The 60,948-nt window shown below is 39.7% G+C and overlaps 5 protein-coding genes across 5 annotated transcripts; 4 read left to right on the plus strand and 1 right to left on the minus strand.

Moving 5' to 3' along the window:
* Positions 1-1,861: 1,861 nt before the first annotated feature.
* rexo5 (RNA exonuclease 5) lies at positions 1,862-13,100 on the minus strand. The gene is made up of 19 exons (XM_083909146.1): positions 13,017-13,100; positions 12,124-12,387; positions 11,890-12,016; positions 11,685-11,802; positions 11,487-11,594; positions 11,149-11,237; positions 10,254-10,369; positions 10,020-10,158; positions 8,506-8,600; positions 8,321-8,423; positions 8,151-8,248; positions 7,717-7,825; positions 6,905-7,021; positions 5,089-5,226; positions 4,859-4,951; positions 3,085-3,427; positions 2,789-2,970; positions 2,535-2,644; positions 1,862-1,964 (listed from the first exon to the last, which is right to left on the minus strand). Exons 2-19 carry the CDS (start codon positions 12,366-12,368, stop codon positions 1,898-1,900), a joined length of 2,397 nt encoding a protein of 798 aa, XP_083765272.1. The 5' UTR covers positions 12,369-12,387; positions 13,017-13,100; the 3' UTR covers positions 1,862-1,897.
* A 460-nt stretch (positions 13,101-13,560) lies between these two features.
* eri2 (ERI1 exoribonuclease family member 2) lies at positions 13,561-17,365 on the plus strand (the record flags this gene model as incomplete). Its single annotated transcript, XM_083909338.1, has 10 exons — positions 13,561-13,583; positions 13,856-13,920; positions 14,001-14,081; positions 14,191-14,318; positions 14,432-14,594; positions 14,850-15,028; positions 15,134-15,215; positions 15,314-15,402; positions 15,786-15,944; positions 16,404-17,365. The coding sequence occupies 10 exons, from the start codon at positions 13,561-13,563 to the stop codon at positions 17,223-17,225; spliced, it is 1,791 nt and encodes a 596-aa protein (XP_083765464.1). The 3' UTR covers positions 17,226-17,365.
* A 1,025-nt stretch (positions 17,366-18,390) lies between these two features.
* Positions 18,391-21,152, plus strand: LOC310943553 (THUMP domain-containing protein 1-like). Its single transcript, XM_083909154.1, has 5 exons — positions 18,391-18,657; positions 19,551-19,680; positions 19,759-19,844; positions 20,203-20,365; positions 20,501-21,152. Exons 1-5 carry the CDS (start codon positions 18,451-18,453, stop codon positions 20,830-20,832), a joined length of 918 nt encoding a protein of 305 aa, XP_083765280.1. The 5' UTR covers positions 18,391-18,450; the 3' UTR covers positions 20,833-21,152.
* Positions 21,153-22,920: 1,768 nt separating this feature from the next.
* On the plus strand, positions 22,921-27,213 carry LOC310943552 (THUMP domain-containing protein 1-like). Its single transcript, XM_083909153.1, has 5 exons — positions 22,921-23,319; positions 24,778-24,955; positions 25,036-25,121; positions 26,225-26,387; positions 26,481-27,213. The coding sequence occupies exons 1-5, from the start codon at positions 23,113-23,115 to the stop codon at positions 26,810-26,812; spliced, it is 966 nt and encodes a 321-aa protein (XP_083765279.1). The 5' UTR covers positions 22,921-23,112; the 3' UTR covers positions 26,813-27,213.
* A 15,496-nt stretch (positions 27,214-42,709) lies between these two features.
* LOC310943546 (axin-1-like) lies at positions 42,710-59,368 on the plus strand. Its single transcript, XM_083909145.1, is given in 14 exon segments — positions 42,710-42,843; positions 46,498-46,605; positions 46,607-47,188; positions 50,227-50,420; positions 50,543-50,698; positions 51,521-51,655; positions 51,780-51,876; positions 52,186-52,323; positions 52,906-53,299; positions 54,921-55,098; positions 55,203-55,379; positions 57,565-57,864; positions 57,973-58,122; positions 58,314-59,368. Coding segments are annotated over 14 exon segments (2,772 nt in total). The 5' UTR covers positions 42,710-42,807; the 3' UTR covers positions 58,441-59,368.
* The last annotated feature ends 1,580 nt before the right edge of the window (positions 59,369-60,948 follow it).

Below are 60,948 nucleotides of genomic sequence, written 5' to 3' on the forward strand. Positions count from 1 at the left end.
TTCCGTCAACTCCCTCAGTTTTATCAAGACATAAATTAGCTCATCAATGATAATATGATATTAATTGTTGGTGGCATTTCCCTTCATGAGGTGCTTATTATGTTTTTTTTTCTTTTGTACAGATTTCTTTCTTTACCTATTTTGTGTTAAATGTTTTGTAACTGTGTCAACAAACGACAACGTCTCTTGTATGTAAGTATATTCTAATGCAAAAGGTGTAAACGTATAAAAGAGACGTACACATTTTGTATAAGAACAATTTAAAAATCCTTAAATATTTCCTTGGAAAAGGGGAAAAAATTAAAGAATGTTTCTTAGTACCTCTGCTTCAGTTCCATCTGTTCTCTCAGACGTCTGTCACGTTTTCAGCAAAGTGCTGTAAATGCACAGGAAAATCCACAAGGTCATGTAGTTTGATTTTTGTTTAAGTTTCACTCGGTCATGCTCGGCCCATAAGGGCTTATAAGATTCCAATAAAAAGATGACCACATGGCATCTAACATTGACAATTTTATAATGGTAGTTGTCATGAGAAGAAACGACAACAAGAAAAGCTTAAATTGGATACAATGTTTTCTTTATAACCATAAATCTGGCTAAAAGGCAAAAATCTCATTCTTAAACACCCAGCATAATGTATCATAATCGGATAGCATAATAAATCAACAGTATATAATGTCAAAATTGGTCCTATAGTCATTTGTTGTCCTTAAATTCCTGATGGACTGAGCAATGTTTATGGATAGTGAGGTAATTATGTCTCATCTTATAGGGTAGGGTAGATGGTATTGTATATAATTTAGGACCAATGAGGTCGATTTCACTGGTGCAAACTTCTGGCATTTTCAATTTTGAACATATTTCATATTTAGTTATGGACTGAGCGAAATCCTTTACACAATTTCTAAAAGCCTTGTACACCATGTTTTGTTTTTTTTATGAAATAGAATTGACATTAGAATAGAGAAAATCCAAAGACCATTACTGTGTCAAAAAAGAAATGCACTCAAGTGGTGAACAGGCTGTAGTTATAAATGTCTACCCTGTATAAAGGGTAATGTTCCCACATTACTGATTTTTAAAAATAAATAAATCTATTAAATCTCTGAATTTGGCTCTCGTGAGACACACAGGTTAACTCTCTTACAGGTCGATAAGACTAATAATCCATATCAAAAAATTAGATGTTAATAAAAGTCCGTTGGAAGCACAAGAAGTAACCACATCAACAGTTTTTAATAAATAAAAAAAATGGCAGTTTTTACATATTTTTTATACAATTTTTATCAGATCCTCTTATAAATCATCAGCTTTATTATGAAAATAAATCTGTACCAAAAGCCATTTTAAGCCTTTATAAAATGTATAAACCTTGCATCATATTAATAAAAGTGTACAAGAATGTTCCTTATACTATGAAGGCAGTTTGTTTAACAGGCAGATAAACGTCTGAATACAAAACAGTCATGTTCATACACTACTCAAAAGGTTAGGGATGTTTGGCTTTTGGATTCAATTTCAGAACATTTGCAGGTGAACTTAAGTTAAGTGAACTTAAACTTTTCAATGCACAATGTCCAGTTGAGATTGAGATGTTTTGTTGTGGTATTGTCACCACTGTTGTTGGCTCTTATTTGAGATAAAGAAATGACCATTGCATCCTTCTACTTAAATGCCCTGCTTTCATGGTACAATATCACTGTTGCATTATCTTATCCCTAACTCTTTGTGAGTAGTGTAATTGTGTTCACATACCAAGTTTATTTTAGTAAAAAAAAAGGAAAGTAATGGATCCGATGTGAAAGACTTTTATTAAAACACAAACTGGTTGATTTTTACTGGATTCGGATGGTTCACAGGAGTTGTCCTCATCGTTATTTTGTTACTTTCATGGATGTCACTGTTCTCCTCCAGACCCTGATTTCACCTCCATGAAGCACAAACCAGGAAGTTCACCATGAGCGCTGGAAAGAGCAGAGACAGTGAGAAATGTCGGACTTTAGTACAGGTAGACTGATTAAACATTTAGGATGACTAATTGGTCCAGGGACCACACGGTTGGTGTTGTGGTTAACGCTCTTGCCTTTGCAGCAAGGGTCGGAACAAGAGCCTTACTGCATGGCGTTTGCATGTTCTACCCATGTGTGAGTGGGTTTTCTCCGGTTTCCTCCCACAGTCCAAAAATTTCCATATAGGGATTAACCAAAATGGACACTTCAGGGGTGTCAAACTCATTTTAGTTCAGGGGCCACAAACAGCGTAATTTGATCCCAAGTGGGCCAGAGCAGTAAAATAATAGCACAATAACCTACAAAGCTCCCAATTTTCACCCCACCTTCCGCCCTATATCAGCTGGGATTGGCACCAGTGACCCTCATGCGGAGGATAGTGGCTGATTCTTAGTTATTAATCAGGCAATTGTTACAAATTAAGTTTTTTTTTTGTTTCCAGAAACTTGAAAATCACGATCTCGACAAATGGGCCAAAATAGAAAAACCCATAACAGTCGACCTCTAGTCAGGAGTTCTCGTTACCCGTTGTGTCCAGGCAGCACAACCACAGACAAGGTGTAGTGTGGAAGAGATTTGAAGATCTTCCCCAGGCAGCGGTCCAACTTCCTCATCATGAGCTCCATTTCCTGGTCCTGCAGAGAAAAGACACTGCAGTGTTTGTTTCTTCTGGGATTTCTCTCAGCAGTGAGGGTTAACATGCTGACAGGGCAGTACAGCACAAACACACCAAACCAAGACTGACTCATTTTTTTCCAGAAGTGAATCGTCTTTCTTACCTGATGACTGTTGTGCATGTGGGTTTTTTCCGTGTTCTCCCCGTCAGCATCCACTGTAGTCGCCAGGGAAACCCATGAACGTAGGTGAGATGGAGTCAGGGATGGACAGATGATGTAGTTCTCCACGGAGAGGTCCTCGGAGAAACTCAGAGCTGCATCTTTACTGTGTGAACTCTCAAACTCTGTCAAGTGGATACAAATGAAGTGGAGGACTTAAACTTTTTTTTGCAAGAACACCCACAAATGGAACAAGAGGTGGTGATGATACTGTAGGTTTTTTAGGTGTAGTAGCTCACTTATGGAGGCGTGTCTTGCATATTTTCCAGGTTTGGCAGGCAGGTCGATTCTCTGTACAGCTCCAAAGTGCCCAAAGGTCTCTCTGACTGTTTCCTCGGTCACTTTAGATGCTTGATTGTGTACTTTAGTAGGACACAAACCATTTGCAGTTTTACTGGTAGATGCATCCGGAAATTCTGCACCTACTGTGTGTCCGTTGACCTTTGCAGAGATGTTCATGCTCTCAGCCGTTTTGAGCTTTGTTGTAATGGTATACAGGGAACTGGTGTTGAGAGCGTCGACCTTTAAAGCATCAAGAGTTTCATCCAGGTCCAGCATGGACTCATTAACAGGCCTCTGGACCTTGAAAGGTAGACACAAGCAAAAACTATTGGGACATAGAGTGGCTATAGAGCATTTGTGAACAACTATCCAAACTATCCACCTTATTCCTGGAGACGCTACAGGAGAAATGACTTTAGGAAAGAGGAAACTTGTTCTTTCCAGTGGATATCCAAGGAGGAAGTGTGTGGCTACATGATTGCACTGGTCTTACTGTTTTAAGAAATAAGATTTTCGACCGACCTTGTCGCTGTGAAAACACTGATACACCTCAGAGCTTTTCAGATCGTTCATCGCTTCCCATGGCCAAGAGGAAAGGAACTGGGCTTGTAACCGGAAGGCTCAATCCCTGGGGTGCCCTTGAGCAAGGCACGCAAGGCACACAATGCCCTCCCCCCTGCCCGCCCGCTCGCTCGCTCCTGTGCACTACTGGTGAGTAATTGTTGTGTGTAAAAATGACTCATTCTAATTCTTTGTAAGTTAATACAGTGGCATGGTAAGATGAGCTATGAACAGTAAATCTGAAAGTGTTTAAAGGGGAAATAAGTAGTTTATAGTGCCATCTAGAGGAGAGGCTGAAATTTACAACAAAGACCTGCTGCTCTGTTCACCCCCTCCCTTCCCAGAGCGCTACGGTATCCGCGGCTGGTCAAATGTCGTCCTCGTCGTCTTTCTCCCTGTCAGCAGATGAGGTTCGTGAGGTGAGGGAGAGGGCGAGCTACCGCGGCCGTAGCAGACGAATCGGTGAGAGTGGAGGCGGGACTTCCGCTACAAGTAAAGAGACGCTTGTTTTGTTCTCTCGCGTTTGTCCTTACAGGCTCCGGTAGAAACATGGCGTCTCGCTGCTAACAGTGGCTATGCAACCGCGGTCCGCGGTCATGTTATTTAACATGACTTTTTGAAACACTGCGAAAATGAAACAAAAACTATTATACAGCGACTAGACAATGCAGGAGCACATAATATGTATAAAAAAGTGGATTTTGGGTTATATAAACCCATTAATACTACACATTGTACCTTTAAGTAACAACAAAAGAGTGATTGAAATTGATTATTATTTGGGAAATATGGGCACAGTGTTAAAATAACGTGGAAAGAGTCAATTTAACGGTTTATATTTAACTTTTTGCAACAAGTTAAATAAACACAAATCCCAAGTGTATTTTGTCCTGATCAGATCATGTGTGTTAAACTGACAGTTTTGGTGTTACTTTAACAATGCCAGAAAATGTACTGTGTCGAAGGATGACGATCACATCATCCGCGTTTGAGTTTGCCGACGTTAAATTTCACTATCGCGCTCGGAAAGTCGTTTCCGGTTACCGTGGAAAATACCAGTTCCAGCTAAGTGACAGTTCTCCCTGGATGTAGTGCCCATAATTCACACAAGGTATCATGGGCGACAGGAACAAGGTGGATAATGTGAAGTCATTAAGAAAGACTTATTACCTTGATGGATTGTCCCTGCAAACTTAGTCCATTCAGCATCTTTAAAGCCAGCACAGCTCCCTCCAGCAGCTCAAACTCTACCTCTGCATGAACCTGGAGACCAAAGGGAAAGAACACAGAGATCGATAACAAAGCTCTGGTGTGATAGGAACTGAAGCAGTGGAAAATATTATTTATTATTGTTTTTTAAAAGAAAATCACATTAATACAGAGACGCAGGTGAGACCTACTCTGACAGCTGTGATCAGCATTTTGATTTTCCGAACGGGTCCACACGAACAAAAAAATCGATTCACTTCCCTCTCGGAGAAACCTGCAGGGAACGGCCCAGCGTAGACGACGCACATGTCCCGAAGGTTTGCACACACCTGCAGGACAAACACAAACAAACTGTGAAGTAGACTTTTACACAGCATTGCCCACCAGATTGGACTCGATCTATGGTGGTAACTGCCAGGGAGGGTTGATTATTGACATTTCCCTGTGAATGTGACAATGGTTTGCTCTCCAACAGAGACACGGAGACCATCATCACTGCTGAAGACAGTGAAATATATTCAATAATAGTCACACATAGTCTTTTATGCTGCTGTTAACAAAAACAAAGCTCATCGCCACAATTTTCTACAATCGAAGTTCATTTCATATTGATGTTTGCGTTAGATTTAACGTGGTGCCTTATGGCGTGTTTCCACCCACTCACCTCGTCTCGGTTAAGTTGCATTTCCACTAGCATAGTACCTGGTACCACTTTTTTAGTACCTGCTCTGGATCAAGCCGAACAATGTCGAGTTAAAAAGACTCGACAATCCTAAAAAATATGGTTTAATCTCCAACAATTACCAGGGAAATGTCTCAAATCTCAATATTTAACAGAGGAGTCTGTTAATGTTAATGTACTTTATTTATACAGCCCTTTACAACAATCCTTTCGGTGATCCAAAGTGCTTTACAAGAAATAAATAAATAAAGAGGAAACAAATAAAAGTAATTAAAAACAATAAAAACAATAAAATAGTGCAAAATAAAATAAGATAGAATCAGATAAAAGATAAGAAGACAAAAGATAAAAAGTGTCACCATACTACTCGGTATTAAAAGCCATCCTAAATAAATAGGTTTTTAGCCTTGATTTGAAGAGTCTGGTGTATTTAGCGACAGCACTGCTGCTAGCATCACAAACCCTGCCGCTGTATTTCAGTTGTCAGATGGAGTCTGTGCTCCGGTCATGGAGAAACTACTGAGCAAAAAGTATTAATTAATTAACTGATTCTAATGATCAGTTACACAAAAACTACAGCTTAGTTACGAGTCACTCGTTTGTGTGTGTGTCGCGTGTAAAACGAAGTCACGGCAGTTTCATAACCGTACCCACGTAAAGTTGGTACTTTTATAATAATGTGGCTTTAAGCATGACATTTCAAATAAACCTTTTGTATTTAACTTTAAATAATTATAAATGATTGTATATTGTATACAGTACAATACATATGTATATATATATTTGCCGGATGACAAGCGGGACAGGAAGTCAAACACCATTACAGCATTAAAAGTGTCAGAATAAAATCCCCCAATTTGTAAAAAATAGTTTCTGTAATGGTTAATACACCAGTATGTAGAATTATTGAATTTTCAAATGCACTGTTTTACAAAAAAACAAAACAGAAAACAAATAGTAATAGCACATTATTTCTTGATTAAGATGTCAAATTATAGTTATTTACTTGCATTCCTGAAAAGAACAAATAGTTTTAGTGGTTTAGTGGAAGCAAGTTTGGGTATAAAAAGGTGAATTCAATTTGTAATTTGCCAAATAAAGACTGTTTTTGAAAGATTTCTAGTATGTAATACCATGTTACTTTAGAAATAACATGGTATTACTGTAATATTAACTCCTCATTACTCCACTTTTACCATTGTTATCGCCAGACTGTGACTGTGCTGTAATTTTAAGTGTTAGCTCGAGTATTTTTTTAAGCAGATTATTAATGACAAACATTCTGTAAAGTTTTAAAAGTAGTAGTTGTGTGTATAGTGACTCACTCTCTGGTATTGCTGCTGCTGATTGGGCACGCAGCGCTTCACATGGTCTGAGAACGAAGAGAAATTAAGAACTGAGAGAAATGAACTCTGACTCTGTTCCCTGTAGGAAGCCAACACCTGAGGGAGAGGAGATAACGGTGCAGAGGTGAGAAGACGAGGACTTCAGATGCACAGTACATGTACAGTTTTATCTTTAGTACATATGTATTCACAAATGTCAACAAAATCTAAAGTATATCTTAAAGCAAAAGGAAACTGCTACAGTTCAGCCCTAGTGTCTAATTATCTCCTCTGACTTTGTCTCTCCACAGGAAAATGTGGACATGTTCTAAGGATCTGTGGTGCAAGCTTCCTCTGCTGGTTCTCGGAGGAAAATTATAAATACTGTTCCACTGTATATACCAGGGTATGTGATCGGAGTAAGCTGAGGAATTTTGTGAGAATTGAGTGAGTAGAAAATGAAACAAATAACACAATATTATTAATAAATTGAATAATTATAATTAGAGTCACCTTATTTCTTGCTCCATCTAATGAGTGAAGTAGGACGGGAAGGATGATGAGAGAGCTAATGATCTTATTGGGAATAAATCTGCCTCCTGTGAAAAGTCTGTAGCTGACTTTGCTCTGTGAAGTACTCTCTCTCAGGTGGTGCTTGGTATAAAAAGTTCGAGAACCACTGGTCTTCCATGTATAATGTGTTAAGAGGAGAAACTCTATCTGATAAATAAGGGAACTACACATTTTGCTTATTCATAAACTCAGCAACAGTGTTTGATCGGCTGAAGTCAAAACCACCCACAACGTCTAACCTCTTTATCAGAGATGCACCACTTCTGATTGGACAGATCCAGGGCTACAACAGAACGCTTCCCTATGAATGCAACTGTCCGGCCAAGTGTCTGTAATATGTCTGCAAACCTGCAAAGGAAAGAGGGATAGACAGAGAACACCTCAAATATATCTGTACCAGTATGAACTGTGAAATGAAAGCTTCACATGGTATTAAAGATTGTAGACAGGATTTTAATTATTTAAAACAGACGAGAATCACGAGACGCATATTTTCTCCAATGATATGGACTTTCAGGAACAGGTTAAACCTCATTCACCCTGTGGTCGTAGTTTAAATGACATTATTAATATATGAGAAAATAATGTATAGATTATTATGCTCAAACAAAGTCACTGTGGTGTTGAACTGAATTTGCTGTTTTGTTTCAATGTTCTGACGCAGATGTTGTACCTGAGACTCGGCGTGGGTGCAGATGAGTCTGTGATCTCCTCCTCCTCCTCCTTCTCCATTGTGCATTCCCACAGCTCCTCCAGATGATGCTCTAAAACCTAACAGTGAGCATACAGCTTTATCTCTGTGTGTACGTGTGTGCGTGTGCGTGTGTTTGTGTGTGTGCTTACCTGAAGAGGTCCTGTTTTAATAAAGTACTGGGCCAGCTCCAGTGCTGCTACAGCATCCTCAATAGAATCGTGACCCTTCTTCGTCTCAGTTTGTATTTGCCTCCTTGGACACAAATGAATTATGGGCCTTGGTGAGCGAGAGACACACACACATGCAGGTACAGAGGGACAGAGTGAAAACTTACTTCAGAACTGTCTCCGCCAAGACCTTGAGCTTAAACCTCTGTCCAAACTCTTTCCTGTACAGCAGCGATGTGTCGATTACATGAGGGTGGATGAGCTGCAGTGAGGACAACAACACAGGTCAAAACTTATTTTTCTATGTCTCCACTGATTAACAGTGTCAGTCTACAAACATGTGCATGTTGAAGTGGAACTTGGGTGAAATTATTTTCATTTGACAAAAATTTAAGATAAAATTATTTTACTTGATTTGACATGATATTGTCCATGTGGGAACATTTGTCTTGTACAAAATAATGCCTTCATAGAACAAATAAAAACAATATGTGAGAAAATATACATTTAGACTCAGAGTGAACAGTGCATATACAATTTACACAAACTGCACACACACCATACTCAATAAATACAAAAATAATGATGATAAAAACATCATGAGTATATTTAAAGGGGTTGAATTTACCACGGGGGACTCTTGTAGCTGAATAGTTGTTTTTCATTACCCCAGAAGAAGCCTTCTATATTTTATATCAGGGGCCAGGTCAGCTCTAATGAGGCTATTTTGAACCACCATGTTTTCAAAGGGGACATATTATACCCTATTTCTCCAAGTTAAACTAGTTCCCTGGTGTCCTAATGAACATGTCTGTGACATGCTTTGGTCAAAATACCATAAGGAAGAAGCACCACAGCAGTTCAATCACCCTGCCAAAACAGCCCTGTTCAGAACGCTCCGTTTAGTAGTATCTCTTTAGGTCCACCTTAAAAAAAAAATAAAACGAAACTTAAGGGACAGGAAATGACATCAGCCACAGAGGCTACTGGGAGCTAACAGCAGTTAGCATTTGGAAAAGTGATCATTTGCAGGCTCTAGCAGGCACATTGCCGTCATATATAACATGTATCCACTGGACAGATGAATCCTCTGAGGCTGAACGTTTGTGTAGGACTCTGTGCTGCACTGTGGAGCCAAGAATAGAACCTTTTGCGGACTTCCGGTTTTCGGATACCGTTCCCCTCGCCAGCACTCTCGAGTGTTTTACGGACAAAGCGAAGCTTCGCAAGACAATAATTCCAGGAATTTAGCATCTTGTGACGTCCCAATGGGTGCGGAAGTCAACATTGCATGTTTTTATCTCCTGTACTTAGACTGAGGAGGACCTCAAAAACATGAGTGAGTCATCTTTTTTCACACTTTGCCAACTGATAGGGCCTCCAGAGTCCCAAATATAAGGATTTAAATGATTAAAAAGTTGATTATGCATAATATGTCCCCTTTAAACACCCCACAATGGAAAAACTTAACATCACTTAAGTTTTGGTGCTAACACCAACACACTTGGAAGGGAGGGGTGAGGTGAGCAACATGTAACTGCACTAATAAATGTTGCTAAGTTTTGTGAGGTGACTGTGACCTTTGGCCACAGAGTATAAGTCAACATTTGTGCCAAATATGAAAGTAATCCTCAGGTTCACAAGAATCAGACGGATGAAAAAAGAACAGACAGTCACTCACTTTGAGCGCAACGAGGTCACCATTAAGTGAATGCCCGACCAGAACAGCATCCCATGGCAACAGTGCCCTTATCTTTGCCTGTATGTCCCGCAAGGTCATTGTGACTGGTCGCAACATTGCCGCGGTAATGCCAGAGAACCTATCAGAAGGCACAGAGCAATGAAGGTAATGAAGGAACGATCCTCTTTTTTTAATCTGTAATTCACTGGGATACCACTCTGTGTGCATGTGCACCTGGTGAGGTAGTCGAGGATGCGGTTCTCCGGTTTCACCAGCTCGTCCAGCACACACTTCCCATCACTGTCCACCACAGATACACGGGTTAGCTCGTTGCCCTTTTCTGTCAGACACTAAAACACAGTAAACAGTAAAACAATGATGACACGAAGGAGGCACAGCAACTGTAGTGATATCACAAAACAATTTGGCGATTTGGAGACGAGAGGCTACAAAAATTAGGAGGAAAACTTTTAAAACAAGGAGATTGATACAGAACACATCTATTTGTGGATTATTGGGGGTAAAGCTGTAGCCATGAATATATAGATAGATGTACTTTTATTGTTAGACAAATGTCTACTATTGTTCTTTATGTTTTGTTTTGTTTTTCGCAGTTGCCACTGTTTGCAGTGTCACAGACAGCACATGAAAGACATCAACAGCTACAGGAGGTGTGTGCAAATGTGAGTCAAACAAAGGCCTTACAAATAATGCAGCTCATTCTATGAGGTGAAAAATGCTGAAAAAATAATTGTAATCAGTTGATACAACTGTTTCTTTGGAAGCACACTGCTGATTTTGTTTTGCCTTATAATTTGTCCCATTTTTCCTTTAAATGCATTTACACAAGTCTGAACTAACCCAGGATGAGATGAGATAAGCTGAGATGAGTAAGGATACAAATCTGTATTGCAGCAATAATGAGGACAGCCAAATAAAAGCAAGAATGTGCAATATAAGAAAAGCAGAAAAAACATAAAAGGGTTTACTATAAATGTATGAAAACACAATTAAATAAAATACATTTAAAATATCCAGTCAAATTGGTGTATGAAGAAGAAGCAGCATAGCTACAGAATCCTACCAATATATGTTTGAAACGGAATGAGTATAATTAAGACATATTCACCATTTCACAATCAAGGCCATACAGAGGACTGCTGTCAGTCACGCAGTCCACGCTGTCTATACACACAAAATCTTCAAAACCTGGCATTCCTGTATGAAGAGAGCAACAAAACCACAGGTGAGGAGTAGAGATGGAGACAGAGACATCGACAGAGTGAGACTCCTCCCCTGTCCCTGAGCTTTTCAAATATGCTACCCAGAGCAGATGAATCTAAAAAACTGAGATACAGTCAGGAGCAGAATGGCACTAAAACCTGGAAAGCCTAAACATTTTCCACACACTACCTTCCTTTTTCAGATTCAGTCAGTAAATGTGCTTCTTATTGATCAGACGTTCACCTTTGACAGGGTAGTGACGCGTGATCATCTCCTCCAGGGGGAGTAAATACGCTGTGAGTCCTCTCGTCCGTGTTCCAAACTTGGTGATGACCGGGTGATACCTCAGTGCTGCACCAGAACACAAATTAACTTATAAATAGTCATAAAATCAGAAAAACAATCAAAGTGTATTCAAAAGAGAACACACGTGATTCTCACCTTTGTGTATTTTAACGCTTTCCTTTTTTGGAGAAAGCGACGGACCATCTGAATTGGAAACTTCACTGCTAAAGATTTCAGATGGGATGTTTTGAGATGTTGGAGTGAAGGTGACCCTCTGTAACAGAACAACAATGGCAGACTTTAGCATCCAAAATGTTCATTCAACCATTAATATATCCCTATGTTGTCTTTGGATACGTACAGAGGTGTAGTTGATCCTGAGGTGTTGCAGAGTGAGGTAGTGCTTGTAAAAGTGACTCTGGGTCAGACCATCCACGATGACAATGTTCACACCTTTAACCTTCCTCTGATGGTGGAGACGACACCAACTGGCCGAGAGATGAGATGAGATGTGAAGTGAAGGGCAAAGACACAACATAATAAGTAAGTGACAGTTATTTAAGAATGCATCAAATCTGGCTCCACAAGTCAGTACCTCGGCTGTGAGATGCCACCTGTTTTCCCCAGAGCAGCATAATGCAGCAGCTCTGTCAGCTCGTTCAGTGTCACTGGTTGTTGGAGTCGATTGTGCAGCAAAGAGATCCTCGGTGAATGGGTTGGAGATGCACCCACCACTCCCTCGCCATCTTCCCCTATTTTTAGTCTCTTGTTTTCTTCAGGTGCTGCAGAGGTTTTCTTTCTTTTCCCTCTGCCACCTGTAGCTGCTGATGGAGGATCCATCGTTCAACTGTTGTTTCCACTGGGAAAGAAAACAGATCTATGAATTGTGAACTTCTAGCAACAAGAACTGTGTATCTAACTTCATGATTTCAGTATCTGTCATATATCATATAGCCCTGAATTAGAAACAGATGATTGTTTTTAATTCTGATCAATGTTAATTCATTCAAATTTCCTAGCTTGTATTTGCTTTCACTGAACATTTTTCCTTGAATATTATCGACATTTACAAAATCACACTTTTGCAACTGATGTATTATTACACAGTGATATAATCTGTGTTAAACACTGATTGTCTCGCTAAGAATAAACAAAAATACTTGAGATAGCTTAAATTGGCACAGCACCCCCCGCGACCCTCCGGTGGAGGATACAGCCATACACCAGGTGATACTGACAATTTTAACCCAAACACATTAAATACCTTACGACATGGCAATGTTACTTAATCCCATTTTGAAACGCGTACCTTACAGTTCCGTGTTATAATGCCATAATTCTGATTTGCTGGCTTATTTACACAGCAACTACGAGATAAATACTATTTCTTGCTCGACAACTTTATCCCAGTACAATACTCAGTTTACTCCACAATAAAGATGGGATATAAACTTTAAATAAAGGACAACAGTAAACATGTGCAAGTACCAATGGTTATTGGTCCACGTAGCTCCAAATTCAGTTTTCCACGAATGGTACAGGCTAAAAACACATGGCTAAAACACAGCCACAGCAGCATGTTACACTGGGATGTAAAGATCAAATGTACGAATCCTATTTCCGAGTAATGACTTTCAAAATAAATTCCCATGTTGTTTAATATGGTGTGTTTCGTTCATAAAACGTCTATTTAGAGTTAACGAAAGAAAATGTTGTTCCATAAATATCCAAATGAGTCAACGCTTCATTTAAATACATCCTTGTGTCTATGTTGTAGCTGTGTATGTGCTTTTGTTTTGACAGGACACAATAACACCGGATATCATTTCGGGGTGTTTGTGTGATCGAGTGTTCGATGATGCCTTCCAGGCGCAGTAAATCGAGCTCCGATTGATTGATGCTCATGTTTAAAAACCCAGCGCGGTTTTGTTGGCGTTTGTCTTGTTTCTGTCGAGTTTCCTTTATAGTTGTTTTTCTTTCTCCTTTAGACTCGTGAAAAAAAATATCTGGTTTACAGGTTCAAGTAACAGTGATGTCGACAAGGAGACTGGCCAAGTACGTATATTTTGATTTGTCGACGGTAACTGGTAGCCATCAGCCTCTTAGCTAGCTTAACAGCAGCTAACCCAAATAACAAATCGAAAAGACAAAGGCGCGATTGAATATGTTGGAAAAACTCTTCTTTAGAAAGCTTAAATGTAGTTTTCTGAGTTTCGATATGAAGAAGTAATAGCATGAAGTTGTAAGCGTTTGATTAAATGTCGATACACATAGTCATATTCATCTTAATTTGAGCTTTGATTAAGCTTCTATATCTTCATCCACAGAGAGCTTGGGTTATTAAGGCAGCGGAGTCAGTCTTCCTCTGGGTCAAAGAAGTCACTGGTGTCCAGTGAGTGATCAGTCTGGATTCAGCTTGTGTTTAGCTATCATTCATGTGGCAGTTGTCTAACCCAGTTTACATGATTTCAGATCAAATATTCTCATACCTGATTGTGATTGACTTTGAGTCTACATGCTGGAGAGAGAAAAACAACTATAGCCAGGAAATTAGTAAGTAAAGCACTGGTTTATTTTTTCCATATCTTCCAATATTTCATGTGGGACCACGTTACTTATCCACCCTTCATTACAAACAACACATGTGTTACTTGTCCTTTAGTTGAGTTTCCTGCTGTTCTGCTGAACACCTCCTCCGGAGAAGTCGAGTCTGAGTTTCACACATATGTTCAACCTCAGGAACATCCTACTCTCTCTGAGTTCTGCACTGAGCTGACAGGGATCACACAGGTGAGTGTGCACAAGCAACATATTTGTACATAATGTAAGAACCACACTTGTGTTTACTTGAACATTGAATAAGAACTTTGCGTCTGACGGCTTCATCTCTCTCCATCTCACAGATGCAAGTAGAGGCAGGGATCCCCGTCCGGATCTGTCTGTCTCAATTCTGCCGCTGGCTGCAAAAGCTGCAGCTTGAGATGGGTGTGGTCTTTGCCAACAGGCAACAGAGATGTTCTGCACCTTCACCTTCTCAAAAGCTGTGTACTTTCCTCACATGGTCAGGTAAAAACAAGTTTTTGTATTGGTTCACCATAAATCGTTAGTAATGACCACTGTAAGCTTCCTCACCAGCCCTTGGCTCAGTTAAATAATATTTCCCGCACTGTAAAAAAGATCACGCAAACTGTCAGGTAAATTATTGAGTTTATGTGTATATATATGTGTGTGTATGTGTACTGTACATCCAATTAAGCACTTACTGATGTATTGTAAATTAAATTACGTATTTGTTGTGCCTCCTCTTGTACCACGATTCAGACTGGGATCTTGGAGTTTGTTTGCAGTACGAGTGTAAACGTAAGCAGCTCCATAAACCTGACGTGCTCAACAGCTGGATAGACCTGAGAAGCACATACAGAGTAAGTAAGAACTTTCTCTTTTCGCATTTGCACTCTTTCATAATGCCCTGCTCACTTAAGATTATGCCTCAAATTACAGTTTGACAATTGAATCGCTTATTTTATTTTAGAGTTTCCAACAATTGTGTTTAATGACTAAATCAAAAAATAGTTAATTAATGTCTGCCAGTTGTATTTTCCCAGCTATTTTACAACAGGAAACCTAAAGGCCTGAATGGGGCACTGCAAGATCTAGGAATTCAGTTTACAGGGAGAGAACATTCAGGTACAAAAAAAAGAACACAGGTCTTTTGGTCCATATAACGCTACATAAAAAATAAACACAATCAAAGTGTGTGTCATGTTTTTATTTATTTTTGTCAGGGTTGGATGATGCCCGGAATACAGCTCAGCTGGCAGTGAGAATGATGAGGGATGGGTGTGTGATGAAGATCACCAGAAGCCTTGAGAGGGTGAGTGGCCATCGACCAACAATCCCGCCCTGCTCCTAAACGCCCAGCCTACTTTTGTGTCCAAGAGCACAACCTGTTATGGACGATGAGCTTGTTTGGGTCACAGAGATTTTACATGTAGAATTTTATTTTCTTATATATATTAATAAATATGTATAAAAGTGCTGCAAATCATAACTACTGATGATCTTTTTGCCTTCTTGATTATCTTTGTAACAATTCTGTTCTTGATTGAAATTTGAAGTACTGCTTTCTGGAGAATAATACCATGATATTTATACATGAAGGGCCTGGATAATGTAGCACTTAAAACATTAGGGCAATTGAATTAATTTTATTTTTATGAGTTGCTGCTTATATCTCCAATCTTCTCATTCTTATAGACCCCTTCCGTGGGCAATCCGGTGCTTGGAAACATAACTTCAGACAAGACAAAAGAAAAACCGAACACCAATAAAGTGGAAAATATACTTACTACAAACTCATCATCCAAGATTCCTTCTGAATCCTGGCAAACAAAGTCACGTTCAGCAAGGAATGCTGTAAATCTTGAACCAAAAGAAAATTCAGTTCAGGAATCTGTACAAAACCTGATCTTACCCAAGACAATTCTGAATGCTACAGCTGCACCACTGGGGGGACACGGCAGGACAACGGTTACAGCAGTGGCTGTCACTGACCTTTCTTCAGTTTTGGTAAACACTTCTTCACCGCACAGTAACAAAAGCCTTGTTCTGTGTTCTACTACTCTGGGCTGCCTATCTCATCTTTCTCAACCAAACCAGGTCACAAAAACTGGATTGATTTTGCATCTTGAGAAAGACAAAAGTGAAGAATTTTCAGTGGAAACAGAGGAGAGGTGTGGTTCATATGACGATGTGGTGTTGGAGAGTGATAATGTTATGAATGAAGCTGATGGAGAATGTGTCGCTGAGCACATATCAGATTTTGACAGTGGATGTTATGTAGAGGATGAACCTCAAAATGTGCATTTAACAAAGGCTCAGGTCACATTAAAGGACGACGTGTGTGCTGTGAATGACTCTGAGACCAGTCGTCTTTCCACAACATCTGCAAAGAAGAGCAGGACAAATCAGTCGAACAAGATGGGGCAGCTCACAACAATCTCAGAGCCATATTTTGCTGTGCCAAAGGCTGTGATCTGTGGCTCCAAATCAAATTGGCACAAAACAGGACATATGACATCTCCACAAATCCAAGACAAGTCACAGGGATTCCTAAAAAACAACAAAACAAACACAACGTCTCCACTCGTGCACAAAAGCTTCATTCCTGGAAATACCTCCACACCTAATACGTCATTTACCAAACCCAAACCGGTTATGCAAATCAGGAAAAACACAGAGACACCAAAGTCTTCCTTCACCATCTACACTGACTCTGCAAGACAGGCTGGAACCCCCTCCCATTCTTCCTCGTTCAGCACTCTTAAAACCCCCATGAATGTCCTCCGCTCTTTGCCAGCCAACACACACTCCTCATGTATCAACCGTTCCTCCACTTCAGTGACGACAAAAAGAGGACAGAAGATCACATCCCCACTGTGCTCATGTGGACGCCGTGCCAAGCGGCAGGTTGTGTCAAATGGTGGTCCGAACCAAGACCGGGGGTTTTACTGCTGTCCAGTCCGCCGTTCAGGCAGTGGAGGCAGGATCAAGAAGGGATGTGAGTTCTTCAAATGGGAATCATCCCTGATGAAGAGTGTCTCCCCAGCTGCTCTGGCCTCTGTGTCACTGGGTCAGATCAACTCCACTTTTAACTGTCGTCCACAACAGAGGCTAATGCTAAGAAAAAGTTATTAATGTGTTTGGACATGCATCGCAATTATTACTCAATACTGTTAATTGAAACGTCAAATCAATTTTCATGGAGAGGATTCCTGAATAACTATCTCAAACTGGGGGGGAAATTAATTACACTTCAAATCTTTGACATCTCAGTCAAGTCCTTACTGAACTAATCCTTTTTAATAACAAATATAGTTATTCCAATTATGGTTTTAATCACTGGTTTTCCAATATTTATAAATACAACAAAGCAGATTGTTTGCATTCACATCATTGTAAATTGCAGTATGTTGAAATATTTTGGGGGTAATATATATATATATATATATATATATATATGAGGACACGCATGTATTTTTCATGTCAATATATCATGTGTCAATGAGTAAACTTGAGGTAATGAGGTAATCATGGCCACAGAAAACAAACTCTGTGTAGGAGATTGGCAGTAGTAATATTAATAATAAATCTGCTTAATAAAACAAATGTCTTCATTGAGGTTGAATATGGATTTATTTACTTTTATGAAGTACATACAGCTCATAAAATTAGGCCAGGACAATAATTAAAGTTACTGCTAGTTACATGACAAATCATGTGCGTAAACAAAAGATAAATATGTATATTAATAAACAGTAGAAAAATCTAAATAAAAATACAAATTGATAAAAATAAATAAAATACTATCAAGTGATTACATTTATAGAAAAGTATTTCTTATTAGTTTGTCTTCAATTTCTTAAACACTGGACCTTTAATAATGAATAATATTATCTGATTATAATGATCTGATTGATTTCATCATTTATAAATATGAAAGGAATTAATGTGGCTGGTTGTGATCCATTCATTCATGACTGTTAATAAGTCATGAATTCAACCCAGGCTGTTAGACTTTTCTCGTATTATTGTGACTTTACAACATATATAGTACGACGTTATTCTCGTAATAATGTGACTTTATTGTCAAAATATATACAGTATTTAAAATGGTATTATGTTACAAAGGCGCTTTTAGTTTGCCTTTTGTCCCTCCTCGCACGCCGTAGTGAGCCACTAAAATACGTGCTATGTTGTTGTTGTGAAGGAGACGTGAGTGTAGACGCCACAATGTATTAAAAAAACACATTTAGCCAATTTAGTCTCAGTCCGTAATTCCACCGAGGAGAAGCAACTCAAACAAGGCGGTAGTTTGCTGCTACTTAACTGCAGTTAAGGAGGAAAGCGTCGCTGCTGTAACATGTCGGCCGTGCCAAACGAGTCGAGGAAACGGAACGGAAAGCGATATGCGTGGGGATACTATCACACCAAGCGGCACAAGGGCCCCCGGGAGCTGGATGTGGGCATGGAGGGAATCCTCGTCACCTGCAACAACGAGAAGACGTGCACACCAGAGGCCCTTAACCTGCTCAATGAATACGCCGTCAAGCTCTATGGACCAGAGGCGGTGGGTGAGACACACTGCAGTCATTCCTATTCTGTTATTTGACCAAAGAAAATGAACCACATTCTGTTTGTGACTCCTAATAACTGGTTTCATGTTCCTTCCTTCGAACAACCGAGTGGTGTTGAGAAGCCACAGGAGTTGTAGGGCTGCAACTAAAGATTATTTTCATAATGATGAATAGGGACTCACCGATCCACTGTTTTTCACTTCCGAGCGATACCTGAATTTGGATACCTGCCGATACCGATACAATTCCAATATAGATGCTCTGTTTGCTTTAATATTATTATCATCATTACTGTTGATTTAATATAAGGCTTTAATAATAAATAAACTCCTATACATGGTCAAGTATGTTATGTACAACTTTAACAAACCCCTGGTGATATTTTTTATTATTTATTTTTTGTGACAAAGCTGGTGACTTTATGTCATAAACCTAAATACTACGAGAAAACACAATTTTGGTGCACGAGTGAGATCCATCTAACTTTATAGCTATATCCATCTAACTCTATTAGAGCACGCCGAGCCGACACACACACATAAACGGAGTCACAGACGAGCTGTGAATGTTCAATCTACAAACACAACGTGAGGAAAAATACCGTTTCAGATCCTAAAACACTGTCTCCGTGTGGATGGTACCTTGATTATTGATTTAATTATTTTGCACTTTTTTCGCCGGCCAAATTCATGTGACAACGGCCAAAACCGGCATATTCTGGCAAACTTAAAAACCCTGTGATTTTCATTGTTTTTATGCCGCTGTCAGTACTGTGATTGATCAGCAACAAGCAAAGTAACTTTTTAAGAAGAAAAAATGGCTAGTTGGAGCTGGAAATGATCATTAGATGGCGTTTTCCAAAGAAATTGCCTCCTTTTGATTACAGTTGCGTGATGATGCTGGGACCATCAGTGAGGAACTAGAGGCTGGAGCATCGACACCGCAACAGGAGAAATGCTTCCAGGCTATGAGGAGTGGGGCACACAATGTGATCTTCATCAGAACTCAAAATTTGGGTACACACTGAATTAAAAGAATACTTACATCTTCATGTTTATGCAATAATGGTAACTAACTTTATTCTGCTCTCCTAGAACCTGACAAGTTGGTTCATTACATCCTGTCCGATCTTCACGCCACCAAGAAGAAAAAGTCCAATGAGATTCTTCGGATGCTGCCAGTGAGAATCTAAAATCATAACAGTCAACTTAATACACATAGTATGCAAAGATGTCATCAGATGTGACCAAATTTAAAAATCTAATTTAACAAAGTGCATGTTTTAAAGTGTGTTCAGGTGTGTCCCACTCCACTTTTGCCAGTTACGTTGCCTGTCATCTAGGTGCAGAGTAAGGTGAAAGACACGAAGGGTTTGTATTTATGTGTCAATCAGAGTTGTGTCACTTTAAAACCCAGGTGCTCCTGTATCTGCTGCGTTGCCATTTACAAGATACAGCCTTTTATTACACTGAAAATCAGTCCAGTCTGGAATAATCCAAGTTTAATAGTGACTAATCCTTGTTTTGTTCTCAAACAAGGTAACGGGAACATGCATGGCCTTCCACGAGGAAATAGTGAGGTACCTGACTACTTTCTTGGAACCATGGTTCAGAACCCCAAACTATGCTTCCTATCACATCGCCTTCAAGGGCCGCGACATCGGCTACAAAAAGAAAGATGAAATCATGAAATCAATTGCAGGTTGAGTGTATTTAATCCAATTAATATTGATTTTACTATTTAGTTGAATAAGAAATTTGAAGAAAATTGAAACTTTCATCAGATTTTAATCAAAAATTAAACTCAATTGATCTTTTGTTTTTTTGACCGTCACAGGTATTCTGGGGAGGTTGAATCGTAAAAACAGACTAGAGTTGACGAACCCACAACTGACAATCATCATTGAGGTTATCAAGGCCGTGTGTTGCATCAGTGTGGTTAGAGACTATAAACTGTATAGAAAGTACAACATTCAGGAAATACTAAAAGTGGATGCACCAAAGCCTGATGCGACCTCAGCAATAACAGATGCAAACAAACCCGAGGAGGAGGGGAATCGGAAGGAAGAGGACACAAAACATGAAGACAACACGGGTGATGAGGAAAATGGCAAAAATGCGTCACAGGACGACAAGGAGGTTGATAAGGGTCAAGTTGAAGGAGAATAAGGCTTTAAGTTTAGTCAAATTTAAAATACCTTTGCAATATTAATATGCTTTTTTTTGCAGAGTGAAAGAAATAGGACTTTTTTTCATGGTTTATTAGATTACTTGACAAAAATGAAAAATTACATAAAGTGATGTAATGACTGTTTTCATTAGCAAAACTACTGACTATATTGATGTGTTAATTTTAAACCGGAGAGCGATTATAATTAACTGTATGTGTCTTTGTGATGTGCAGCTTTGTTTCAGCAGCTCACTTTTTTCGTCTGAATTTTACTCTTTAAGTGTCATTTGAATGGTATTTTTCAAATTTGAGTAAACAGAGGTTCAAGGCTGTGTACTACATATAACAACATACCTTTTTTTGTAAATAATTTTATTTGCGATAAAAAATGGCCTGTTTTTCTATCAGTTATGTGGTGTGTCACAGCTTTTCCACTTAAAGGGGACATATTATGTAAAAACAAATTTTTAATCATTTAAATCCTTATTTAGGACTCAGTCGTCAAAGTGTGAAAAAAGATGACGCATGTTTTTGTGGTCCTCCTCAGTCTTAGTACAAGAAATGAAACGCGATGCAGACTTCTGCACTCATTGGGATGTCACAAGACACTCGCGGAGAGCTCCACTTTGTCCGTAAAACATGTGAGAGTGCTGGCGAGGGCAGCGGTATTGGAAAACCGGAAGTCCGTGCTCCACAGTGCAGAACAGAGTTCTACACAAACTTCCAGCCTCAGAGGATTTATCTGTCTAGTGGATACATGTTATATATGAAGGCAATGTGCCTGCTAGAGCCTGCAAATGATCACTTTTCCAAATGCTAACTGCTGTTAGCTCCCAGTAGCCTATGTGGCTGATGTAATTTCCTGTCCTTTAAGTTTCATTTTACTTTTTTTAAGGTGGACCTAAAGAGATGCTACTAAACCGAGCGTTCTGAACAGGGCTGTTTTGGCAGGGTGATTGAACTGCTGTGGTGCTTCATCCTTATGGTATTTTGACCAAAGCATGTCACAGACATGTTCATCAGGACACCAGGGAACTCTGTTAACTTGGAGAAATGGGGTATAATATGTCACAGAAACAGAAGCTCCTGCCAGGAAGGCCAATCAAAGCCTGATGTATGTAACTTTAAAATATAAATGATAGTGGTGGGAGCCGAGAGCAGATCAACCCAGAGTAACTTATTCTAAATAAATATGTTAAGGTCATAGGTCAGAGAGGACTATATGTATGTTACCTTACACCAGGGGTCTCAAACTCAAAGGACCTGGAGGCCACTCTGCATCTTGTTGGTCAAGAGGGGCCAGTGAACGGGGAAAAACATTCTTGAGGGAAAAAAACCCAGACTGTTAGTCAGAGTGGGTGAAAAGATCTTAAAATTTGCATTACGGTATTTTAAAGAATGTCAAAATAAATAAGTATTTATATATATGCGGATGTTTTGATATGAAAAAATTTTTTTTCATTATGGATACAATGTATCTGTGATGCAAAATTAGTAAATAGCTGAATTGGGCTGCATGAAATTGATTGGGGCCGTGAGTTTGAAACCTCTGCCTTACACTGATGATGTGCTGGACAAAACACGGATCACCAAATTGAATACAAATCGTCATGAAGGCAACAGTGTGAATGTGTACCAGTTATAAAAGTGTACCTTTGTTATGAAAGCTGTGTCCACATTTCATGTAAAAATACAGACAGATCATCTACCCATCCGTTTATTTTCTTCAGAAGAGGATTAGGGCCATGGGATTATTTTTTGGGGAAATAAAATAATAATAAAAAAATAATAATTCTGAGATTAAATCCAGAAGACCTTAATCCGATTCCATAATTTTCAGTTATAAACTCAATAATGTACAGAACATTCATATATTACTAGTTGTATGAGTAAAATTTATAAGGGCAAATTTCCCGCCACTGGGACCTTCACATTTAAAAAAAAATCCTGCTCGCTTTCATGACGTAGTTGTAAGTAGTTGCTGGCAGTTTGCCTTTTGTCCCTCCTGACACGCCGTAGGGAGAGACGAAAAACGTGCTATCCGGTGCTGCTGTGTTGTTGTGACTGAATGAGGCGATTCTCAAGACTTACAAACAGCCTTGCGCGTTTCGACAAAAACTGGAACAGTATAGTCGCTGCATATTCTTTTACCTCACATTTAGCTAATTTAGTCTCAACCCGTAAGCTAACCGCTAATTACGCGCAACTCAAACAAGACGATAGTTCTCTGCTACTTAACTGCAACTGTTCAAACGCCAGGAAAGCCTCGCTGCTGTAACATGTCGGCCGTGCCAAACGACTTGAGGAAACGGAACAAGAAGCGATATGCGGGCGGACACCGCAACAAGCGGTATAAGGGCTCCCGGGAGCTGGAGGTGGGCATGGAGGGAATCCTAATCACCTGCAACATGAACGAGAAGAAGTGCACAGCGGAGGCCTTCAACCTGCTCAATGAATACGCCGACCAGCTCTATGGACCCGAGAAGGTGAGTGAGACACACGTCATTCCTGTTGTTATTTGACCAAAGAAAATGAACCACATTCTGTATTTGACTACTTGTAACAACTGAATTGTCTTATGTAACCTTTGGGCAACTGTACACTACATTAATGACAATGATTAACACACATCAATTCAACAGGGTAGACGTGGGAATCACAGGCTACCATACAGATACTACTATACCAGGGGTCTGCAACCTTTAGAATGAAAAGAGCCATTTTTGTCCCCTCTGCACCCAAATAAAATTAATCTGGAGCCGCTAAAAACCTATTTGTTCCTTAAAATGAAGATAAAATCACATGTTAAGTCGATACCCAACCTCTAAAGTGGAGAAAAGCGACTTGAAGTAAAACTATTTTGTGTAGTTTATGTCTGAGGAATACCTGCCTGGCATAAGTACATGGATCTAAAGATAGGACAGGACTCCAAATGTGAACTTCATTTACTGTAATGGCTTTCAGGGGAGGTTTTTCAATTGGCTGTGACAGACAAAACATATCAAAACACTTTTATTTATGCCTTTATCTTGACAAAAAAGTGTGGAAAAACATGAGCATTTATTTTCTTCAAAGCTACAAGGAGCCACTGCAGAGTGGCTGAAGAGCCACATGGGGCTCTAGAGCCGCAGGTTGCAGACCCCTGCACTAAACCAATGATTTCACGATTCAACGATTCTCTGATAATCAATATATATTTAGAAGACAGTAATATTGTGATACATCACGACATCTGTCTCTGAAAAGTTACATTTCAGTTAAATTATCATTTCACAACGTAAAGAACAAAGTGCCTCATGCAGGGGTCTCAAAGTCAAATGACATCAGGCCCAACTTTTTGAGAAAAAGACTGACAGATTGAAATGATATATTTGATTGCATCACATAATATGAAAATAAAAGTGTTTGTTTAAATATGAAACGATAACACTAAATGTATTTTTATGACGCAGAAGTGATCTATGATTTAAAAAAAAAAAAGCATACAGAAATAACTCGTAACTTGATATTGAGTGGCAGGCTCTGTGTTTGAGACCTCCGATATAAAGTCTATGTTTTAAATGCGGATGGGGCATCTCTTTACATAGCTTTCGCCACCATTATCTTGCTGTAAATCGCCTTTTCTGTGGCGAGGTAACTTCTGCCCAAGTTTCCCTCATTCAAGCATGAAGTTGCAACGCCCGGTGAGTGTAACTGACAGGGACTAATTTGGAGCGCCTTCATTTGTTAATTGAAATATCAATAATTGCCCTGGCGATTAAATCATCGTATTGCATGACAAAGGATGATGATATATCACCTAATCATTATTTTGATCCACCCATAGTACAGCGTGTTTAGAAGCCAAAGAAGGCATATGAACAGTCAATTGAAATCTAATTCAAACAATCTGTGAATCCAGTCCTTATCTGTTTTCTAAAAAACAATTACCTCCTTGATTGCAGTTGCATGATAATGCTGGGAGCAGCAGTGATGAAGAAGAGGCTGAAGAAGAAGATGTTGATGTTGCGCTAAAGAAGGAAGTGGCACAGCTGCAAGCGTCTAAAACAAAACAGGAGAGACGCTTCCTGGCTTTGGACAGTGGGGCAAACAATGTGATCTTCATCAGAACTCAAAATCTGGGTTAGCATTAAATTAAATGACCCCTTTGTTCTGAATGTTTATGCATCGGCTGTTATTAACTTTTTATTTTGCTCTCCTAGAATCTGACAAGTTGGTTCATCACATCCTGTCTGATCTCCACACCACCAAGAAGAAAAAGTCTCGTGTGATCCTTCGGATGCTGCCAGTGAGAAGCTAAAATTACATTCAAATACATACACGCAGTATACAAAGACGACAACACATGTTCTAAAGTGGGTTTGCCCAAGTCCATTTTTGCCTAGTTACACAGCACGTCATTTAGGGGTGTGAGGTGAAAGGCTCTTGCCTTTGTGTGTGAGTGGGTTTTCTCTGGGTTCTTGTTACGTCTTTTAATGTCCACAACAAATTTGAGCTTTTTTTATCTTTTATTTTTGTTAGAATTTATTGTGCCACCTGGTCAGAACAAGGGCCTTGGTGCATGGAGTTTGCGGAAACAAGCAGATCACTGGCGCCGTGCTTAGCGACCCTCCAGTCCTCGCATGGATTTTGAGATGCTCTATTCAACGACAAAATGCCAGGAAAGTGTAGTTTCAACTAATGGGATATGATTAAACTGTGTCTATGCAAATAAGGCGTACGGAGACAATCATTCAGTCCTGGCGTGTGGGTTTCACCGGCTAACACACAAAAGCTAACGGAGAAGCTAAAAACACAAGGCAACACACTTCCGGGGGCGTTCTTACTCGGAGGTAAAAAAAAAAAGACGTGTCGCAACAAACTGCATATGTTTATTTGACGAAAGTCTTAAAGATTTGCCGTCAAAACAAATGGACATTCATGTAAGACTGTGGGATGGCACCGATTTTCAGTCTTGGAAAGTCGATGAAAGGTTATGGAGAAGTCATTGAAAAGTCATGGAAAGCTATTGCTAAAAAAGTGTACGAACCCTGATAAAGAGAAGGGAAAGCCAACAGTTCACATAATGAGCAAACACAAAAAATCCCTCCTCTGTCCAGGTTTTGTTGCCTGTGGCTTTCTGCTGCCGCAAGATAGTGCACCAACAATGTGCCCAATCACTCCTCATTTTATGACCAACACCGACGAGCACACTGATGGGCACAGGGCACAAATATGACAAACTGTGTTGGTTGGAAACTAATAATCACACTTTGCACCAGGTTTAGAGGTTTTTTTTTCCACTTTTGAGGAACGTTTATCCTTACCTCACTGAAAATCAGTTCAGTCTATATCAAGACTAAAATAATCTAAGTTAAATAATGTCTAATCCTTGTTTTGTTCTCAAACCAGGTAACTGGAACATGCAAAGCCTTCCAGGAGGATATAGTGAGGTACCTGACTACATTCTTGGAATCGTGGTTCAAAACCCCAAACTATGCTACCTATCAGATCGCCTTCAAGGCCCGCAACAGCAGCCACAACAAGAGAGATGAAATCATCAAAGCAGTTGCAGGTTGAGTTTGTTTAATATTGATAAAGCAACAATAGATTTTTTTAATCCAAGTATAGAACTCAATTGACCTTTTGTTTTTGTTGACTGTCACAGGTCTTGTGGGGAAGCTGAATCCTAAAAACAAAGTGGATTTGACAAACCCGGAACTGACAATCATTGTCGAGGTTATCAAGGCCGTGTGTTGCATCAGTGTGGTTAAAGACTATACACTGTATAGAAAGTACAACGTTCAGGAAATAGTCAAGGTGGATGCACCAAAGCCTGATGCGACCTCGGCAAAAACGGATGCAAACAAGCCAGAGGAGGAGGGGGATCAGAAGGAAGAGGACACAAAACATGAAGACAAGGCGGATGATGAGGAAAATGGCAAAAATGTGTCACAGGACGACAAGGAGGTTGATAAGGGACAAGGTGAAGGAGAATAAATTAAAGCAACAAGTTGTTAGTCAAATTTAAAAGGTCTTTGCTATGTTGTTATACTTTGGTTTGCAAAGAGAGAGAAATAAGGTTGTTTTTTTTCATGGTTTATGACATTACTTGACGAAAGATGGTTGGCAGGATCCTACAATGATTTACTGAATTGGTTTTCATTAAGAAAACTATCAAAGATATTGGGGTATCCATTTTAATCAGGAGAGCTTTAGAGTGAACTGTACATATCTTTGTTATGTGCAGCTTAACTTTGTCTCAGCAGCTCACATTTTACTTTTTAAACTCATTTAAATGAAACTTTTTAAATTTAGGTTAACAGAGGTATAGGCCTGTGTGTGCGCATTACACACAAACATAGTAATAGACTGTTTTTGTAAGAAACGTTATTTCCTAAAGCAGCACCTGAATTAAAGCTGCATGTGTTTGTAACTGACATTTTCTCACTTCATGTTGCAGTGATTGTGACAGCAGTTTAGTACATGTGGTGTGTTGGAGCTTTTTTTCCTTCCTCTTCACATCATGGAGTAAATGAGTCTCTTGTGACAAAAACCCCCCCAACGTTTCCCAGTCTCCGTTCTTCTCTGCTCCACTAGATGGCGACGATGCCACATTTTGTACATGGATTGACACCACGGTGGAAAGTGAGGTTGGTTCCTTTGGATGAACGTTTTACAGTACAGATTTATATACTTATTTTTGGCACATTTTTCGGTTTACTGAGTTTGTAATTTGTCATTCTTATTGATCATATATGATCATACTTCACAGCATTAGCCAAACTTAAACGTTGACCTGATGAGGGTGCTGGGATTTCAAATCATCCTGAAGGCAGTGTGAATCCGTACCAGTTTTTAAAGGTAATCTGTAACAAACTCCTGATATTCTACCCTCAGATGAGTAGGTTCTTTCATCCATTCACTGTCTACTGCTTTATCATCTATATGAGGGTCACAGGGAGCTGGAGACGATTCTATGTGACGATTAGAAAGGTGGGGTGAACCCTGGTCAGGTCACTAATCCATCACAGAGATGGAAGAAACTGTTAAAATGTTTTATTATCAGGAAATAATGTATGACATTTCTTGGCAGCCTATCCAAGAATTGTTAAAAGTAATTCAGTCTGGAGCAATGTAGTGACAGGATTAGCTGGCCAACAATAGCTTTACTTTTTACTGAGCATATGTTGTTATTTCTGTATCCACTGACACGTCTGAGACTGTTTGTTTGTGTTCCGAGGATATTAGCGGGAAAAGTCTTGAAGTTTTGACATTCATGAAAACTAAATGTAAAATTTAAGAGACATTGTCCTACATATAGTATATGTCTATAGTGCATAAATTTATTAGACCACCCAATGTAATATTTATGCCACAGCTATTATATATAAGGCATATATATATATATGTATGTTTGTATATGTTATATACATATGTATATGTGTATATATATTTGTTCTGTAACGGTTAATACCCCAGTATGTAGAGGCTCTTTAACTGAAATGATGTGATGTTCATGCATTTTTAAATTTACTGTTATACAAAACGAACAAAAATCAGGAAAAACTATTAGACTCACATTGATTAAGATGTCAAATTATAGTTATTTACTTCCTGGACAGAAAGTTCAGTGGTTGGTCCGTTTAGAGCGCTTGATTAATTTCTGACTTCACAGAGAAGAAGCCCAGCGTGCTACTGGTATAAAAAGGTGAATTTAGTTTATTATTTGCCAAATAAATTACAGCATTTTTAGTTTATTTTGAAAGATTTCTAAAATGATATTGTATTATAAAATAATTTATGTTTTCCCAAAATTGAACAGTATATACCCCTTCTCCGCACACACAATAATGTCATTATTCATCACAGGAGAAAGCGCACACACACACACACACGTTAACTGAATTGGTGATTTTCTTTTCCTGCTCATTACTCTTGGGCTGAGCTGCTGCTATGACCCTCTGTTCATTATCTCCACTGCATACAAGTGCAACTCTCAGGTGCCCCAATCACTGTGGCCTCCTTAAAACCTTATAACCCCGACACTCGGGGAAAGGATTGCATGTTTTTCACCTGCCATCTTATTATTAGTACAATGCCAATTAGACGGTGTGCATGGTCTACATAATGTCCGGTGATAAAACATAATGGTGTCACAGCGGTGGTATCTGAATGACACCACTGCTGACAGGTGAAATTCTTACTTTTTTATTTGCAGTTGTGCAGCATTTTAATGACATGAATTGTTTATTATTTCTAATTGCCGTCGAGGGGAACAAAATCTGTTCACTAAAAGCATTTTGTGGAAGCTGAGTGTTTCGCCAGGAAGCGAATCAAGAGAATATTTACAATGGAAACCACTTAATTTTGTCTGCATAAGAAAAATTGCCCTCAAGGCCATGTCTAATTAAACCTCCGTGGGCTCTAAAGCACACTGCTTTTCCGCCAAACAGGAACACAGGCACGCGCGCTCTGTTCTGCCATCCAGGACTCGCTGCTCATTCAGGTTTAAATGTCACAGGCCTGTGAAACAATTGCATCCATCGGCGCATGTGCACACAGTCCCCAGGGTCAGGATTAGCATCAACTGGTGTGGCTCCATATCTGACCTTTATGAGTGGCTAAGTAGTTCTCTCCAGGGTCTCATTTGTCTCACTTTACCTCCCAACAATGGCTTCAACCCCCTCCTAACTGTAGCATTCACTCCGTGCAGAATGAAAGCTGCAAATGTTGAAATTTAACAAGCTAAATTCTTAGTTTTTACTATTTTATTAATACCGTACTCATGCACTCCTGGCTTCTTAATGATGCCTATTTTTATTTTGTTGCAGTCAATAATGAAACAATCTTATACATTTATTTCTGCGTAAAACACTATGGTCTTAACTTGATTATTTTGCCCATACAGGAAAGTGTCATTGTACTGTTTAATGAAAATGAATATAATCCTGCTAGTGCAGCGTCTATAAAAAAAAGAAGTATATACATATAAATTAAGACATGTTCAACTCCAAAAGCATAAACTCTAAAAAGTACACACACAGTCCCTTAAAAACAGATTTTGTGCAGTAATTAGACAAAAAAGACTTTCATAGCCTTTATTCTGAAAAATTATGAACCAAAAGAGAACTCAATGTTGCTAAAATTGACAATGAACTGACATACGTTACGACATACAATACGTTTTGGAGAGTAAAATGGCCATAAAATAACTATGTTGGGCTCAAACAAGAAGCAGTAATACGAACTATGCACTAATAAGAATAAGACATTTTAAGACACTAGCAACAGTCTGTGACACTGGAATGGAAGGGAACAAAATTCTTTTAAAGTCTTTTAAATTTGATAGTTTAGATCAGAGTCTCTCAATCCCAGTCGTGGGGACCCACTGTCCTGGATGTTTTATAATGTTCCCGAATTTCTGCAGTGTTTGCTGATGAGCTGAATATTTGAATCAGGGAAACATCTAAAATGTGGACAGGGCGGTAGGGCTGCTGGACCAGGATTGATAAACCGTGGTTTAGATTAGAAGAAGAAAAAAAGTTCAGGTTCACGTTTTACCTGATGAAATACATATTATTATATTATTATTATATTGTCAATTAAAACATTTTGAAGCAATGCAGGCGTAAATATTAAATGTTGGCTGAATCCATTTGTTTGCCTACATTTCAGGGTCTTGGCGTGATCCCTGCTGATTAACTGGCACATTGTCCTGGCTCAGTGTTCATTTAATACATGAGCTTTCCTTATCTGAAAAAGTCATAATGTCTTTGGTAACCATTTTGTTTCTAATTACACTTGTTTCACTCCACACTTTTATCTAATTATTCTTGATAGATCCTCTCAATATCCATTAGATTGGATCAACAATATCTGGAAAGTGCCCTTTTGTGGGCTTTTGCGGGGCCACTCATAGACGATCACTCTGAGTTTTTCTTAGCAGGATGCTTCAGGTCATTGTTCCGAAAAGAAAAGAGCACTGTCTCCATATATAGTCCCTTTAACGTGTCCATTCTGGAGCAGAGCTATTCTCAGTTTAGCTGCTGACCTTCCAGGGAATTAAGAGTTCTTGAGTTCTACCCAAAGAGTTCAGTTTTTGTGTCGACGGAGAACCAACCAGAGTATGTGTAAGAGCGAATTTATATTTCTGATTTTTGAAGATGTCACCTCCAGCGTTCACGATTGATAAATTAAATTCACCTGTTCACGTGCACATGTTAGTTTTTAAGACAATGAGGGTGAGTTTGGCTCTGTAATTTCCTGTTGACACACTTTACACAATTAATATTCGTTATAGATCATCGTCTTTGTTACCTGCGTGAAGCTGGTCCCCCACCCCACACAAAATTTAGCCAAAATAGTATGCTTAGTTTGTGCTTTGTTTGTGCCGGTTTGTGCCGTAAAAATTTATGTTTGTGCTGGTACGGTTTTATAGATATTACACACTTTAATTTCTGGCGATGACGTCACCCAGCACCCCCGTTTGCTCCAAATGGACCCGATATGGTACCATTCGTTTGTGCTTCGTTTGTGCTGGTTTGTGACGTAAAAACTGTGCTGCTACGGTTTTTCAATTATTATAGATTGTGTTTTTAAGTCACCCAGTTTACTTTGTGGTGATGACGTCACCACTGGAAATGTTTCATAATAGGAACTTTCATCTATTACAGTTGGTCAGTATACGCTCAGGCTTTTAAACTTCAGTGTAACCTGTTAGATCTCCTTTTGTCCTTTTGGTGGATTATTCTCAAATATATTCACAGTTCTACAATTGATCATTGGGTTCTTGGTCACCTGCTCAAAACACCTTCATACCTGGTTTCATAGGTTAAATCTTGGATGAGTATGTTTGGTTTTTAGATTATCAAGACCACTGTGCTGCTCCTGAGGACATTCAAAGTGTTTAACCAGACACAGAGTCATTTCGTGGACCTTATGTACACTTAGTTTGAGTTGCCTCCAGAAATGGTCAAAAAATCTAAATGCGAAATTAAGTTTTTGTGATTTAAAGCATTTGTAGAAAATACCCCATAATGTGGTTCAATTTTAATTTCTAGGGTTATTGAATAATAATAATTGTTGAGGTGAGGAAACAATGACGGTTCATTTTGTAATTGAAAACGAAGTCTAAAATATGATGCTGGTGCTTCCTTTATCTAGATATTCCAATTACACTTACTATGTACATCTGCGTTTGTGACTGTGACTGACATGAGTGTGGTCGGCGTAGTGAATCCTGCAAACAGTGCTTCACAACAAACACTAGACAGTCGCATTCACTTGCCAATTTATCAGCAGAGCTAAAGCGTCTGAAAGACGAAGTGTGATTTTTTTTTTTGCGTTGCAGCAAATGTTAGCCTCTGAGTGGAGTCCTCGTGTGTGACTGTTGTGGCGAAAAGCAATTATGAGCTTTGCCAAAGTGATGTTGTCCTTTTTTTTTTTTGTCTATTCTCTATGTATGTATCTGTGTGGAGCCGCCCAGACCTCCCCCCACCCCCCTACCATTGTCATTGAGTCAATAGATACACACACCATTTTATTTATTTATTCATTCAGATCTATTGTCACAATGGCAGGAGTATGGTCTGGAGAACATCAGTACCAGTGGTCCTCGTGGAGACCAAAACCTGGTCCTAATGAAGCAGAGATGGGGCTAAGATTTGAATTGTAGTTAGGTTAAGGTTGTAGGCTTTGGCATTAACAGGTTTACGGTTAAAGTTGGGGATAAGACTTTCTTTAGGAAGTCCAAATGAATGGAAGTTAATACAGTGTCCTCGGAAGAATAGCTGCACAAACCTGTGTGTGTGTGTGTGTGTGGGTTAGATAATGAGAAATGCTTATCAACCCACTGCAGCCTGACAGCTCACTGCTATTAGCTGTTACCCCAGAAATCCTACAGGTGGGCCAAGAGTGCTCAAATTGATTGCAAACATTGCTATTTATCCGTATAGAAAGGGAACAATCAACAGAGGGATTTAGTTGATTAGGATTATGTTGACTTATTATTTTTTGGGTGGGCACTTTTAAGGAGTCTATTATTGTGGTGAAATTAGTTTTTTTTTTTTTTTTTATACCTGTAATGAAGTTGCTGTTTGAATGTAAATGCCTGTTCATGTGAGCGAAATGTGGCGCAAGAGAGGGAAAAAAAAGACTCAGAATCAGGAACAACAAATTCAGGAGCAGTTTGTCCCATTCACACACTCGCATCCATTCCCTCATTCTAATCAGAGGTTTAGTCCATGCCGAGGGTACTTTCCATATCACTGGATGGCTTTTGCTGCAGAGAGACGCATTTTAGCATAATGCTAACAAGAACCTTGACAATTAGTTCGACAGCAGGGGGGGACTCGGGGGCAGAGTGCGGAGCGCAGACGTGAATAGGAACCTGGGATAAACTGCACAACAGAAGACTTGAGGGAGAACGCAGAAGCAGGACATCAGCTGTGTGACTCAACACAGCATTGATTACTTTTCGTTTTCCCTTCCATGTAATGATCGGTGCTTAAGAGGATGTGGATAAAAGGCCCTGTTTGACTAACAAGACTCGATCTTAGCTCGACGCAGACGTGTAAACATACAGAAGGGAAACACAAGACGGCATAATCTGAAGAAAAACCCCTGATTTCAAGGTTATAACACTTCATGTTATCAGCTGTTCAGGTGCAATGCGTCAGGAAGTAGATGGTGAAATGACGTGTTTGCAAAACCTTTGAAGACAAAGTTTCAGCTTTATTACTGACATATAGAGTTGATAAAATGGTACATGTTTAAACACATATTCAACCAAAGATAGTTCCCTTTTTTTGACTAAAGTTCATATATTACACATCATTTCTGTGTAAGTAGCACAGTAAGAGTACATGCTACAACCTCTGTTGATTTGGTCACTGGTTATTTGCTTTTTGGTATATAAATAAATAAATATAACCGATCAACTGTAGTCCTGAAGACTAGTTAACCAGTGAAGCATTTACTGCTTTCCTGGAGCTTTTTGCCTCGGTGAAATTAGTATGACCAAGTTGGTGAAATTCATCATCTCCAAGAAAAACAAGTTTCTCTCAGCTAGTTTGTTTGCCAGCCTGAAAACATAGAACCCCCGTTGTCTTCCTTCCCTGTCCTTAATATGTAGGTCAGGCACAATAACACTGTTTGTTTATTGTTGATTGGAATATTATTTGACATTTTTGTCATTGAATGCTGATAGTGGTGAAGAGTTGGCTTTATTCTGTTTCCTGGAACATCAATGATGTGTGTGTTTTTAGGAAGAGGAGCTCCCATTGGATTGGTCAACAGCTGCTGACGAAAAGACTCGGAGTGTAACAGTGAAAGATGCATATGTGGTTTTCAGGCAGATGACAGACAGACAGAGGGGCTCCTCAAGAGGACATACAACTTTAACAGGATTGGAAATGGTAACGACCAGCTGTAAGAGGTACGGGAGAAAGAGCTAGGGATGAGAGTCAAAGTGCGAGGAAGGAGGGGTGGCTACTCGAGGAGGAGTGTTTGTAGATTAGCTTGAGACTGATTTAACTGTCCCTCAGTCCAAAAGTTGACTAAGAACGTGTTTGTGTTTGCTGCAACAGCTTGAGAAGATGGACACGGACGCTGGGGTTGGGATTGGAGAAGAATGAGTGAGTGCTTGGGGATGAATGAAGTGGTTAAACACATCATCAAACGCTACACGCACAGCAGGGGGCCTCGGGATACACCCGTCTTAGAGATGGGTGGTGTGGCTGTGTGCACGTGTGTGCATAGTTTTGTACTGGTCTAATAAACCATTCATCTGCAGGGAGAGGAGAACACTGGATGCAGAGAGCAGAGGGGGGTTACAGCACTCTTTATGCTCCATATTTACACCCTTTTCAAATGCACAGACCGACAGATACACAGTCCTGCCCAGAGGTTCTTTGATGCCTGTCGATACCGCTGCGTGATGATGTCATACGGCACAGAGCAAAGGAGGGAGGCATGATCAAAGAAGAGAGGGAGGGATGAAGACGCAGGAGAGGATATCCAAGACAACAACGGGACAAAGATGGCGACTGCTTATGCCATGGGACGTCCACTGGCGTCTAGACCTTTGCATCACCAGGAGGGACCCAGGCTGTACAGCAAGTGTATTCACTTCCCTTGTTTTGGCAGGATGACCACCAACATGACATACTGGAACCACGAAGCCAACATCCACCACTACTACCGCTGGGCTAACACGGTAAGCTTTCTGTCTACCTTAGCCTCTCCTCCGCTGCTGTTAAGCCATCAAACCATTAACGCCCCAATGTCTGGTTACCATCCCTCCATCCGAAGTATTTATCATGAGTTGCCATTCTTTCCAATAACACATTTTCGACCCATTTCTTTCTTTTTTCTCAGCCCTTTCATCATGGTTTTTTTTGGCTGTTAATATAGGCCTCTCTTCGCCATCAAAGGCAGCACATCAATTGCCTTGACTCCCATGTGTATGTGTGAGGGTGAAAGAGAGAAAGAGGAGGAAAAAAAAAAGAAGAACGCCGTGTATCAAAGATCAAGGCACGCTTTCATGGCTGATTTTGGCCTTGGTTGGATGTTGCTTTCCATCATCTTTCTATCCTCCCTTTTCCTCGATGTTCTAGGGCTGCAGATGCGCTCCGAACCCATCGCCGCTTTCTCCCGACCCTCAAAGGTTCAAATCCTACGTTCACCGAAAAATAAAATCGCATGCTTTTGTTGGAAAATGAAAGCAGACATTTTTGTGGTTTTTCTTTGAAAATATTCTGTAGCTTACAGGCTACCGGGCCTGAGCTCTGCCCCAATGATGACAATACGTGAAACAATATTTGAATAAGCAGCAGGAGGGCAGCCAGCTAATCCACTGTGGCTAATCCAGCATTGGTGCAGGCCATATTGGTAGCTGGAGTATTCAAGCTCATCACAATACACATCAGCAGGGCGCCATGGCAGATATACTGACACCCTTACTAGAGGCATGACTGGGAAAGGCCAGCAGATGGATGGACAGGTGGATGAATGGATGAGCGAATAGATGATAGAGAGATAGATGGATGAAAAATTGCATAAGATAGAAAACCTTGATACTAATACACTGTCTCCTTTATTTCAGATATTGATTTGTTCCATCCTTAGAATTAATTTGATGACTGTCAGAAAAAAAAAAACAGCGGAAGTTGTATCATGAAGACGCAGCTAAAAAGTCGCAAAAACCAAGAGGATATATTGATATCATGTTGCCCCGTTCTTGTTCACATAATGAAAGGGTCCACTGTACAAGACCCTTCTCATTCTTTGTTTGGAAACTGTTCTTGTAGCCAAACAAACTTTTTCTCCCCAATTAATTTTCCAAAAGAGCAGAGGTCTGGTTCCTTTCAAGAGGTATATAATGAAGATTTCACTCCCTGGGAACATCTAAATAGGTCTTTGTGCTCAGAGGCCCCCAAGAGATAAGCCTGTTTCTGACAGCCCTCCGTACAGACGCCTAAATCTGCTGTGGCAGCTGGAACAAAGGGACCCCTGAGCTGGACCCACAAGGCTGACCAAATGCGCCATGTCAGCAGTCTAAGGGCCCTGCCTCAATTTCACAATTAATAAATCTGGCAAATAACTGTTTTCATCACATACTTGACAAAGGTTAAGGAGTAATGAATGAGACTTCTTTGTATTTTGAGACTGCACAAATAGTTGAGAGTGTCGAGCTTGGGTCATCGGTTGACAAAGGAATTGTCCATTACCAGTAGCATTGGAACTCGCACTGTATGTCATACGATCTTGAATCACATTCATATTAACAGTTTATACATTATAATGTGAGACGATGCTCACAAAGATAAGGCTGAGCTCTTAAATCACAGCGTGGGTAAGTCATGATTACAGACTAAATGCGAATTGTAATAAAGAAAATTCTCGAGAATTTAATAATAACAATTAAAAAAAGGTTAATGGAGAAATTGTGGAAGGTTTTTTAGAACACTTTAATTCCTTGAGATTATGTAAAACCATGAAAAATGTATATGTTGACATAAAAGCAGTGTTGGCAAGATTTGATTTAGCTGCTTTAGGTTTCACAGTCTCATTGTCTTGCTTGGACACACACAGAGTGGACAGACCATCGTCTTACCTCTTAACTTCTGTGGAGAAGGCTGATGGTGTGAAGCAGAAATGTTCAAATATATTGCTATAAATAATGTGGACAATCTCTGACAACTGACAAACCTACAGTACAAATAATGTATTGTCATGAAACTAGAGCCAGTCCTTCATGTTTCCTACATTGTTATACGTTTGACAGTCTCTTTGTGTCCCATATGTGGCACCAGCTTCGGGTCAAAGGTTTAAAATAGTCCAATGATTTGGTCTTCCTTCAAATAACCTTCACTTCTAATGACATTCCCATCAACTACAGCTGTACTTGTACTGCTAATTAGCGAACCATAGCATGCTAACAAGCTAAACTAAGATAGTAGCATTGGTAAATTGTATAACTGCTCAACGTAAACATGGTATCATTGTCATTGTGATTAGGCTGAAATTATGCATGATGCCTTTCTCCCTCAAGGTTTTTTTTCTGTATTTAGCTTTGAGTGAGAAGGAAGAGTGTATTTTAACATTTTTGAAAGTAGTAATATATAGTATTTTGATTAAAAGTGCATTATGTAATAAATCTAAAGCAACTGGCCATAAAATCCTCCTAATATGTCACAGAGACTCAGGAATAATGTTCATATAACAAACTGAACTCACCAACAACAATAATACAGACAAAATATTCACATTAAAAAAAAAAAAATTTGCAGACTGTAAATCATGTTTATGTTTTGAAATCATGTTTTGGCATGTGGCACCACCTACCGCCGTCTGCCAATCAATGCAGCCAGTAGAGTCTCAGCTGCAATGGCGGAGAAAACGAAACCTAAAAGACCTTGAAATTTGAGTGTAGTAACCGTTTTTGGCCACATTCTTACATGTGGCGCCTTTAAATTTTAATTTCTGCAATGGGCAGCTCATGGTATTTCATTTTACACACGTTTGCGCAGCATTCGTAGTGGGGACACTTGTAGACATAATGCATTCTGTAGCCCCTTACCTTAACCTTAACCATCACAGCTAAATGCCTAACCCGACCTTAACCTGAACCTTTAAGAGGTGAGTGAACACGAGGACCAGTCACGATGTCCTCACTTTTCCCAAAATGTCCTCACTTCCTATGGCTTATATTATATTTTTTGGTCCTCACAAAGATAGGCAGACACACACACACACACACACACACACACACACACTGGTTATTACTACTGGCTTAATCTTAACCTAACTCTGACCTCAGTCCTTTAAAACATGTCTACACCTTAAAATGTAGTAATGTACGTTATAGGGACTTGAGTGTTGTCCCCATATTCATGTGTGATAGATAGATAGATAGATAGATAGATAGATAGATAGATAGATAGATAGATAGATAGATAGATAGATAGATAGATAGATAGATAGATAGATAGATAGATAGATAGATAGATAGATAGATAGATAGATAGAAGCCAGGTGTATAAGTGCCTCCCCTGTGCATTGACCTTTCTTCAGACCTCTACATTACTAACACACACACACAGACACTCACATCCATCGTCTAAATTCATTATAGATTCATAAGTACCAACATGCCCCCGACCCCTCCTCACCAAGACATCGTAAAGGTCAAGTTCATCTTCCTCAGTATTCTCCCTTTGTCTCACGCCCTTCTCTGCTCATTGTCTCCGGGGGGGCACTGCTGCTGCAACCATAACAACACCAGCCTGTTGCTGCCTGTGTGTATGTGTGTTGACTGCTGAGGGTAGAAGCCAAAGTGATGTGAATACATTTCCATAATGAATCGCGTTCACCTCGGCGGTGAAGTCAATCAAACATACCGGCAAACATTTCTTTGCCACTCCTGAGCAGAGGTTTCCCACCAGATGTTTGATCAAAGGTATCTAAACGGAGATGAGACTGAGTTCACATCGACTGTAATCAAACATTTTCTCAATATCTTGAAGTGCACAATATCAGTACAAGACAGTGTTTTGGTATGACTGAAATTAATATTTAAAAAAAAAAAAATCACTTGCAAACCAAAGTATAGTTTTGTGTTATACTTTACGCAAATAAGAACTAAAAAGAAGAAAAAAGAAGATCCTTGAGGGGAAAATAATGTCTTTTTCAGATGTCTCATTTGCTAATTCTGTTTATTTTCATTGTTACTATTTTCCAGGTTCAAATCATCATGGAGACACAGTCCATTCACGTGAGGACAAAGACGAGGGCAGGTGTCTGGACCTCACACAAGCCACCTGATCCTGGGCCATCTCACTCCAACACCTCACCTCAGGTAAGGGAAACCACAGTGCATTATAATGACGCTGCTATATGATTTATATACGATTTATATTTCATTTAAATGAAAAATGTGAGAAAGTCAGATTGTCCCCAAAATGAATGTTCTTAAGCTTAATTCTCATGAAGAACAAACCCTGTCCTGATGAATGTACTTTTCTTTATCTAATGTTCATGTTCAAACTCTGGTGCTCGTGTTGTCTGCATGTGTATCCTGATACTTTCAATATAATAAAAGCTAAAATGATGAGTAAAATGTTATTCAATCAAAACAATTATTCAACCTATGTCATTTTTGCTGTTTTAAAATGACTGGAAAGCCGCAATTTCCTTTCAAAGTAACAAAGATGAGGAAATCTTTAAGATGCTTTAAGATGGACATTTGAGTATTAAAACTCTACTGTGTAACCCTTTAAATACACTATATGGACAAAAATGTTTGGCCACACCTGTTACAAAGTAATATTGTAAAAAGATACTTGTACTTTCACTCAAGTATCCCTTTTAGGTACTTTTTATACAAGACTGTTTGTCCATTTTCAGATTAGGGACCCTGGAAATAAGTAAGGCAAAAGTTACGCACTGCAGCTTTAACAGTGACAATGAAGCCTGTACTAAAAGACACGGAGCTGCAGTATATCATAAGAAAGGTCAGTTATACTGTAGCTCTGTATATATATATATAGTTTAATATATAGAGTTTTTGATTTTCATACATGTCTAATTTATTTATATGTATACATACATACAAATATACATATATATATATATATATATATATATATATATATATATATATAAACAGGGTGTGATGACACTTCACATGTGAAAGTAAATGCACTATTATTGTCACTGGTACATTTGCTGATAATGAAGGAAAACAAACAATGTTCACACCTCTTTCTCTCTCTCTCTTTATCACACACACACACACACACACACACACACACAGAGCTCGGTGCCCCTGACTGACTGACATCAGGACGGAGAACAGTGACAGGAGGGATGCTCAGGTGTCGGCGGCTCTCTCTCTCGGTGTCTCTCTCTCTCTCTCTCCCTCTTTGAGATCACCTGCCCATGAGGTCCGAGGTCAGTCGACATACATTGTTTTTGCTTTTGCGTGATTTTCAGCAGAACACGTGAGTTTCCTTTGATTTGTCCTGACGTCTCTGTCTGGAGCAAAGTAAGGTGATCATGTTCTGTCCCTCTGTCTGTCTCTCTTTAGTGTCATTAGTCTCAAAATTACAACCGTCTTTATCTATAGACGTACATTCATAGATAAAGACTTTAAAGAAATTAAAATGTGTATAGACTGCGATTAAATTGCCGTTCTTGTCGTTTCCTTTACATTGTGTAATGACGTGCTGTCGTCAGAGGGGTCGCTGTTGTGCTATTTTTGTTCACCCCACAATAACCAGAATAATATAGAACTGCGACAGGTAGAATCGATATGATGCACGGAATGTCTTTGATGTTAGGGGAAAGAAGTCATGACATACAGTATTACTGTGTAAAAAGTCTTAGAGACCACCATTGGATTTGTTGTTTTTTAACATACAGAATAATTAGTTTGTCATCTCATCATTGCAGCACATGCAGAAAATACAGGCAGGAAACGTATGCAGTTTGAATATTACAGATTGTTCCAGGAAAAAAAAAAACCTCTGCAGGTAAATGTGTCAAGTATTTAGTGTGTAACTACCTTCACACTTGGCTTGCTTAAACCTGAACTGAAAGCCAAATTAACGTTACTGGTAAAACCTTTGTTTGTCCTACAATTTCATGTAAAATCATGAAAAATCTATCACAACATGCAGGATAATTTAAGACTTGCTTGAACATTACATACATGTGTTGTATGAGTTAGTCATTAACAGCTTCACATCATTTTAATTCAAATGCCAATGATGAGAGAATTTGACAGACTTTTGCACAGTACTGTATGTTGCCTGAATCCTGTATTTCAGTATCTCTGATGAATAGTTCCGCTTTATGCTGCTTTAAATTTCTGCTTCACCATAAATTGGGTTTTTAGTCCAGTAAATGTACCTTACTGCTGTATTTACAATAGCATCCATATTAACATTTAACCCACACAACATATGTTGGTGTATAAAACAAGATGCGTCATCGTTAGCCATGTAAACAAGCACTGCAAAGCCATCTTGTTTGCTGCCATGCGACGAGTTCACATACTTCTTACATGTTAACGCATCAATAACAATTCAGTGATAGAAAGTAATACTATAATACTAATACTATAACACTGACAGACACCAGTGCTTTTTCTTGTGATACTTTAAGTACAATTGCTGAATGTCTTCTTCAGGAATACTTTTATCTAGTAACACTTCCTTTGGACAAGAACAACATACACATGGTGACCTCTCAGTAAAAGGAATACAAACCAATCTAATTCCAAGCAATTTAAAACAGCCACAGTGGACCAAAATGTACAACTGAGGCTCCAATTAATAATCTTTTTTCTTTGTCTGTTATTCCTTACAACATATAAACATATACAAATGAATTATTAACATATTTGCATATATGGAAAAAGTGCAGTGGCACAAGATTATTGGTCTATCTTGGTCTACACAAACAATGATTTGCATAATATTCATAAACTTAAGTATGCGCTTGTGATGTGACATTTAATCAGCGTAACTTTGCGTAATAATAATCAGAAAATATTAAGATTTAAGAAGCTGAAATACCAGAATGAATTTGAATTTAGTAAATCGATTAATAATCGAGTAATTGTTTCAGCCCTACACAGATGTAAAGTTAGAAAAAGCAAAACATATTTTTCACACTTTTCCCCCAATTTAATGTTTTATCTAGTATGAAAGTAGTCGTCATAAAGTAGCTGTACATAAAAATAGACCTGCAAGGTATTTTATGTGTATGTCATACACGCTTGCATAATCATATTTAAAGTAAAAATGATTTAAAGTAAAATACTTGATTAATTGGTTAGTTGTTTGGTCAATAAAATGTCAGGTTGTATAAAAAATATAGAATAGTATTCACCAAACTTGAAAACCAAAATTATTCAGTTTTAATTTAAGTTTTTTTGTTATATGGAGCAAAAAACACAACCCCCAAATATTTACATTTAAGAAGCTGAAAAATCAGAAAAGTTGTGTGAACTCTTTAAGAAAACATTCAAACTAATCAACCCATTATCAAAATAGTTGACGGTTTAAATCGATTAATAATCGAGTAACTGTTTCACATTTTCCCTCAGTTCAATATTTTATCTGAAAATAGTCGTCATGCAATACATAAAATAGACCTGCATTGTAATTCATATACGTAAAATACGCGTGCATAATACATTTGTACATTGTGGTGTTGCTATTCAGTGTAACTTCGCGTATTACTGATCTATAAATACGTCCACACAGCGTGTGTCGCTTCTATTCGCTGCAGTTCTATAAACGTGCTACAGGCTACACACCGCACGGCGTTTGCGCGCACGCACGTATTCTCTCGCTCGGTATTATTGAAACCAGCCACCATGGGGAGTTGAGGACAAGACAACGGCTCGTTTTCGTGGATATTTGATTTTGGGAAACTATCCATATGCTGCGTTTTGGAGCACACAGTTCGCGCCAGTTTCCCCAATGCAGCGGAATACGGGGACCGGGCTTCCAGAGACGGTAGGACGGACACTTTGGTAGAAAACACGGGACCTTAACGCACCTAGCTAAGCTAGCCAGCTAGCAGGCTAACCCAAACTAGCTGGCACTGTAGCCAGCAGAGTGGAAAACGTGCCCCCGCTTTCTTGTTTTTGTTTCATATCAAATCGCCAGATTTGTAGGAGTTAGTCAGCTGGAAAGTTTGCGCCGCTTATGTGTGACTTTGCTCGGCACGATATAGCGTACAGAGTACGCCAGTGTGGAAGTGTTTTGCGTGCAGCAGGCCCGTCTTGTGTGGTTGTAGAGTTTGTTTCTGTACCCATCCCCCCATCGTCTTTGCAGGCCAAGATGAATGAGATTCTCACGTTTAAGCGCTGGCATCGGTGGAAGTTGTGGCATTGCTTTGAGGCTAGCTCGCTGTCTTGGCCTGTTAATATTGGCTGCTTATGTGACGGTTTGTGATTTAAAGTATGAGAAGTGAGTTTTGCTTTGACACCCGCAGGCGCTGGGTTTTAAATTCTAATGGAGCTGCTTCACTGACTTCATAAACTTAACTAGTGAACTTGAGTTTGACGATTTACCGACACAGCAGGACGTTGTTGTTGTAGTTTAGCTTGGAAAGATTTGGGAAAGAATGTCGTAGCACACTCTGTCATCTAAATCCAATTCATAGTTTTTAGTCACTAATCACAAACTGTCGCTACTAACAATAAAACACATGCATACAATATTGCGATTTGATCATAAAGTGTTTTCAAATTGCGATTTCAAAATCATTGATTGTCCAGTCCTACATACTGTTAGAGCTGCAACGATTATTCTGTTTTAGTTGTTGTTGTTTTTTTGTTTTTTAAAATAATAATATTTAAAAAATAATTATTAAGAATTGATTTTTCAGTTTAAGTGTGAATATTTGCTCCATTTGACAAAGAAGTCATTAAAACTGAAATGTTTCGGGTTGTGGTCAAAACAAGACTGGAGAACACAATCATAATTGACAGATGAATTTATTATGAAAATAACCATTAGACGTAGCTCTTCACACTAAATATTAGGGCTGACACAATTGCTAAATGAATTGTCAACTGTTTTGATAAGCGATTTGTCATTGGAGTGGTGCTTTTAAGATTTCAAACAGGTTTTCTGATTGTTCAGCTTCTTTAATGTGCATATTTTCGAGTTTCTTTAAGAAATCGTTAAAACTGAATAATTTTGCTTTGTGGACAAAACAAGACATTCGAGAACAATAATTTCCAGGTTTGAAAAACACAGATTTTTGACATTTTCCAAACCAAACGCTGACTCGGTTAATCGAGAAAATTATCGTTAGTTGCAGTTCTATTATATATGTGTTTCTTTCATTCGAGCATATTTTGATTTAATCGTCCACCGTCTTGTTTACATTATTAATTATGTTGCAAATCAAAGTCTGATCACAATTTTACCCAAATCTTTCAGCCCAAGTATATTGTGTATGAAAGTTTTTTTCTTAACAAACCCTATATTTCACATGTTTCATTTCAGCCCTGTCCTGTTTGTAAGCCAAGTTCTTCCCGATTTTCTGTTAAGTTAGACCTCATCTATTCAAGAAGTATGTGCATGAGCCAAGACCAAAAGACTTGAGATAATATTAAACACATTTGATAATTTGATGTTCTCTTAACGTCAAGACTAGAAGAAAGCCTGACGTTGGTTACCACGTTACTTTAAACAATTTTAATGACAGAAGTGTGCCTCAGCAACAGTGTAGTGATGTTATTCTTAAAAAATGTGTCTTGACTATAAAATTATTGGAAGTTATTGCTTGGCACATAAATATTGGCACCAGAAATATTCACATCTAAGCAGCTGAAAAATCTGACAACCTGTTTTAAATCATACATTCATTAATTTTACACTCAAACCAATTCATTGATTTTGAAACAGTTGGCAATTTATTTATGCAATTCATTGTTGCAGCTCTACATAACACATAATGACTTTGATTGACTTTGAATGTTAGTTTTTAAACCTCAAACTAATTTCTCCAGTGAATCATTTTTCATTATCCTTTGAAACCATGATGATGATTTAGGTCAGCCCTTGTCGGAACAGTATATACCTTATTTTTGAATGTGGAAGTAACTATGGGTCCAACTTCCTGTTTTGTTCCTGCACTCCCGTTATTCGCTTCCTTCACTGTGAATGGAGTGGGCCTTTTTTCGTTATATGCTATTCACAACAAAACGAAATGGCGGGTCAGTTCCACATCTGTGTAGTATTACGGGGTGGGGCGACAAAAACGTCGAAGGATATTTTGAATTACTTAGCGCTAGTCACTTGGTGTGGACGGTTGAATAGGTGAATGAACTGAAATAATGAATTAAAACAAGTCGGCAATATAACCAACTACATTTGTTGTTTACACTTAATCATAATTAGCTGTGGTTTTCCCTGTGGCTGCTGATGTCACCTTGGAGGTTTTAACGGCGTTTCAAAGTGTAGCCACTTCTCTGGTAGTTGATTGGTGTTCTGTGATTTGTATTCAAGTCAAACAAACAGACATAGGGACGCCTTGGTTTTCTTCTTCAAATTAAAGGCTTTTAGCCTTACCTCAGAGGTAGGAAAAAAGTGTACACAGTGCTTTGCATCCACATTCCTGTCTTATTTGTGGCTGATGATCGAAAACATTCCAGTTCCTTTAAAGCCTTTCCCATATTCCAGCTGCTGTTATAGCAACCCCTGACTGCACACACGATACTTGTTTTCTAGAAGCAATCTAGAATCTGTCAAAGTTGTTGTCCTGCCTGCTGCATAAAGCTATTACTGACCAGAAATGCCAAACCAATAGTCTCTCTCAACGATAATGACCTCCACTTACATGTTTCTGACAAAAATAAGGTCTATATTATGGATGATATACGATACTCAGTATCGGTCCGATAAGTGGTCAAAATCACTGTACTTCAGTAATGTCAATAATGTTTTGTAACATGTTTCCTCTGTAGCCGTGAGCTTTTGAGCATTTGTTCAGAAAGTAAATGCAGGTAGAATATGGACAGAGTGTCCTAACTGTTTGTGTCTAAGAATCTTAAAAGATTTTAAGCATATTTCTCTAATTATCTCAATGACAGGAACCAGTTATTTTGGTCTGAACAATCATGACGAAAATGATCATACTGTCTAATGCCTATTCTCAATCACTCGCATCTCCTGTAGTTTCTATAGAGACATTAATATAAATCAGCCATAACATTAAAACCTTTTTGTGTCAGTAAAAATACAGCCAAGTGTGAATGTAAAATCCAGTTAATTGAAAATGCCGCGTTTTCACTTATACAGGAAAAAAGTAATGACACTAAAGAAGATAAATATCAGGAAACGTATTACAACACACATTTGTACTTACCTTAGATAATTTTCAAGGGCTAAAAAAACTATTCTGGCAGATACTGTAATAACAGTCTTCTGTCACTATGGGGGAACTTCCACGTTTATGCTGATCAGCCACAGCATTACATCCAGTATCCCTTCTTAATGTTGTGACTGATCAGTGTTTGTATTTCAGTCTTTGTATACATCGGTGATTTGACAGTGAATTGAGTCGGATGTTTTTTATTAGTGTAGAAGTAAAGTTAATTCCTTTGTGTTTGCTCCCACTGCTGAGACTAACCGCTTTTCTTGTTTTTGTCACAGGGTGAATCGTTTGCCAGCAGAATCATTGCTAGAGGCGAAAATCTGACCTCTGCCTTGTGCAATCAGAGACATGAGTGTTGTCAGAGAATTACATGGGATTGGGTTCAGGGGTGGTGGTGGAGTTGTGGCCTCTCTGAACGGCCCAACCCACTTTACTGAGGATGCTCCACGACCCCCTGTTCCTGGTGAGGAGGGTTCTGATGTGGACCCCCCAGTCCAGTCAGCCAGCACCCGTCCGAACACCCTTTCCCAAATCCACGGCTTTCCCCTGTCATCGTCATTGTCTAAAATGGGGGATCCATCAAGTTACACACCCTCCTCATCGTCTGCGACTCCACGTCGCCCTGATCTGGACTTGGGGTATGAACCTGAGGGCTCAGCTTCACCAACTCCACCTTACCTGAAGTGGGCTGAGTCACTTCACTCACTCCTAGATGACCAGGAAGGCATCCAGCTGTTCCGAACCTTCCTGTGCCAGGAAGGGTGTGCGGACCTTCTGGACTTCTGGTTTGCCTGCTCGGGCTTCAGGAAGACGAGCCAAGAGAAGAGGGCAAAGCTGGCCAAGGCCATCTACAGGAAGTACATTGTAGACGGAAGTGGGATTGTCTCCAGGCAAATCAAAGCAGCCACCAAGAGTTTCATCAGAGACTGTGTGGGAAAGCCGCATCCAGACCCTGCTATGTTTGAACAGGTATTTAAAACATTGATTTCATGTTTGTCAGGGTTCCAAATAACTGCAGTGAATGTTGGATGTAATGGCCCATTTAAAGATTTGGCAATTCAGGCTGAAGTGCAAAGCACCATTGCTGAGTGGTGGTACTGCTTGTGTAGACTGAATTTGCCATAAATTATACACTTCTTTAGTTTAAAAATGTACCAAATTGAATTTTATTTGGTGTTTAGGGCATAAAGTAACAGTCCTATATTTGTCGAATACGAAATTGTCCCTGACAAACCATGTTCAATAACTGCATTGCTCTACATGCACTACAGCAGAGATAGGCAGCGTTTTCTTTTCCAGAGGGCCAAACTGACATTAATGAAGCCTCAAGGAAATGGTTATAAAGAAATACAAATCATTAAACCCATCTGTTACACTAGAAAAGTAAAAATGTTGACACCTTTTGTTTCCTGAGACTATTTAAAAATGAAAGTCTGGCTGTGTTTCACTCGTTGACCCTCTTATGACCATCACGATATTCAGGCTGTCTGAACATTTTTTTGATAATTTCACAGCCATTAAATCAAGATAAATCCAATGAGTGAGTGCTTCTGCTCCTTTTTCCAAGATTTTTTCAAGACTAGTTATTCTACCATTTAGGAATTTCGGTACTGAGAAGCTGACTTCACAAACGTGTGACACGCTGGTGAATCTTGTCTGTTATTGGACTGGCGGTTTCTGAATTTTCTAGATTTCACAAACATTCCAGAAGTCATGGTAATGAGAACTACGCATGCCAAATCCTGTCGGTGACAACAGGATGGTAACCAAAGGGTTAAATGCTTTAATGTTAATCTGTCACTGAAGCTGAGCAAGATTTAACTTGAGGGTGAAATTAAATTGGGTTGCGGGCTGATTTTGGCCCCTCAGCCTTATGTTGCCCATGAATGTACTACAGAAAGGGGGGGGGGGTAAGCCTATTTTACCATTGACGACACCAACTGCAGACGGAACAATACAACAGCCCAACAGGCTGAAGTTTATTTACTTACTGCATGTTATCCCGTATTAAATCCCTAGTATCCCTTACTAAAGGAGAGTATTGATTTCAAACTTATTGTGAGCAACATGGAGTGAATCGTTAATTCATTTTTGCTGGGAGGTACTGTAAAAAAAATCACTGCAAGCAAACAATGAGAATGCAGGTGCCCTAAGGTAAAACTTACAATAAACCTCACACCGCAGATACTTCAAGCACTGGGCCTTTATATCAGTACACAAACATTCTTAGTGGATGGAAATTGGACTGACGGTGGTACAGGCTTTTAGCTAGGATTTTTTTAGAGCCCCCCCCCCCCCAAAAAAAAGATTGTGGACATGTGGAGCTTGTCTCGCAAGTAATGGCAAGTAACTCAAAATGGAAAAAGACAAAAATTGTTATGCCAATTTTGTCACAATTTATTATTATTGTTATTATTATTATTAATAATAATATTAATAATAATAAATGTTGTTGTTATGGCTGGGACTGTCTGTACTTGCCTCACTTAAGTCAAGGCATTGCAATTATAGAGGGTGCCCCCCAGCGCACCGCCCCTGCTGACTAATCAGGATCCGTGTAAATCTTAGTAAAACGTGTTGACAGATTCTCAAGAGTGCACTTTTCATTGTTTTCACTCCGTGGTCTCAATCTTTGTATAGAAGACGCTTTAGCGCTGTAATTAAGGGAATAACAGATTCATCAGATGCGCTGATCTCTTTAGTTAACTGCTCAAAGAGAGAGAGAGAAGAGTTCTGTCGCAGGGAGTTCATTATCTGCGCTGCAGCAAAGTTTCGCTTTTGCGCAAAGAGACTTTCCAGCATTTACTAGGTGCTGTTCCACCGTGTCCTCACATCTTGTTGGAATCGTTTTATTGGTGTTCCAAACTGATCTTTTGTGGCCAGCACGTGCCTGTCTATGCCCGCGCGTCATCACATCGTTTTAGTGGTTACCGAGGAAAACATAGGACGTCTTTTGGGCGTCCCAAATTTACCGTTGGTAAATTGACCAGACTGTCTCCCGTTGATACAAACAATGCTCTTTGTGTGATTGGCCCCTAGCAACAGGCTGTAACACTTATACATAAATAACAGACAGCTGAATGTCGACAGTGACCAATCAAAATTGAGTATTCAACCAAGATGTGCAATAAGTCACGATGGCTAACGTTATGCCTTCCTATTTTTTTGTAAATGTAAAACTAGTTTTAATTCTTAATAAACAGAATAATAATTGTTGACAGGTTACTCGACTACCAAAATAATTGTTAGTTTCAGCCCTCCATGTATGTATGATGTTCTCCGAGCTGGGCTGAACGTCTTTACCTAAGGTTTCTGTGTTCTGACTATCATTCACCATATTGTCAGAACAATAATACTGCAATATATATACTGCATATATATATTGCAGTATGATTTTCTTCTATGTCAGTACAACAGTGGTATCATTATAAAGTTCATACATGGGGCAAACACACTTTGAGACACATCATTCCTACAAATGTTATACCTCACATGGGTGAAATGTTTACTGTCCATAAAAGTAGTTCAAAACCACAGTAAACTGTGTTATCGTGATGGCATTTTTGCCCGTACCGTCAAGCCTTAGCTCATGTAATCGGAAAGTAGGTGTAGTGCAGGTGGCACGTTAAAGGCACATATGTATGTTTTCTTGTTTTAAGGTTTTCTGTGCCCTCTTTCAGCCTAATCTCAGATTTTGTTTTCATTTGGTACTTGGTAGGAACTGTCAATCCACGTACAGTATGAGACTTTACAGGTCTTGTTTACAGAGACTTGAGTCTCCTGACTTACACACCAGAGAAACCAAAAACATCCAACTTAACTTACCTTTGCAAAATCATGCGTAGTAATGCAAGTTTTTTTTCAGATTGAATGCCAGTGTTGGTTTAACACACTCCTGAGTCAGAATGGGCAGGTTATGAAAGTGTTGGTAATATTAGGTATAATATGCTGTGCTGTACTAATTATAGTGGCCCCATTTCACTTACCACTTGTTTCCTTTTTTCCAGGCCCAGACGGAGATCCAGGCCATGATGGAGGAGAACACCTACCCTTTGTTCCTTAAGTCAGATCTGTACCTGGAGTACACACGAACAGGAGGAGAGAGCCCCAAACCTAACCCCAGTGATCAGAGTCCTTCATCGGGGCCAGCCAAATCTGTGCCTGCATACTTACCCACACTCGCTGAGGATGAGGAGTGGAGGTGAGATGAGGTTTAATGTAGCATCACAAAGCCATTACCTTTTTGACATGCTCGGTGCAACAATGAAAACATTTTTTTTCATAATGTGTAAAAACAATTGTTAATGCTTCTATTGATCCTAGGTGTGGGGGAGGAGGCGGGAGGGAGGCAGAAGAAGAGAAAGATGAGGAGGAGTGTGGAGACACACCAGCTGGCAGGCTGACGCAGAGCCTGTTGATGCAGACGGCACCGCAGAGAGTCACGGTTAACAGGAGGAGACAGGACAGCAGAGAGTACAGGTGTGTGTCCATGTCACAGTTCTTTAGCTCTAATAGTTGTGATGATGTTTTTAATGTGATCAATTTCATGGTTTTTCCTCTTTTATACCACTTGAACTCTACACCAGTGACATTTACCCTTCTTACATTTATTTAATTACAACTCTGATAATATCACATTATTCGTTTGCAATGCTGAGTCTGCTATTCCCAACCCCTTTTCCTGTTTCCTTAATTGGCGCATTGTGAGCTTCCACTCATGGTTCTTCTTCTGCCTTTGATCTGATAATAAACAATTTTATGTGGAATGTATGAGGGCTCACTCAAACTGTTGACTTTAATCTGCCTTCTCAATTTATTTCCTATGGGAGAAAAATAGCAGGAAATATTTGAATATATTAAAAATATTAAAAATTTTAATAAATAAATAGAAATGGTTGGAGAATGTCCTGAACAGGCTGAATGTTTGATGTACAAATAGTTGACATCACTGGAGAATAGTGGAAGTGAGACATACCGACAAATCTGCCTGCCTTTCATCATAGGAAAAGTTGTTCTTTAATGTTCTTTGAACTGCTGACAGAAACATATTTTCCTGTTGAGGGCAGTATTGCAACTCTTGGTGTACAGCCTGCTTGGGAAGAAGAATTTGAGAAATGTTGTTTTGCCCGTTTCATTTTCTGAATAATACCGGTTTCTTAAAACTAGCAGAAAGCAAACCTGCTGCATTAAAAGGAGCCAAACATGCTGAAGTCAGTGAACTTGTGTTAACGATGAATCATTGTATTGTGAAATGTGTATCATCACTTAAATTGTGCTCATTGCATTGAAAATCTTTCACAGACCATGGAGGGAGCCAGTGAACCCATACTACGCAAACATGGGCTACGCTCGCGCTCCAGCGACCAGTGCCAATGACAGTGAGCAGCAGAGCATGTCGAGTGATGCCGACACACTGTCGCTGACCGACAGTAGTGTGTAAGTACACACAGAACTGCTGCACACACTGTGCTACACAACTGCTCAATAATGACATCGTCAACAACAGTAATGCCTCCTCATGGTCTGCTTTTGATGGTTGTTTATTTGTGTCTGGGCACAGAGATGGTATTCCTCCATATCGATATCGGAAGCAGCATCGTAAAGAGATGCATGAAAGTGCCAAAGCCAATGGACGTGTGCCCCTACCTCATATACCTGTGAGTTAAACAGACACTGAACGCATCATGTCATCATGTGCAACTGCTTTCATGTAGCAGTGACATAGGATTTGTTAACCCACCTGTTACAGGCAATAACTGCAGCTGTTGCAGTTATTGCTGAGGGTGGGTAACAAACATCTCTACCCATTTTGTTTGTTTTATCTCTACTGTAACAGCTCTATACAATTCCCTCATCTGAAATGTATTATTTACTTTTAATTGACATATTTTGCTATTATATACTGTATTAGCAACAGCTATGAATAGGATTTTATCTCATCTAATTTTGCTCTTGTGTCTATGCAGCGCACGTACCGCATGCCAAAGGATATCCACGTAGAGCCTGAGAGGTTTGCAGCAGAGCTCATCAGCAGGCTGGAGACAGTTCTCAGAGAGAGAGAGGCTCAGGAAAGACTCGAAGAAAGGCTGAAGAGAGTACGACTGGTGAGTGCAGGGATGGGTGTGTGGTTCTCATTAGATAGATACAACAACACTTTGTTTGATAGTGATACACACCAAATAGCAGCAGGGCAAAATGTGTACTACAGACATCACATAATTAACAGTGTGTGTGTATTTGTATTTGTTACTTCGGACCTTTTCTGGCATAAACTCCAATAGCCAATAGCCCTCATGTGGACCAAAACATGGTCTTATATTCCAAGGAACTAGTTAAGTTTAGCGCTTAAAAGATTGGAATGGGTTAGCGTTAGGCATTAACTGGTTATGGTCAAGGTTAGTGATACTGTAAATATGGAGAATGCTATACTTGAATTATATCTTAATAAATTCCGAGTGAAATGACCTAGGATTGTAATTAATTAGGATTGTTTACCCATGAAGCTTAAATGGAAATCACAAATACATGGCAAAATGTTGACACTAAAAATATGTATAAACACGGGTAGTTTTTAATGTAAATATAAATAGCATTGTTTATCTGTATTATCCCTGCAGGCTAGTTTATTTTATTTGTTGTATATGCTGTTATTGCCAGTTAGAATTTTTCTTCTGCATTCCTAACAGGAAGAAGAGGGGGACGATGCTGACATCTCCGTGACAACCTCCATGTCTTCTCATAGCATACCACTCCCCCTCCCCTCATCATTTCCACCTCTCTATGGAGCCCGTTATTCAGAGACCACTGCTAACACAGCAACAGTCCCCAACTTTGGTGGCCTGGTTGCCATGGAGGATTCCCAGGACGATGACCCAGAGTCGATTTTGGATGAACATGTGTCACGTGTAATGAAAACACCAGGCTGCCAGTCGCCAGGGGCAACCAACAGCACCTTAGGTGGAGGAGGGGGTCGACACACTCCTCCCAAATCCTCACGCTCACCTGATGGCGGGATTGGACCACCTCATTACCCTCCTCACCGAGGGGGAGGTCACAGTCTACCTGCTGCCGGGGTTAAAGGTAAGAGGCTGTGGAGGAGCAGGAGAGAGGCAGGGTGAAAGAGAGAGAGAATGTACTAAACACACTGTCTACTCAATTGCTGCTTGACAGTATTTCCTGTGTGACTCAATATATTAGTGACAAACACTTGTTCCCGACCTATTAAATTGCTTTTGGATGGCAATGTTTTTGTTGCTTGTAATGATGAAACATTTGACTCAGTCCAGCAGTGTCAGTATTGAAGTCAGGCTTGTGTTCCACGAAGAGCTGCTTCACATCATCGCATGCGCATACATGCCCACGGTTCCCTTCATACTTAAACCAAGGGTCTGCCTCAGTCTAGCCTTCTATGCATGCAAACTCAAGTTCCGTTTTAGTGGTGGAGATTTCTCACCAGGCGTTCACTCACTTTGTGAGTTTTACATATCTGGGTACCAGCGGATTTCCTCATGTGACCTCAAGCAAGTTTCCATGGTTTCTGTCTTCTTCTGGTCTCCTATGACCAAAAGAAGAGTGTGCCACTAACTGGACTGGAATGGGTTCATCCTGGGACCCTGTACCTCGGCACACATTTAAATTTAGAAAATATGGCCCAGGTTCTTAAACAGGTTCAGATTCATTATGAACAGATGTGCACCTATATGACGGAGGGGAATAAGATGCATTGGATTTGGCATCCATGTAGTTTGGTTTGTTTGTTGGATTAATTAATAATTTTGATTGACTTTTAAGAGAAGATAAGATGATTCTTTTCTTAGTCTTGCAATGGGGAAAATTGCATTGTTGCTGCAGCAAAGATGGTCAGTGTGAAGGTAATAAATAATAAACAAACATACATCTATGAATGTACAATGTAGAAAATTATTAGCTGATAAGATATTAAAAATATAGAATTTGCAGTACAAATGGTGAGGAAACCAGAATATACAGCATGTATAGCAGTGAGCTTGATGCTGCACTTTGTAAATTACACTGGTGATATTGCACATGGTATGAAGTGGCATGAGGTTGTGTGTGAGAGCAGTGCTTGTTGTACAACAGCAGGAGGAACGTCCAGATATTTAGGATGTTTCAATCACTCCAGGAGTTGCCTAGTGCTGTGAGGGTGTCCATCATAGATGATATCAGATCATTCTATTCTCACCCACCACCCCCACTGAATCAAGTGCCCCAGGACCGAGCTGGCCTTTTTTCATTTTGTCCAGCCTCTTTGCTGTTGTAGAATCATCAGAGGTGACGGGAGCGGGAGCCGCCTGGAAAAGTCTGCTGTGTACAGGGTTATGAGGGACAGAACCAGAACCATTCCTGTGGGGCCCTTGCACTGCAGGCTGCCATATCTGACACACAATCCAGAATCCTCCCATACTGGGGTGGATTGGTCAGATAATCCACAGATCCACTACAGCTTGCTCCAGTGTGTCCTTTAGAAATGCTGGATAGATGATGTTCAAAGCATTGGACAAATATATGATATGATAGAATATCACCTGCACTATTAGGTTAGGGTTGTGATCTATATTATTTAATTCTGTTGTTTAGGTTTTCTGGTGTGGAAATACCACATTTCCAGTGTGCTGCTGTTGGTCTTGAATAAAGCTACAGCAACCTGGTATGTCACCAATTACCTTAATGTCTTTGTCAGGTGTGCATCACCATAAGCAGCTGTACCACCACAGAGGACGAGAAGGACAAGAGGAGACAGGCTCTAGGTCTCAGCCCAACTACGCGTTTAATGGAGACCCCTCTGGCCAGTATGCAGGTAGAAGTCGTAACTACGCTGACGGAGCTGGAGCCAGCACGCTTGAGGGAATGGGTTACAGGTAAGCTGGTGTGACTGTGTGTGCTGATGTTTGTCACAGCTGTGTTACTGCTCTCTTTTACATAAATGAGTTCATCTTTTGTATGTGACCCATTCGTTTTGCAGTAGTAAAGGCAGCACATTATCGCGGCGAGGATGTAAGAAGGCTTCAGAGACGTCAGGCAAAGGTGATGAGAGTGGGCGTGTTGCTGAGACCCAGGTGCCAATAGAGGATCTGGAGAGAAACCAGAAGATCCTGCAGTGGATGATGGAAGGGGAACGACAAAGGAGAACCACCCATGGGTGAGTCTATCCACGATCAGTGCATCCACCTGGGGGGAAAAAACGTACGTTGAAAAAAGCTTTATAGCTCTGCCGATAATCCCTTGTGGCCTTTATTACTCCAAACTTAACCTTTTTACCTTTACACATACTCCTTCCCACCCATCCATCCATCTGCTGATCCCAGCTGACAAAGAGCGAAAGGCGGGTACAACCTCGACAGGTCGCCATTCCATCACATGGCCACATAAAGACAAATAACCATCCACTCTCACCTACAGCCAAGAGTGTCCAATTTGCCTAATTTCCAAATCTGCATGTCTTTAGACTGGAGGGAAACCAGAGAAACCTGAGAAAACCCATGCACACACGGAGAGAACATGCAAACTACATGCAGCTGGCTGCAAAGTCAAGAGTGCTTACCATAACACCATCCATTATTTTTAATATAATATACTATAAAATAAAACTGTATATTAATTTATGAAAACATATATACTATAAAATAAAACTATTACATTTATGATATAATATTGTGTACATATTTTATTTTGGATTCACCAAATTTTACTAGATATGCAAGGTTTTTTGTAAACCGGGTAACGAGCACTGCACCCCTTAACAAAATGCGGATTTAGCTTAGGATGCTATTCATTGCTACTTTACACTTGGGATGGGTACCCAACTATTAGTTTTATTATGCGTATTATTAAGCGTTGATGTTAACGGAATAAGACACAATCAGTTTGTGTACGATGGATTTCTGCTGTTACCAGTCCTGAGGAGATATCTGCTTGTTTCTATGCCTATGTAGAGGAGTGGGGCTCGCTGCCTGTCACACACAGAAGCACAGAGGCTGTAGGTGTTTCACACAGAGACATAGACCTGCTGCTAAGAGAAATTAAAATGTTTCTGATTCATCAGAAGTTACGCTGATAATGGTGCTTGCTTCAAATGCAATATGACTTTAGCTTGTATTAGCTTTCCTGCTTAGCTTATAGACTGTGGTCGGAAATCACATGGGCTCCTGTCCTCCAGGACAGAAGCTGTAGCTGCTTCGAGCTGACACTTACTTTTACAAGTGAGTGAAGAACATACAGCCATTCAGCTTCATCAGAAGGAGTCATTTCTTCCAAAAAGCATTGAACATTTCACATTAGAGACTTTGTCCCGGCTAAAGGCAACACTGTCTGGTCACAACTGACCTTCCCTTTCTTGCTCAAGAGACACACACACACACACATACACTCACAGACCAAGCTCCTAAAGGTACCTCGGCAAAGAGTACAAAAAGTAAGAATGAAACATTCTCATTCAGACAAACAACGCACAGTGTTCGACAGCTTAGTCTGTAGCGTGTCTCCGGTGTCCCCTCTACCTCCAGTTTGTTATGCTAGCAGGAACCTACGAAGTGTCAGTTAAGTGAATATAATGATTAGTCGAGTAAGAAGATAATCTATCTGTGCATGAATTCTTTCTGAAATTATATGATCAAGTTATTCAGATAATCGATAAATATGTAATTTATCGATTGAATCTGAGCACAGACCTCCTTCAAGTAAGTACATATGTTGAATTCATCATTCACATATCACAAGTTCACCATTGAGGCTGGTGTAAATGTAGCACTGTGACACGGAACAATCAAACTCTGGTTCATCACTGGTGTGAACTCTACAGACACATTTGACTGGAAGCAAAGTGTTAAATGGATACTACTTCAGTGTTCTCTTCTACATCTGCAAGTGAGGAGAAGGGAGAACCTGGTAGAGAGTGAGAACAGCACACCCATCTCTTTCTCGTCATCTTCCAAACTAGCATATTTAGCAGAGCATCATCACAAATCCGCGGACTCCGTAGGCAGTAGGATGAGGGAAACACCTGCAGTTCAGGTCCCTCTTGCCCACGGGCCAAATACAGCAGCGAGTCAGTTGTTTCTCAGCACTTCTGGTTACATGTACATGGTTACTTGCAGAGAAGGATGGATGCAGTTTAAAGGTATTAGTCCTGTGACTTTGTTCTGACTATCAGCAGTTCTCCTCCTGGTTCTCTCAGCTCCCACCACGGCCACTGGTGGCTCATCACCAGTGCAGGAAATTGTGTGGGATTTATAATTTGTTGTTCAACTCAAGATTGTTTGTGTTTTATTATTTGTATTATTATCAAGTTCTCCTTTCATCCTCTTCCTCTGCTTTTTCCCCCCCAGCGGCAGCACCAGTAGCTCCAGGAGGACGGGAACCAGCAGTGAGTCACCACGACCAACTTCAGTGGAGCGACCTGGAGCTGTACATCCATGGGTCTCTGCACAGCTGCGTAACAACTCCTCATCAGTGTCAGCTGCTATCCCTGGGTCATCGTCCTCCCAGGTTCAGCCCTCACACCCATTCATTCAGGACCCAGCTATGCCCCCCAACCCAGCTCCCAACCCCCTCACCCAGTTAGAGGAGGCTAGGAGGAGGCTGGAGGAAGAGAGGAGGAGGAATGCACTACCACAGGCAAAGCAGAGGTCCGTTGGCAATCAGTTTTTTTGTTTACTTGTATATTTATTTCTTAAAATTTTAAAATACATTTTCCTCAGGTGTGCCTGTTATTAATGGGTCTTGTTCTTTTTCAGGCACAAGTCTGGAAAGCGCCAATTGTGTGAGAACATGACAGTCGCTTACTACTTCTGTGGAGAGCCAATCCCATACAGAACATCAGTCAAAGGCCGGGTGGTGACTTTGGGCCAGTTCAAGGAGCTGCTTACCAAAAAGGGCCACTATCGGTAAAAACATGTTATGTATTTATTTGGTAATTTGTATGAAAATGTCCATTGATTTCCTCAGAATCATGACAGCTCTCAAATATTGATTAAGAAATGCAGATAAAAATAGAAATCAAATCACATATAGAAATCAAGTGCAGTGCATGTAGTTGAGAATGTACTAGAATTAATGACGGCTCTTATTTGTACAGGTTCTACTTTAAGAAAGTGAGTGACGAGTTTGACTGTGGTGTAGTGTTCGAGGAAGTCCGCGATGATGACGCCATCTTGCCAATCTTTGAGGAGAAGATCATCGGGAAGGTTGAGAAGGTTGACTGAAATGTGGGAAATGGAAGACTAAACAGAATTGCGAAAAAAATAATCATTTTAAAAGGAGATTGAACGAGAACATTTGGGTGGGATGGAAGCTCAGCTGTGTGAAAATGGAAGAAGGAAAGTAGAAAGGTGGATGGAGCAACGTGTAACAGGATGGAGTTTGTGCTGCATGGTAGAAGCTCAAGTATTAAGCAGATGGTTATTTTTATGGAATATCTGGATATCTGCGACAGCGCCTGGATCAAACTCGCATCAAGTGAAGATGCTGGTCAGACTAAACAGCCGCAAAGGAAAAGAACATAAATTATTTAACCTGTCTTGTCTCCACTGTGGATATTCAAGGAGGGCTGTTAAAATCTGGTATCTGACCAGTCTTCACTGTGATGATGGAACGGGGTGAGGACTGCTGGAAGCAGAGAGGATAAAGTCGTCTTCCACATATGCTCTGGGGGAGTCTGTCCTCCGTAGACCATTACGATGCTGCTACATTACCATGGAAACTCTTCAATCGGTGCTCGGGACAGTAAAGAAAGCAGTCTTGTTCCATTCGGGAGTGTCACTGCCTTTTGCTGTCTCTGTTCCTCATCAGCTGGAGACACGAGGAGAGGACAGAGGATTTTAGGGAGTGGAACTTTTCGGCTGTTTCTCCTCTCATTGACTTCACAGCCTCAAAACTAATAATTTCTCACCCTTGATTCCTAGATGTCATGTTGTGATCTCACATCCACATTTTCAGACAACAGTTCTCTACATAACTTGTTTACCAAAGCTACATATTTTTGATAAAGACGAGTATCCTAGCTACTTGTTTTCATTTTATTTGAATTGTATATGTACAAGGCAGGTACTATTACTTACTAATGCAGCCTAATTTCGTCATATCTCAACCTAATTTTGTATTATTTTGTATGTTTTGAAGCTAGATCATTAGTCATTTCAGGGCAGCCGTTTTGTTTTTCTTTCCTCTAAACCACATCCATACACCTCAGTTCTGTACTGTTTACGATTTCGATCATTCACTTGTTGTTCTACTGCGTGATAGATTTTAAACATTGGATTTTTTTTTTCCACTCGTAAAACTTGCACACTAAAGGTGTGGAGACTTTGACAACAGTATCTGTTGTTTTTAGTGGCTCTCTCACTGAAACCCTCTCAGTGATCTTGTAACTTTTCTGCTATGTCAAGAGACTGTGTGAGAAACTCCGAGCTCAGTCTAGGTGCCTGCCTGCCTGCCTGCCTGCCTCCTTCCCCGTCTGCCTGGCCAGTGCCATTACTATCTAGAATTCACATTCGTAAGCGTATTTGTGAGAGTCCGAATTGGTCTTGTATGTCTGAACTCAGCCAAAGAGCATATTGTACATCCTTAAAGCCTACATGCGCGTGTCTGTGCAGTCCAAGTCTTTTTTTTCTTCATGAGCTGAAAGGAATCTCTCCTTCCTCCTGCATATTCTCAAACTTCAAACTTTGCAGCTTACATTTGAATTCAAATTCACAAGCTTATCTTAAAGAATCGTTCTGACACGTTTTTTAATGTCCTCATTTGCTTTCCTCTCGAGAGTTATACTCTTTACATACCTGTGCTGCAGATATAATGCCTAGAGCATGCAGTCATTTGCTTACATATGGGTAAAACAAAGGCTGCAGCTACTGTTCATTTTTACTATCAAGTTAATATTCCTGTTCTTTTTCAGTTAATCGACAGGTCTATCAACTTCCCATCACACTAATTCTAAAACATAAAAAAAAAATATTACTTATTTTGTCTGAACCATAGTTTTTTTTATCCCTCAGATAGAAGTGAAATTTCTGCTTGATCATTATTTAAATTAATTTAGTTGATGGATTTAACATGTTATTTAATGGGCTTCAAAGGTTCAACCAGGTGGATTTTGTGACCTTTTGGAGCTACGCTCTGTTTCCATAAGTTTCCATAATTATGTTCTGTTTTTATGCTAAGCTATGTTGGCTGCCGTATATTTAACATACAGGCATGGATCTCCCGTTTCATTTGTAGTGGAGAAAAAGTCAAATATTTCTTTTAAACTACATCACTGTTGTAAAGCAGTGACGCCTCAGAGCCCGAACATCTTGAAACACTGGCTGACAACACACCAGCTGAATATAATCTGACTTTTAAAAAGCCTGGACCTGCTATAGCCTCAAAGAAAATAACTTGATTGTCATCATGTCTGGGTCTACATTCAGTGTTCATCTCTTAATCATGGCCTGACTGTTTGTGTCATCTATGCTGGTGGTGACCTGAATGTGCAGGCCTCCTACAGAATCTTGAGAGAATGTCAAACAGAATTTGTTCTGGGTTTGTGCCCAGTAAGGGAATAATAAGATTGTAAAACATTGTTGTCCTTACTTTAACACATTTTGCCTTCAATATGAAATTTAAAATTTAGATATGTATTTGTTTATTAAAAAAATAATAATTTTAATAATCACCAAGCATGTTCTTTATCAGGAATGTTTTCCTGATGAGTTGAATTATCCGTTTCGTTTTAT

The sequence above is a fragment of the Microchirus variegatus genome (assembly GCF_963457635.1).
Source record: "Microchirus variegatus genome assembly, chromosome: 23".
Classification (NCBI taxonomy): Eukaryota; Metazoa; Chordata; class Actinopteri; order Pleuronectiformes; family Soleidae; genus Microchirus; species Microchirus variegatus.

Bases quoted from the DNA above. Each gene is read 5' to 3' on its own strand.
- rexo5 (XM_083909146.1), bottom strand. From the start codon at position 12,368: ATGGATCCTCCATCAGCAGCTACAGGTGGCAGAGGGAAAAGAAAGAAA. The intron at 11,803-11,889 runs GTACGTATCCAA...GTTCTGTTACAG, and splicing joins TCAGGATCAACTACACCTCT to AGGGTCACCTTCACTCCAAC. The intron at 2,645-2,788 runs GTAAGAAAGACG...TTTTCTCTGCAG, and splicing joins ACATGCACAACAGTCATCAG to GACCAGGAAATGGAGCTCAT.
- LOC310943553 (XM_083909154.1), top strand. From the start codon at position 18,451: ATGTCGGCCGTGCCAAACGAGTCGAGGAAACGGAACGGAAAGCGATAT. The intron at 18,658-19,550 runs GTGGGTGAGACA...TTTTGATTACAG, and splicing joins AGCTCTATGGACCAGAGGCG to TTGCGTGATGATGCTGGGAC. The intron at 19,845-20,202 runs GTGAGAATCTAA...TTCTCAAACAAG, and splicing joins AGATTCTTCGGATGCTGCCA to GTAACGGGAACATGCATGGC.
- LOC310943552 (XM_083909153.1), top strand. From the start codon at position 23,113: ATGTCGGCCGTGCCAAACGACTTGAGGAAACGGAACAAGAAGCGATAT. The intron at 25,122-26,224 runs GTGAGAAGCTAA...TTCTCAAACCAG, and splicing joins TGATCCTTCGGATGCTGCCA to GTAACTGGAACATGCAAAGC. The intron at 26,388-26,480 runs GTTGAGTTTGTT...TGACTGTCACAG, and splicing joins AATCATCAAAGCAGTTGCAG to GTCTTGTGGGGAAGCTGAAT.